This window comes from Cornus florida, unplaced genomic scaffold (assembly GCF_030987335.1).
Source record: "Cornus florida cultivar Cherokee Brave unplaced genomic scaffold, ASM3098733v1 CherokeeBrave_3.0.0_Hap2_Chr10, whole genome shotgun sequence".
NCBI lineage: Eukaryota > Viridiplantae > Streptophyta > Magnoliopsida > Cornales > Cornaceae > Cornus > Cornus florida.
Window position 1 is genome coordinate 93,012,941 of NW_026775580.1, and position 59,351 is coordinate 93,072,291.

The 59,351-nt window shown below is 37.2% G+C and overlaps 2 protein-coding genes across 5 annotated transcripts in view; both read left to right on the top strand.

Annotated features, from left to right (window-relative positions):
• The window catches only part of LOC132275878 (uncharacterized), a 25,817-nt gene extending 22,034 nt beyond the window's left edge, over positions 1 to 3,783 (top strand). The window contains exons 1-3 of one of the 4 annotated variants that reach the window (XR_009470794.1): positions 1,538 to 2,188; positions 2,276 to 2,498; positions 3,243 to 3,783. Coding sequence is in view for 2 of the 4 variants with exons in the window: in XM_059777062.1 (XP_059633045.1) it covers positions 3,243 to 3,437 (195 nt within the window). In the remaining 2 variants the exon portion in view is untranslated. Of the gene's footprint in view, positions 1 to 1,364; positions 1,505 to 1,537; positions 2,189 to 2,275; positions 2,504 to 3,242 lie in introns of those variants that run through there. The other 3 variants (XR_009470793.1, XM_059777063.1, XM_059777062.1) reach the window with 3 other exon arrangements.
• A 30,210-nt stretch (positions 3,784 to 33,993) lies between these two features.
• On the top strand, positions 33,994 to 37,592 carry LOC132279106 (uncharacterized). Its single transcript, XM_059781033.1, has 3 exons — positions 33,994 to 34,255; positions 34,483 to 34,618; positions 37,503 to 37,592. Exons 1-3 carry the CDS (start codon positions 34,010 to 34,012, stop codon positions 37,532 to 37,534), a joined length of 414 nt encoding a protein of 137 aa, XP_059637016.1. The 5' UTR covers positions 33,994 to 34,009; the 3' UTR covers positions 37,535 to 37,592.
• Positions 37,593 to 59,351: the final 21,759 nt, after the last annotated feature.

Sequence of the window (59,351 nt, forward strand, 5' to 3'; positions counted from 1 at the left end):
TGATGCTCAGTCTTTATAAGTAACATTACATCATCTATCAACGGAATTTTGTTTCATTACTTCTAATCCATGCCTTGGACTTGGAGTACTAATGCCCAGTTGCAAAGGTCAAATTGCAGTCTTTTATTTCTATCGTTCGAGAACATCAATTCCATGCTTGTCATTGCTAGTTTTAAAAAATGAAGACTGCCCGTAATGAGAGCATGTTGTTCACAGCATGAAATGTTTCGAATATCTAATTCAATCTGAATTTTTACATTGTGTTTAGCTATAACTTCCCTCTTCTAGGGAATTTTATTATTATCATAGTTAGTAAATTACGCTAAGGAAAAAGAGAAGAAGAAGGATTTGGGAATGTATGAGTATAATTCGACTTTTTTTTTATTTTTTTATTTTTTTTATTATTTTTTTTAATACATTGCAAAATTCGGCCAAATAAACGGAAAAGAAAAATACGAATACGGATACATACATGTATAACACGTATGAGGTGAAAATTCGGGACAAAAAATTAAGCTATACACATCTTATATATTTTCTTCTATATCATATACTTGTAAAGACAATAAAAGAAAATGTTACAATTAATAAAATAAATCCCATTTTATGCAAATTTACACCGTATGCCTCAACTTCCATCGTAGAATCTGGTATTAGCTTCGTGCATAAAGTTGAGTAAGTTGGTAATTTGTATGATTGAGTCATACAACGTAAATTCTAGGACTCAAATACAGATACACTCTTCACGAAATCAATAAAAGATCGAGTCTGAACCACATTGAATTGAATATCATTCGAAATAATATGCTTAGCAATTTTTTTATTTACCTCACTCCTATTTATTTTCTTAATTATTTCTGGCATGGTGTATTTGATGTGAACCCTTTGAAGATGAGGGGGGAAATTTAACAAGTCTACATTGTTCAACATCAGTTGAAGTAATGTAGTCTCAACTTTTTTTTTTTGTTCAGACCACCGGTTGCTAATAGTAATGTAGTGCTTGAGAAAAATATAGAATTAAAATTGAAATGTAAATAAAAATAATTGGGTTATCAGGAAACATAAAATAGATAAATAAATAAATGAATTAAAGGGCTAAACATATAAAATCGTTTCATTTGGGTTAATAGTGAAAACCGTATCTTTCAAACTTCAATTTCAAGCGGGAGCATTTCCCAAAGCATCGTACGTACACGTCTAATTCGTGAATTTACTTCCAGGATTGTCATTTCTATTTTTGTACCTGATTCTTAAAAACAATCAAGAAAGATTCTGGCTTCATGTGATTAAAATGTTTATCTTTTCGTTGTTATTTGTTACTATATTTTTGCCTTTAATGCTGTTTTTATATTTTGCCTCCTTAGGAATCCTTCATCGAATGGTGCGTGCCATTTACATCAAGGAAGGAAATTTTCCAAACATTGACAATTTTATTGCAAGTTCTGTATCTTTTATCAACGAAGGAAATTTTAAAAGCATCCACAATTGCATCCCCAATTTAGTCGTAAGTTCAATATATACATAACTTTAATTTTTAATTTTATTTTTTATCTAATTCAGATTTTTTTTAACAATTATATTGTTTGATCTTTAAACAACATGTTTTTTGTGGACCCCAACAACTTTTTTTCGAACAGAAGCACAACATTATATTAGAAAATTATGGGTTGTTCAAAAAGGGCAACACTGATTGGCATGTGGCTGGGGTTTCCAAGACCAGATATATCTCGATAAATGACTTCATGTGGTTGGTACTCTGGATTCCTAAAAAGTACAAAAAAAGGATTTATAATTACCTGTTTAAGCAGCAAATTTATGTTTTGGAGAGTTCTCCAATGACACTATTAAAATACTCAGTACTCTGTTCTTGGAGAGCACCATTCGATGGACAGTACAAGTTAAATGTTTCTGTGTTTTTTAAGAAAAATCTTGGTGGGACCAAGGAAGCTTGTTGTGGAGAAGTATTAAGAGATTGTAGGGGAAGGATTTTGGAAATTTTCTATAAGCCATTTCCTGATGCAACATCTAGAGATGAAGTATTGTTACTTGGAGTGCTTCATGGGATAGATGAAATTCTTAAAAGGAGATTGGAAGCAAAGGATATATTATTGGAGATTAACCATAAAAAAATTGTCAAGGTGCTAAATCGTGAGAACGATATACCAATTGAATGTCTTGGACTTTATCAGTAAGTTTTTTGTATAAAGTTCGAGTTTATTCTTAAAATTTATATTCAAGTTTCCAATTATATTGATATAAAACTATTGTGATGCAGCAAAATTTTTGGTTCGTTAGAATTTGATAAATATGAAATATCGTTTCAATATTTTCAAGGAAACACGGTAGCTAATAGAGTTGCGTATATAGCTTCGCATCTGACCGTGGGACAGAGTTTTCCCATAGGCGATAGAGGTTTTGAAACAGAAGTCAGGCATGATTGATTGAATATTCCGCGATATGAGATCATCCCGAAAGAATCGTTTGATGAGGAATTTGAAGTCTGGTACTTTTACTTTTCTTATAGTATTCTAAATTCCTGAAATGAGAAAGTAATTACTGTGATCTTGTGTTGCTCACCCGGCATTAGAAACAAAAATAAATAATAAGGGGAAATTTAAATTTCTCTATTTCATCAGTATTAAAGTAATCCTTGTAAGTTTGTGTTTTCTATATATTCTAGACTCCATCATGACAATCACACTTATTTCTGCTCCTATAAGCCTATTTTTACTAATACAATTTTCTTTACCTTTATTCTAGTAAATTACTCCGTATAAAGTTATCTAGGAGAAAAGAATTGTTAGCTGAATATATTTTCTGCAGATTGTTATCTGGTTCATTATGCTAGCAGCGAGTAGCTTATGAGCTGATCACAATAACAATGCCCTTTCACTGATTGTTCTACTCCAGTTTGTGCCCGCACTATATTTGATTTTCCTATTAAGTTCACTACTTATTAAAGCAACTGGTGTCGTCACAAAACCAGTTTTTAGCAAGGGATGCATATAATCTGATATTGTACATGTTTGCTTACTATGTAACTTTAAATTAAATCAATTTATGTTATTTATTTGTCACTTTATGCTTTTAACCAATTTAGTTTAAAACTTCTACCAGTGTTATGCCATTTGTGCTCATTTTTATCACTTTAATATTCCTTTTCTCAATTTTTTTTGTTTTTCCCTCTCTCTCAAGAGTTGCGTAATTGTGTTGGAATTGATGATTCAATTTTGTTCTTCCAGGTTTTAGGGGCACCATGGTATTTGCTGTCAGTGGACTGGTATGTATCGTGCTGGAAATCATATTGCAAAAAAGATTTTAGCCCTACAAAATGCCTTCTTAATTATTTGGAAAACTGGAATGTGACGCTCTTGACCATGACGAGGATTGCAAGAATTGGGCCAATAGTACAAACGTTTTTAAGAGTTGGATCCTGACAATCATGATCACTTTCAAGTATGTAATATTTTAAAAATGCAGTGACAAAAAGTGGTCTCCTCAAAGTTTCTTGAAAAGTCGGTTGGGTTTCCAAAACTTTAGGAATGTTTTCTCCAATTTTTATTACTGGTATCCACAAACAACGAGGTTGTCTTTATTTCATTATTAGCAATTAGCATCAGTTCTGTATCCATTTTGAAAGTAATAATTCTCGTTCCATAAAACTTAAATGTGGAACGTCCCAATGTAAATTTATCATATTAGGTGCATCCAGCATGAATAATCGGCTAATTATTTGTTTGTATCTTATCATCATCGAATGAAATGATTATATATGTTTGGATATCTTTCTTTTCCTGTACAATTTAATTTTTTTTTCCCTTTATTTATTATTTTTTTCTTTGTTACTAAATCCAATGTCTATCTTTATACATCTACGGACACTGTCGATGAAATTCTTGCTCGATCATTACCTTATATATATCGAAAATGATTTCTTGTTTACTAATGAGCAAGAAATTCAATCACATTATACGGTTCCTTAGATATGATGGCTATATATCTACCCTATAGATATTCAAATTCCCTTATTATATAAAAAATATGCAAGAAACACCCCTATTAGAAAAGAAAAAAAATAAAATAAAAAATTGAATACAACTCATTGTATTATTCATCTTTTGAGCAATTTGTCCATCATTGAATGGATTCCTTGAAAAAGAGCGGCTAGTAATATTATTTTTTAAAAAAAAATTTAAAAGTGCTATTTTTGTTTGACAATAATGTCCCTACTAATTTTGTATGTATTTGAATATTAAATGGTTTTGTTTGAATGTGTTTCAAGACCTGTCCAAGGAAAATTCTTTGTATTGTCATAGTCTGTCTCTTTAAAAAATATATTCTCTCTAAAATATTTTTTATGGCCGCCGATATTATCTCTATTTCTATTTTCTTTTTCTCCTAAAATTTTTTCTATGCCAATATTATCTCCTCTCCGAATGATAGATGCACTATATTTTATTGTAAATGAATGCGCCCCCCTTAATTATATATTTATCTATATCTATAATAATAATAATATTATTATTAAATAAATGGATTTGCTTTGATTCAAATTGTTATCAGATGAACTTCAGATTTCTATCAAAATTAAAATTTTGATCTAGTTACTCTTCGGCTGAACACATACTCAAGCAACACATTTTTTTTTTTAAAAAAATTGTTTATTTTGTTTTATTTTATTAATGTCTATTTTTATCATATAATGTGCAAGCCAAACTTTTTGAGTTTACTATTAACTTTTTTTTTCTCTTTTTTTTTCCAAGTCCGTTTACCATTAACTTTTCAAGCACAATTTCTCAAAAATCATTAATAAGTAGGATAAAATACAGTTAAAAAAAAAAAATTATAATTGATAAGTGAGATTGACGTGTAGTTAGTGGCGTATGTCTAAATTTTTTTTTTAGCAACTATAGATTTATATATAGATATTCTTGAATGTATTGGAAGGACAATGGTTGAATTTGGTAAAAGGTAATTAGACACCCACATTCCAATTTTGTTTTAAATATTGGGACACTGATTTATAATCCTTATACTGTTATGTTATGTTTTGATTTTAAAGGTAATTTTGATATTTTGCCCCCCTTTTTTTACTAATGTTAAAGTAAGGTTAATTTAGTAATTTTATCACCAAAATTATGATTTGTCATTTTTTACACTTAACCTCTATATATATATATGTGTGTGTGTGTATTTTTGGTAAACTACTCGTGGTTCGTAATGGAAAAATGCATATAAATTGAGCACCCATTTTTGGTAAACTACTCATGGTTCGTAATGGAAAAACGCATATAAATTGAGCACCCTCTTGGATTGAAGGTATGAATTCAAATTTTAGTTTTGTTTTGTTTCTTGATTTTTTCTTTTTTAATTTTTTTTTTTTTCTCAATATATATTTTTAGCTTTTGTACAAGGCATTCATTGAATAGAACATCATCAGTTAATAATCATATATAAGTCTTGTCAAATTTGGTTTTGAAGATATCCACTTTATCAATTTTGTCACCTTCGCTCCTTCTGACTCCAATTCCGAATCATATATTCCAACTAACAATTTGGATTCGGACTCGCGCTCCAAACAACAACTTCCTCACGCCCGAAATCACGAACGCAAATCCTCTGATGTAATTATTTCAGTAGTTTTCTGCAGCGGAATAATTCTTCTCCCTATATGCAAGCAAATATAATATATCTCTACTTTTATATGTGCTGAAAATAATAGAGAACAAATCAATCACAACAAGCCACAAGAACACAAGCAATTTTTTACGTGGAAAACTTTCCCAGTGTGAGGAAGAAAAACCACGAGACCTAGTCAAGTTAAAATCTCCACTATTAACCAAATAATGGGTACACAAAGTCTTCTCTAATCGCAATTAGAGGTTACAAAATGTCTCATCAAGATAACAACAATCTTGGCAAAAAGAAAGAGAATTGGAGAGAAAAATACCAAAACCCGGTTACTGTTTACAGGCACGAATCACTGTTCCCGAGTGCAAAATCCAATCTTCACCGTTCATATTTTAACTCATTGAGTCTTGAACCTCTCCTCTAAATTTCAGCTCGATCGGACCACGGACGAAGCGGGATCGGATATTTGATGAAATCTGGGCAGAATAGAAAAACCTGCGTTTTTCTACCAAAACCAGGTTACTGTTCACGAGTACGAATCACTGTTCCTGAGCTCAAAATCTGATCTCCATCGTTCAGATTGTGCGTCACTGAGTCATGAACCTCTCCTCCAATTTTCAGCTTGATCTGACCACGGACGAAGCGGAATCGGACATTTGATCAAACCTGGGCAGAATGGAAAAACCTGTGTTTTTCTTCTCTTTGTTTTTTTCACTTGCGGCTAACCTCTCTCTCTTTTTATACTAACTTCCTTAGGGTTTTCTTTTCCCTAAAGGCTGGGCTTTGAGCTTTTAATAAAACCCACTTGGGCTTTCCTCCATATAGAAGGAAATAAACCCAACAAATCTCTCCCTTTCCGACTATGTGAAGGGAATCGCCATCCCGGCGATCGAATAACAAACTTCAAACTTCTCCCTTGGTAATATCTTTGTCAACATATCAGAGCCATTATCATCAGTGTGAACCTTCTCAAGTTCAAGTAACTTATTGTTCAACGCATCTCTGATCCAATGGTATCGTACATCAATGTGCTTAGATCTTGCATAGAAACTGGAATTCTTAGCAAGATGAATAGCACTCTGGCTATCACAAAACAACACATACCTCTGCTGCTTGAAACCAAGTTCTCTCAAGAACTTCTTTGCCTATAGGAACTCTTTAGTCGCTTCCGTTGCTGCAATAAACTCTGCGTCTGTCGTAGAAAGAGCAATACACTTCTGAAGTCTCGATTGCCAACCTACAGCCCCACCTGCAAAAGTGATCAAATAACCCGAAGTAGACCTACGAGTATCTACATCCCCTACCATATCTGCATCTGTGTAGCCAACTAACAATGGTTGTCCGTTTCCCAAACCAAGTCTTAAACTGGAAGTGCCTCGAAGATATCTCATGATCCACTTCACTGCATTCCAATGCTTTCTTCCCGGATTTGACAAGAATCGGCTAACTACACCAACTGCATGGGCTATATCTGGTCTTGTGAAAATCATTGCATATATCAAACTTCCTACTGCTGAGGCGTAAGGAACTCTTTCCATGTCTTTCTTTTCCTTATCTGTAGAAGGACATTGCTTTGTACTCAGTCTGAAGTGGGTAGCAAGAGGAAAGCTAACCACTTTAGTGTTGTCCACATTGAACCTCTGAAGCACTTTTTCAATGTACTGCTCTTGTGACAAATATAACTTCTTGGCACTCTTGTCACGACTGATTCTTATGCTAAGAATTTTCTTTGATGGCCCCAAATCCTTCATAGCGAATGACTTACTCAATTGCTTCTTCAACTGTTCAATCCTTGAAGCATTCCTGCCAACAATCAACATATCATCCACATAAAGCAGTAGAATAATAAAATCATCATTAGAGAATTTTTGAACAAATGCACAGTGATCAGAAGTTGTCTTCTTGTAGCCTTGCTCCCCCATAATAGATTCAAACTTCTTATACCACTGTCTCGGTGCTTGTTTCAAACCATATAGGCTTTTCGTCAGCTTGCACACATAATTCTCTTTCCCTTTCACTTTGAAACCCTCTGGCTGCTTCATATAAATCTCTTCTTCCAAATCACCATGAAGGAATGCAGTTTTCACATCCATCTGCTCAACTTCCAAGTCAAGACTAGCTGCTAGGCCGAGTGCTATACGGATCGATGACATCTTTACGACTGGAGAGAAGATCTCATCAAAGTTAATACCTTTTCTCTGACCGAACCCTTTGACAACCAATCTAGCTTTGTACCGTGGCGGTGAAGATAACTCATTTTGCTTCTTCCTATAAATCCACTTGTTTTCTAAAGCTCTTTTTCCTTTAGGTAGCTTCACTAACTCAAAGGTGTGGTTATCATGCAATGACTGCATCTCATCTTGCATGGCCTCAACCCATTCTATCTTTTGTTCATCTTCTATGGCTTCTGAAAAACACTGGGGCTCTCCCCCGTCAGTCAATAACACATACTGTTCTGCTGAATACCGAGTGGAAGGACGTCGGTCTCTGGCAGACTTCCTGGATAGAATCACTGGTGGAATCTCTGGCGCTGTCAACTGCTCATCAGTCTCAATATCTCCCTGAACCTGTAAGGGAACATCCACATCACATGTACACTGGTGGTCATCCTGACCATCATTCTCAACCTGAGATGGCAGATTCTTCAGAGGAGCTGGATCCATATCGTCAAGATATCACCTTGTTGAGACATAAATTTCCCTGCTTTCTCAATATCCTGAATCGTCTGATCTTCTACAAACACGACATCTCTGCTTCTCACAATTTTTTTCTCAACTGGATCATAAAGCTTGTACCCAAACTCATCTTGGCCATAGCCAAGGAATATACACTGTCGCGTTTTCAAATCAAGTTTGAACCTTTCATCTTTTGGAATATGCACAAATGCTTTGCACCCAAAAACTCGCAAACGATTATAGGATACATCCTTACCTGTCTAAACTGGGTCTGGCACAGCAAACTGTAGAGGAACACAGGGTGTAAGATTCAACACATGAATAACTGTGCTCAATGCCTCCCCCCAAATTTTTTTTGGCAATTGGGCTTGTGAAAGCAAACATCTCATTCTTTCAACTAGTGTCCTGTTTATCCTTTCTGCTACGCCATTCAACTGAGGAGTTTTTGGAATTGTCTTTTGATGCCGGATACCCTGTTGTCTACAATACTCATCAAAAGGACCAGAATACTCTCCGTCATTATCAGTACGAATGCATCTCAGTTTCTTCCCAGTCTGTCTCTTAACTAGGGCTTGAAATTGCTTGAACACTGCCAACACTTGGTCTTTTGAATTCAAGGTATATACCCACAACTTCCTTGAATAGTTATCTATGAAGGTCATAAAGTATCTAGACCCACCAAGTGTTCTCGTCTTCATAAGGCCACACACATCTGAATGTACCAAATCCAGTATCTCTAACTTTCTCGAATGAAAGGAATTCTTGAGGAGACTCTGCTCTGCTTCCCTGACAAACAATGAGTACACCTTTTCAGAAGTGTACTTTTCGGTCCACATAGTAGACTTTTCTTCCCTAGTAGAGCTAATCCTTTCTCACTCATGTGAACCAGTCTCTTATGCCACAATTCTGTTGTATCATTATCCTCCATCGCATTAACAATGTCGTTGGAGATCTTTGTTTGCAAAACATACAGTGCAGAGTGCTTCATACCTCGAGCCACAACCATAGCACCCCTAGTGAGCTTCCACTGGCCATTATTGAAAATGCTGCAATACCCTTCATCATCAAGTTTACCTGCAGAAATCAAATTCAAACGAATGTTAAGAACATGCTTCAAATCTCTGAGAACTAACTTCATGCCATTATTCATCTTCAGATACACATCCCCAATTCCAATGACTTTAACCAAGCCATTGTTGCCCATCTTTACTGTTCCAAAATCGCCAGATTTATAAGATGTAAAGAAATTCTTCCGAGATATAGCATGAATGGAGGCAACACTGTCAATCACCCAACTAGTCTCATAGTATGCAACATTTATCATCTTATCATCATAAACAATGAGGAAATCTGCAGGAGTGGTGGTAGCAACTCTGTCATTACCATCTTTGTCATCTCCATTCTTCGTTCCCTTCCTTTTCTCATTCTTGTTTTCTTTCTTTAATTACCTGCAATATTTCTTGATGTGTCCCTTTTTCCCGCATTGATAACACTCAACATTTGCAAACTTGTTAGACTTGCTTCTGTTGTTATCTCTGTTCTTCGGACCTCTGCTTTTACTTCTCCCCCTCTTTTCTGTAACTAAGATCTCTGACTGTGAAGAGGATCCCTGTGTTTTTCTTCTCATCTCTTCATTTGGAAAACAACTTTTGGCCATATCCATTGTGATTACACCTTCTGGAGCGGAGTTAGACAATGAAGTTCTGAGCGTCTCCTACGAGTTCGGTAATGAACCAAGCAACCATAACCCTTGTATCTCATCATCAAACTTAATACCCATTCCAGCCGGCTGATTAATAATTCCTTGGAATGTATTCAGGTGATCAGATAAAGGAGTCCCGTCCTGGTATCTCAAAGCCATCATCTGCTTAATCAGAAACAATTTATTATTTCCAGTCTGTCTAGCATATAGCTGTTCAAGCTTACTCCATAGAGAACGTGCATGTGTCTCTCCACTAATATGGTTCAAAACATTATCATCTACCCACTGCCTGATATACCCACACACCTGTCGATGTAACAAAGTCCATTCCACATCAGATTTGTTTTCTGGTTTTTCAGCACTAAACACCGGTAGGTACTAATCTTTTACATAAAGAAGATCCTCCATTTTTCCTTTCCATATGTAATAATTTGAACCATTTAAATTAATCATTCTACTCGTATTTGCTTCCATAACTCAAACTGCCAACCTGGCAATCTGTCAACCTAGAGCTCTGATACCACTTTATTGGGAGAGATGACAATAAACAAATACAGCGGAATAATTCTTCTCCCTATATGCAAGCAAATATAATATATCTCTACTTTTATATGTGCTGAAAATAATAGAGAACAAATCAATCACACCAAGCCACAAGAACACAAGCAATTTTTTACGTGGAAAACTTCCCCAGTGTGAGGAAGAAAAACCACGGGGACCTAATCCAGTTAAAATCTCCACTATTAACCAAATAATGGGTACACAAAGGCTTCTCTAATCAAGCTTACTCCAAAATAATCAAGCTTAATCCTTTTCTCTGACTGAACCCTTTGACAACCAATCTAGCTTTGTACCGTGCTCGTGAATAGTAACTGGGTTTTGGTAGAAAAATACAGTTTTTTTATTCTGCCTAGATTTCATCAAACGTCCGATCCCGCTTCGTCCGTGGTTCGATCGAGCTGAAATTTGGAGGAGAGGTTCACGACTCAATGAGTTAAAATTTGAACGGTGAAGATCGGATTTTGAGCTCGGGAACAGTGATTCGTGCCCGTGAACAGTAACCGGGTTTTGGTATTGTTCTCTCCAATTCTCTTTATTTTTTTACCAAGATTGTTGTTATCTTGATGAGATATTTTGTAGCCTCTAATTGCGATTAGAGAAGACTTTGTGTACCCATTATTTGGTTGATAGTGGAGATTTTAACTGGACTAGGTCCCGTGGTTTTTCTTCCTCACACTGGGGAAGTTTTCCACGTAAAAAATTGCTTGTGTTCTTGTGGCTTGGTGTGATTGATTTGTTTTCTATTATTTTCAGCACATATAAAAGTAGAGATATACTATATTTGCTTGCACATAGGAAGAAGAATTATTCCGCTGTGTTTGTTTATTGTCATCTCTCCCAACAGGTTTGACCACGTATTTCTTCATAAAACAGACACTAAGTCTGCATTTGACAATTACACCACCATTTATAAGTAATATCATAGGAAACTAAAAAATAACATTACCATTTGTAAAAAGGAACATCACCACTTAGGTAATATATAAGTGTGTGTGTATATATATATATACATATACATATACAAGAACGCTTTGAACTCAAGGTACTTAATATATATACGTATATATAAAACATGTTGAATTGAGTTAGATTTATGTGTAGTTATTAGTTTTTCAACACTATGTTAATACCTTTTTTTGATGGTGAAGGTGGTGAGTGTGACAATTAATATTAAATTTTGCCAATTTTTTTTCAAAAACATGTTAAATAATTTATACTTAAGTGTATGTTTTTTTTAATATTTGGAAAAAAATAAAGTTGTGGCTCTTTTCATTATTATTAGAAACATCAAGTGTTTTGTTTGTTGTCTAAAGTTAATCCAAGTGACCTTAATTTTGGTTTAAATTCTTTAAATTAACATGTTAAAGTGTTTTTAAAATACTTTAATTTCAAATAATAACATAAATGATATGTTGAATTGAGTTGCGTTTATATGTGACATTACTTAGTCTGTATTATGTGCATATCTTATTTTGAGGGTGAAGATGATTTATTTTGTTAATTTAGCTGTCAACAACCTTTACTATTTAAGTGGTGATGTTACTTTTTAGACTCCTATGATCGTACATATAAATGGTGGTGAAATGTTATTTATAAATGGTGGTGTAATTGGCCAAAAACAATCTCAGTGTCTGTTAGCTGAAGAATGATGTGGCCAAATATGAACCACTTAAAAATTACTGCAGGAAACTATATGGGAACCACATTCGCGCCCAAAAATCAATGGATTCATGTGATAAGTTCCTCGCACCAAAATAAAGAAATGGTTAATGATATAATCAACCAATGGATTATGACTTAATTAGTCCATTGCTTAGATTCATCCAGTCGAAGTAACTAACAACTCCGCATTCAAGTAATAATATTATTAAATCATCAAAATTACTTTGATATGTCTTTTTTAGTTTCTATCCACAGATTCTTTGTGAATTTATACTACTTTTGTTCTTTCATTTCTTTGTTTCGAATCGTTCTTTGACCTCTTCAAGTAAGAAAAACATAATATTCAATCGATTTCTTAAAGAAGGGCCAGCATGCCCCTGCAAAGATGATGATCAACACTTGATCAATGTAATTATTTGACTAAGGAATTGATGGATAGAACCTATCCGAATCTAACCAATTCGGTGCTTCAGTTCTTGTTCCTCACTAGTTCAGTTTCAAATTTGAATAATATTGCCCTTTGCTACATTCTTCATATAGCATATTTTGAGGGCCCACGTAACGTGAGTGTGTTTATGATACATGTACCCTCATTTTTCATTGATTTTCATTCTAATGATATAATTTTAGTACAAGTATGTGATCCAAAAGCTCTATTTATAGCTTACGAGCTTAGAGTACTTCTCTATTCTTTTGCATCATCCTCATAATATGTTGCACATTTTTTTTTTTTTTTTTTCATTATTTGTCATTCGAAAAAAGTCCAATTTGAATTTGGGTAGGAGCATCCTATAGATTGATACCCCATATTAAAAGAGATAAAACTAAAAAAGAAAAATATGAAGGAGGGAGGAAATTTGCAAATCTTATCTCTAGGTATCCTAGTGGGATTCAAATAAATACATAATACATAGATGATATTTGTTCAGAGATTTGGTACGTTCAATCTATAGTTTGTTGCATAATATTACTTATAATTTTTTTCATAAAAATCTTTTTTTACTTTAATTATTAATTCTTTACGATCAAACCTGGACGGAGTCGGCAAGTCAAGTGAGACGGCGAGAGCTACTACAACACTAGTAAGTGGGAGCGTGCGGGCTCGAGTGAACATGGGAGGTTGGTTGACTGTTGCGAGGAGGGACATGGATCCCGTCCTGTTAAGGAGGTCATGTGCCTCAAAATAGCGTCGTTTTGAGGCACAACAGCTCACTCTTATTATAATCTTCCAAAAAATAATAAAAAAAAAACTTGTCATTTTTATATTTATTCTCTTTATCTTCTCTCATTCCATATCTCTTCCTATCACTTTATTTTCATAAGTCACTTCTTGAAGCGAGATCTAGAGATAAAGTATTCTTACTTAGAGTGCATCATGGGATTGATGAAATACTCCATAGGAGAACGAAAGCAAAGAAACTAATATTGGAGATTGACCATAAAACAATTGTCAAGGAGAAGCATATACCAGTGGAATGTTTAGAACATATGAGTAAGCTTTTTTGTATAAAATTTGAGTTTATTCTTTAAATTTAGATTCCTGTTTTCAATTATATTGATATAAAAACTATTGTTATGCAGAAAAATTGTTGATATGTTGTCAAAATTTGATGTTTATCTCAAATATTTTCAACATGCTCAAGGAAACTCTGTATCTAATAGAGTTGCCTATATAGGGACACAGTTTTCCAATAGGCGACCGACCTTTTGAGACACAAGTCATGTGTGATCAATTGAATATTCAATGATATGAGATCTATCCGAAAAAAATGAAATGAAGCTGAAGAATCATCGATGACAAATAGTTTGATAAGGAATTTGAAGTCTACTTTGTTTTTAAAAATGTATTTTAAATTTCTGAAAGAAAAAAGTTAGGGTTAAATGCTCTGACACCCCAGGTTTGTCTTTATTGCTCATAGATTAAACTAATAATAATAATAATAATAATAAAAAGCCTAAACCTCCTTTCAGGTTTGGTTAACTTTGCTTTGACACCCCCTTTCATTAATTGACCGTTAAAAAAAGTCAAAAGTCAACTAATTAAAAAAATGTAATACCAAAACTGCACCAGAATATGAGATGTATAACGCCATTAATGAGTTTGAGACCAACTAGGCCATAAATGACGTGGACCTTGACTTTTTTTGTTTCATTTTCTATTGAGTTGGATGTTTAATTGAGGTATATGATTGTTAAAGCTAATTATATACTTCAGACTAATGTTTTATTATTTTCAATCAATTCAATTCATAAAATGAAGGAAAGCAGAGGAAAAAAGAAAAGAAGAAATAAATAGAGAAAAAAGATGACATCGTATTATGAACATTTCTTGTTTTTCTTTTCCTATTAGTTAGTGAATTTTGAACCTCATAGCCTTATCCTTATTATAGGGTTGTCCACTTTTTTCCAGAGCAGAAGGGCAATTCTCATAATCGGTAAGGCTTTCATTATATAAAATATATTAAGTAATCGTCGATCTATATTGTTAGATTAATAAGTTAAATTGTGTATCATGATTCAAAATCAATTTCATAATAATTTCATTGGATTGATTTAAAAATATATATATTCATAATATTAATCAATTTCGTAATAATTTGATTAGATTGATTTAAAGAATAAATCAGAAATGCTAGATGTTGTTTTTTATGATGATTTTATGTGAGATTGGTAGTGCACTTCTTTGATTCATGGCTTATGCCTAAATTAAAATGATATCTAAGTTAATTTAGGTTGATATTTGTGTCCAAATTAAAATTACTTATTTTGGGAAATAGTAGTTTTGGTATTATATTTTTTTAATTAGTTGATTTTTGGCAATATTAAATTAAAATGATATATCTAAGTTAATTTAGGTTGATATTTGTGTCCAAATTAAAATTACTTAAATTGGGAAAGAGTAGTTTTGGTATTATATTTTTTTAATTAGTTGATTTTCGACTTTTCTAACTATTAATTAACAAAGGGGTGTCAGGGCAATATTAACCAAATCTTAGAGGATGTTTAGACTTTTTTTTTCACTAATTTAATTTGTGAGTAATAGAGGCAAACCTGATAGAGTGTCGAGCATTTAACCCCATTCTAAACCAATAATTACAATCACATTTATTTCTGCTCCTATTTCTTCTAGGCTTTAGAGCAGCTCCATTAGTGCTCTGTTTGGCGAAAATGGCACTACTTTTGGAAATTGCATGCTCCAATGGAATATGGGAAAAGTGGGCCCCAAATTTGTGATCGTCATGGAGGTCACCAAAAAGGGCGATTGGGAAGGCGATTGGGGCTCACTTTTTGTGGGCCCATTTTTGTTTTCTTTTATTTTTTTAATTCAGACCCGGAACACTGTACCAACCCAAAACACTGTTCCTAAGGGCATGCTTTGCTGAAATAAAAGCTAAAATTCAGATTTTTGGATTACTTTGGTCTTTTTTTTTTTTTTTTTTTTCTTCAAAATAATTGAACCAATGAGCCGTTAAGGCATTGATTGGCTAACACAAACAGTGCCTTAAAGGTTTTTTTGGGCAAAAAAAAGTTTTAAAAAATTGAAAAAAAGTGATTTTTTTTCGTTTTCAAAATTTTCAATCTTCCTATTAACATTATAGCCGTTTTAGGTACAATTTTTTTATTTATATGATTTCCCTAACAAATTAAAATTTATTTTAAAATATTATTTTTTTTTTATTAAAAAAAATGTGTCTTTGTTTTCACTATAAATTAATAAATTAAATGATATTAGATATTGTATTGTTTACAAGATTTCATACATATTGGCTAAATAATTTAATCAACAAACAATTTAATTTTTTATTTCAAAATAAAACATTACACAATAAATATTCCATTACATAAACTTCAGAACAATTTAAAGATAAAACAATGCAACATAAATTAAACATGTTCTTCACCAAAGCGGTTCCACAAATTTTCAATTAAATCTTTCCTCAACCACATATTTGTCTCTTTGTTGCGAATTTGGACTTAGCGAGAATAGATGTGTACCGCTAAGACTGATGGATTTTGAATTAAAGTGGGAATCGAGATTGTCTCCTCTGGTGGCGGAGTCCATCTTCCAACATTGACATGACGCTCATCTTCAATGATCATGTTGTGAAGGATGATGCACGTTTTCATTATAAGGCACAAGTCTCCTTTATCCTAAAAACGCACTGGTCCTTGCGTTATTGCCCATTTGCTCTGCAAGACCCCAAAAGCTCGTTCCATATCTTTCCTACAGGCTTCTTGTCTCTGAGCAAAAAGTTTATCTTTTGTTGTAGTTGGGTGTGGGATAGTCTGCATCAAAGTTTCTCACTTAGGGTATATACCATCAGATAGGTAATACCCCATTGTATGGTAATGGCCGTTCATAACGAAATTAACCGGAGGAATTTAGCAAGTAACGATACTGTTGAACACTGGAGAATGATCTAGCACATTAATATCATTGTGTAAACCCGGCATTCCAAAGAATGCATGCCAGATCCACAAACTTTTGAGGCAACTGCCTCCAATATGAGCGTAGGCGTATGAGAGCATCATTTGTGCGTGCCATGCCACGCCACCGGACAATTCTTCTACTCCAAGTGCATACGGTCGATAGAACCAATCATACTTGGGAATCCTCTCCCCTCCCCTTCTTGAAGTAGTGGTGTTATGTCGGCTTCGTTGGGTGGGTGCATGTACTCTTCCCCATACACACCAATAACAACCTTACAAAATGTCATCAGGGTTTCAATGGCAGTGCTCTCGCTGATTTTAATATACTCTTCACAATGGTCAACTGCACAACCATATGCGAGTATATGTATTGCAGTTGTCATATTTTGTATAGAAGACAACCCCAAACGACCTGTTGCATCCCTTTTTTTTTTGGATGAAGTAGTCGTCATAAGCTTTAACATCATTCAAAATATGAAAAAATAGTTCTCGTCGTATCCTGAATCGTCTGTTAAAGTACTCCGGTGGATATATGCAATTCTTGTCAAAGTAGTCTTTCATTAGTTGACGATCGCCTTTCTCTCGATCACGATGAATGTATCGCCTTTTACGCAGTTTAAAAACTTCTGATGAAGAGGATGATGAAGAAGATGATGAAAAAGATGAAGAATTAGAGTCTGACAAAGGAAAAATCGTGATGAGGAAGCCATTGGAATTTTGAGATTGAAAGATATATGAATTGATATTTTGCTAGAATAAGTTGAGATGAATGTAATGATGATGAGATGAACAAATAGTTGTTTATATAACATGAAAAATATAACCGTTAGGAAAAAGTTAAAAAAATAAATTTTATTTTAAATATTAAAATATTAATATTTTTGGAGAGCGAAAATGCACCATTGGAGTACATGCGATAGCTAAAATTTGGAGACTCTAAAACGCTGACGTGGCTATAGGAAACGCTGATATGGTTATTGAAAAATGTTGATGTGGCAAATTCGGAGAGCCTAATTTTAGAGAGTCTATTGGAGATGCTCTTAGGGGCAATATGGTATTTGCTGTGTGTATACATCGTACTGGAAATCATACTACAAGAAGGATTGCAAAAAAGATTCTGGCCCTACAAAATGCCGCCTTAATTATTTGGAATGTGACGCTCTTAAGGGCAAATAGTATAAACGTTTTTAAGGGTTGGATCCTGACAATCATGATCACTTTCAAGTATGTAATATTTAAAAATATAGTGACAAAAAGTAGGGCTGCAACTCGGGCAGGTTGGACAGGCATGGCACTCATCTCGGTCTAGGCCCATATAGAAAATCTTTAGCCCAAGCCCAGCTCGAGCCGACACTAAGCCCACCTCAAAATAATTTGTGTGTAAAAAATAAATCAATTAATGCTACACCCATGACTTGAACCTGAAACCTTAAACATAAATCTCAAGCACATTACCAACTTGGCTACTACACTCTTGTGACTTAAGCATAATTATAAATATATATAATATTTTCAGACTCGGGTTAGGCTTCGGGCTTCATCCATATCAACCCAAGCCTAGCCCGAATTGAATTCGGGTTCAAAATATATAGCCCGGGCCCAAACCAAAATTAGAAAAACATTACCCAAGCCCATAAAAATTCGGGCTGGGCTCGGGTTATTTTGGATTGGGCCCGCCCGAGTTGTAGCCCTAACAAAAAGTGTGATCTTCTCAAAGTTCGTGGAAAAGTACATTTTTATTGTTTATGATTGGGTTTTCAAAACTTTTATGCTCCGTTTGGTTGGATGGATGGAAAAATTGATAGAGGGGGGGGAGAAGGGATAGATGAGGCATTCCTAGGGAAGGAAGGGGAGATGTCTCCCTCAAATTTTATTTGGTTGCATGGAATGAATAGTAAAAAGGATGGATGAGATGACACATTATTATTTTTTTTAGTTGGAAGGAAGGGAAAAAGGGGTTTTATATTCTTTTTACCAATATACCCTCATTATTTAAAATTATAAAAATTCTATATTTATTCCAAGTTTATAGGAAGGTTAGAAATGAAAAATACATATTTTTGTTAATTGTTACTTCTTTCTCTCTCCTCTTCCTTCCAATTTTAGGGGATAGAAAAATACAAAGAAATGAGGGATGAAGCCTTCCTCCCTTTTTTCCCTTCCCTCAAACCAAACACGAAAAAATTATTTTATCCACCCTCTCATCCATCCCTCCTTAATCCCCTCCCTCCAAACCAACGCTGCATTAGGAATGTTTTCTGCAATTTTTATCACTTGTATTCATAAACAATGATGTTGTCTTTATTTACTTATAAGCAATTACAGTCAGTTCTCTATTGATTTTGAAAGTAATAAGGCTCGTTTCGGAAAACTTATGATGTGGAACATCCCAATGTAAATTTGCATAACAATTTTCAGATTAGGTGTCATTTCTAGCTTGAATGATAGGTTAATTATTTGCCTGTATTTTATCATCAATTCGAATGAAACGATTTTATATGTTTGGATGCATCTTTCTTTTCCTGTACAATTTTAATTCTTTCCCCCTATTTTTTTGCTGTTACTAAATTTAATGTCTTTATCACTTCAATGTGTTTGGCTCATAAAAAATCGTGGTCCTTTCCAAGTGTGGAAAGGAGAGTGGGTGTCATGGTCGTATTAGAAACTGTTGTCGTTTCAAAGTGGATTTTCCAAACAATATTCCAGTTGGAAGTTGTAGGGATCAGCCGATTGAATGAAGGATTGGAATAACCATCTTCAAAGGTTCTTTTTGTCTTGAAAAAGGACTTTAGGAATGTTCTATAGCTAGTGGAAAGAAAAAATGTATTGAAAGTGCGAGACTTGTAATTGAAAGAGCTATGGACTGCTTGCTGGAAAGTAAGAAAAGTAAGTGTTGGACTTAAATTAGACATAATTGAAGTATATTATTGGAATGTAAAGATAAATGAAATGATAAGTAAAGATGTTGTATTGTTGTGTGTATTGAACATGATTTGCATATTAAGCCTAAATACTCTATTTATAGAGCCTTCTTGTAACAATTGGAAATGTGATCTTTCAGCCTTCTCTCAACGTTGATAAGTGTAAAATCATATTCTTCCGTAATTTACAACTGATAAATAGTGATCTTGGTGGTTGTATGCATGTTTGCAATCGTTTACCCACATTCTGGAACTGCCCAAATGGAAAGGCGACGGTTTCCAACAGCAGTTGAAAACTTCCACCTTGAAGGTTCGGATTATGCCACGTGTCTCATGTCTTCCTTAGTCTTCTCACAATATTGACACATGTAAGAACATGATGTCCCATGAATTACAACTTTGAATGAGTGATTTTGGTGGTTCAATTCCAATTGAAGGCTTCTAGCCACGTTCTGAAACTGCTAAATGGAATAGGCTACGATCTCCGAACTGCCTGTAATGGCCTCTAACTTGCAGGTAATTGTTTTCTTCTCTGCCTGCCATGTGTCCACTTAGAAAGTCACACGTCTTTCCAACTGCAAGTAACTGATTCCCTCTTTGGCTGACACGTGTCTTATTTAGCAACAACTTTCTAACTGTAAAAAACTATTTCCTTCTGCCATGTATCAACTTGGAAAGTCACACGTCCTTCCAACTGTAGGTAATTGCTTCATTTTTTGGCTGACACATGTCCCTGTGTAGCTACTTGTACTAAATGGCTACATTTTTCACATGTTGCTTTATGATTGAATATTATTTGTATATCACTCTTCCAATTAGAAACGCTCACATTTCTAATAAGAAACGCTCACCTTTCCATTGGGATCGCCACAATAACCTTTCCAACTGAAAGATATTTATGGTATAAACAGGAACGGAGCCAATGAAGGCCTAGGGGGGGCACGTGCCCCCCTGAATTGGCCAGCAACCTATAATATATGTGGTAATTATAAAAAAAAATTCCATATATATGAAAAAATTTATATAGTGCCCCCCTCAAATTTGTAGTTTCTAAAATTATATTTTTATTTTTTCTTTATTTTCTCTTTTACTCTCCACATTCTTAAATTTCCTTAGTAGAAAAAGTCAATTTTTTTTTCCTCAATTAAAACTTTTTAACTATTTCCTTTTAAAGTTTTCTCATTTTTCTTTCCTTTTATATTTTAATATTTTTCTTCTTTTTTGTCTTTTGAATTTTATAGTTGTTATACACACACACACACCCACACACACACTCTGTATTTATTTATTTTTTTTGGCAGTGTGCCCCCCTCACTTGAAATCCTGGCTCCGTCACTGGGTATAAACACAATGTATTGTATTAAATCGAGTAATGGAATATATATTATAGTAAGAAATTCATATACACTATAGTTGGATATGATTATTATTATTATTATTATTATTATTATTATTATATATATATATATATTTTTTTGGCCAGCATGCTTGGTGTCCATGAAATTCTTGCTCTTTGATAAGCAAGAGATCGAAAGTGATCTCTTGTTCACTAGTGAGTCACATTATACATAATGACCTTTAGATATGATTGATAATTTACTCATGGTTCGTAATAGAAAAATACATATAAATAGAGCTCCGTCTTTCGATTGAAGGTATTAATTCTTATTTTTTTCCCTACATATATTTTTAGCTTTTGTATAAGTTATTCGTTGAATAGAACTTCATGAAATAATAATCATATATAAGTCTTGTCAAATTTAGTTCTGAAGATAGCCACTTTATCAATATTGTCACAATTCATTTCAATCTTCATATGGTTCATATTTCATTTGTTTGATGGATAAAAATTTATATCTTAGACAACAAAATAGTTTAATTGACAATGGATCCAGTGGGACAATAATTACCTAAAGCAGGGTTGCAGTTTCATTGTTGGGATCAGTGGCTCCAAATGTCCATGCATCCCTATGATTACCAAATATGACAAACCAATATGTAGTTGCAAATTGGTGATTAAATTATACTTTACTTTTTGGGAAATTACCACACGGTCTAGAATTGTTGATCAGACCAATTACTATTTGATAAATAAAAATTAAATAAAATGTTATATATTTTTGACACATTTATGTTAAATGATGATCGGTACTAAGATCATTGATATGGATCAATTATCATTTTATTTAAGTATCAAGTGGTGATTAGCGTGGAAACAATGATTAAAATTACTTTATTTTGATTATTTTATTTATTATTTTAGTATGAGTCAATTAGTTCAATAGAAAAGAGCAATTAATTTTTTTTTTTACTTTATGAATGGTAATTATGAAGTATCACTATTTTAATTACGATATTGTGGTATAAAAATGGCGATTAAATTTTCTACTAAAGGTAAAGATAAGATAGAATATAGGCTATATTACTTCTATTATTTTTTCCTTTTTCAACAATAAATCCCTATCCCATAATATATTATTACACAATGGTCAAGTCATATTAATGGGTGGGTCATGATTTGTAGCTGTTATGGCCAATATATTTATGTAATTATTATTATGTATTGTAATTATATAATTAAAAAAACCATATACATATATATATATATATACAATGGTCAAGTCATATTAATGGGTGGGTCATGATTTGTAGCTGTTATGGCCAATATATTTATGTAATTATTATTATGTATTGTAATTATATAATTAAAAAAACCATATATATATATATATATATATATATAGATTACATATAGTATAATTTGTTCTATTTCAAGGACCGAAGTAAAACGCAAAAGTTCCACAAATATAAAAACTGAAACCGAAATTATACTAGCGAGGAATCAAAACGTTTCAGTTCTATTTCAATTCGTTGGGTTTCACCGACTCTTTATGTATCATTAGGTTTCGTTTGTGTTGAGGCTGAAATTCGCGCAGTCCGATACGATACCATTTTCCTGTAAGGAAGAGAGGAGAAGATCGATGAACCTTGACGGCACCGGTGTGGTGCCTGCCAAGAGCTCTCCAACGATCAAATTAGTCACGAAGGTTTAAAAAGAAGACAGGGATTAATAATAGTTTTTACGTCGTACCTTCTTTAATGGCTTGGTGCCCTATTTATGGCTGTCGATTGGAATCAAAATTGTTCCGCTGATGTCGATGGTTGATCTTATCTCCCGCTTGTGTGAAATCATGGGAGATTTGTTGCCAGATTTGTCGGGATATGATTTAATCCTTTTGACCTCCTCCAGTTATAAAAGGATTATTCTTACCTGTTGAACCACGTCAGATTTCATTATCTTTGATAATGAAATCTAATCAATCTTATCGAGGGTAGGGTAGGTTTATATTTTTCCCTATCAGTTGCCCCACATTCCCAAGTTTGCACGTCTAGCTTTGGGAATGTAATAAATAATAATAATAATAAATTTTTTTTTTCAACCCCTGTGAACAGTCCCCGCGGGTACTATTTGCGTGAATAGTAACTCATGATTTTTTTTTCAACTCCTGTGAAGAGTACCCGCGGGTACTATTCATGTGAATAGTAACTAAGGGAATTTTTTTTTTTTTTTTAAATACCCCTGTGAACAGTACCCGCGGACACTATTCATGTGAATAGTAACTCAGGAAATTTTTTATTTATTTATTTCGCACCCAAGGGAACAGTACTCTTCCTTTGATAAGGGAATAAATTGTATGAGTTTTACTCCTTTAATAAGGGAATTAAACTTTACGAGTTTTCTCAGCTCGTCCATGTAGTAAGGGAATTGAACTTTAAGAGTTTTACTCAGCTCACTTCTTTAATAAATGATTTTTATTTACTATCCCTTATTGTAAAGAGATATTAATTACGAGATTCATCCAACCCGGGTCCTTATAGTACAAGATATTCATTTATTATCCCTTATATTACGGGGATATGGATTACGGGATTCATTTAGCCCGGGTCCTGATAATACAAGATACTTATCCTTATAGTCTGGGGATATGGATGACGGGATTCATTCAGCCTGGGTCCTTGTAATACAGGACACTCATTTACTATTCCCTTATAGTACGGGGATACGGATTACGGGATTCACTCAGCCCGGGTCGGACACTCATTTACTATCTCATACAGTACGGGGATACGGATTACAGGATTCACTCAGCCCGGGTCCTTGTACTACAAGACACTCATTTACTATCCCTTATAGTACGAGGATACTGCACGTATAAACTAAAAGGAATTTTATTAACAAAAAAACATGTGACGGAGCTACCCTCCATTTAAAATGATTAACTAAGATACCCCCAATCTTTATTGTGAATGACTTGATAAGGTTAATTCCAGCCGTGAGACAATTTCTAGTCGGTATACTCATCTGAATCCTTCTAATGATATGTGCTGTTGCTCTGGCTGAAGAAGGATTTCTTATATTTGGTATTATTTTCATCCCTTGCAAGAGGGGCTGGCCTCTTCTTGTCTTCTCATTTCTTCTTTGCACTCATGGTGTCTTCAGCGTTGATGTGTTTTTGCGCTCTGACCAGCAACTCTATCATGCTGGTGGGAGGTTCTTTTGATAAAGAGAACAAGAATCTGGAGGTTTGGAGTCCTCTTATGAAAGCGGTCAAAGCTACCTTGTCGTCCACCTCTTCTATCTGCAACATCTCTGCGTTGAATCGGGTGATGTATTCCCGAATCGACACTTCCTTTTGTTGTTCCACGGCAAACAGGTAGGTAGCCGGCCTCCTATGCCTCTGACCTGCAATGAAGTGGCTCACAAACTGCTTACTCAATTCTTCAAAGGTGTTGATGGTTCCTGGCTTCAACTTGTTAAACCAAACTCTCGCTGATCTCGTAAGTGTAGTGGTAAAAGCTCGGCACATGATTTCATCTGGCACAGTGTGTAAATGCATAGAGCTTGAAAAGTTTCCAGGTGATCGAAGGGATCTTTGGTCCCATCGAAGCTTTCAAACGAGGGTATCCTGAACTTGCTAGGTAGTGGACATTTCATAACGGCGGGGCTGAAAGGCAGGTTGGTCCTTTGTACCCGGTCATCTACAGCGGCATGACCTTTCCCTTTCATAGCCTGCATTACATCTTCCATTTTCCCCTTAAGATCCTTGATCTGCAAGTCGATATGGGTAACTTTCTTTGTCTTTTTCTTAAGACAGAAGGCTATGCTTTCAGGAGGTCGGGAACTCCGTGGGAAAGATGGGTGAACCGCCTCTCTATGTCGGGTTCCTACCTGGCTTTGTTCGACGTCAGTCTCATTTTGTGGGGGATGATTATCCTTCTCTTCAAGATTCCCATTACCTCCGTTTGGACTTGAGAGATCTTGTCCTGGAAAGTTTTGTTGAACTGGTGGAACAAGGTGTTACAAGAGTATTGCATTTTGCTGGATCAACTGGTTCATACCCTGACTCAAAGTTTGAACCTGCAGTTCCGACACTGCAAGCCGTGCCTGGTCGGTTGGGACATCCAGGTTTTCACCCGACTCTACCCTTTAACCAAATCCCTGCGACGGTGTTCCTTCGGTAACCATACCAGACTACAAACTTATATACCCAACGAGTAATTAATTGATTCAAGGGAATCGTCGTTCCCACAAACGGTGCCAACTGTTAAGGCTGAAATTCGCGCAGTCCGATACGATACCGTTTTCCTGCAAGGAAGAGAGGAGAAGATCGATGAACCTTGACGGCACCGGTGTGGTGCCTACCAAGAGCTCTCCGACGATCAAATTAGTCACGGAGGTTTAAAAAGAAGGCAGAGATTAATAATAGTTTTTACGTCGTACCTTCTTTAATGGCTTAGTGCCCTATTTATGGCTGTCGATTGGAATCAAAATTGTTCCGTCGATGTCGATGGTTGATCTTATCTCCCACTTGTGTGAAATCATAGGAGATTTGTTGCAAGATTTGTCGGGGATATGATTTAATCCTTTTGACCTCCTCCAGTTATAATAGGATTATTCTTACCTGTTGAACCACGTCAGATTTCATTATCTTTGATAATGAAATATAATCCATCTTATCGAGGGTAGGGTAGGTTTATATTTTTCCCTATCAGTTGCCCCCCATTCCCAAGCTTGCACGTCTAGTTTTGGGAATGTAATAAATAATAATAATAAATTTTTTTTTTCAACCCCTATGAACAGTACCCGCGGGTACTATTCGCGTGAATAGTAACTCAGGATTTTTTTCAACTCCTGTGAATAGTAACTAAGGGAGTTTTTTTTTTTTTTTTTTTTTTTAAATACCCCTATGAACAGTACCCGTAGGCACTATTCACGTGAATAGTAACTCAGGAAATTTTATTTTATTTTATTTATTTATTTATTATTATTTTTTTTTGCACCCGAGGAAACAGTACTCTTCCTTTGATAAGGGAATCAATTGTATGAGTTTCACTCCTTTAATACGGGAATTGAACTTTACGAGTTTTACAAAGCTCGTCCCTTTAATAAGGAAATTGAACTTTACGAGTTTTACTTAGCTCACTTCTTTAATAAATAATTTTTATTTACTATCCCTTATTATAAGGGGATATTAATTTCAGGATTCATCCAACCCGGGTCCTTGTAGTACAGGATATTCATTTATTATCCCTTATATTACGGGGATATGGATTACGGGATTCATTCAGCCCAGGTCCTGATAATACAAGATACTTATCCTTATAGTCCGGGGATATGGATGACGGGATTCATTCAGCCCGGGTCCTTGTAATACAGGACACTCATTTACTATTCCCTTATAGTACAGGGATACGGATTACGGGATTCACTCAGCCCGGGTCGGACACTCATTTACTATCCCTTATAGTACGGGGATACGGATTACAGGATTCACTCAGCCCGGGTCTTGTACTACGGGACACTCATTTATTATCCCTTATAGTACAGGGATACTACACATATAAACTAAAAGGAATTTTATTAAAGACCATCATTGCCTCAAGGCTTATTAAAAACAAAAAAACATGTGATGGAGCTACCCTCCATTTAAAATGATTAACTAAGATGCCCCCAGTCTTTATTGTGAATGACTTGATAAGGCTAATTCCAGCCGTGAGACAATTTCTAGTCGGTATACTCATCTGAGTCCTTCTCATGATATGTATTGTTGCTTTAGCTGAAGAACGATTTCTTATATTTGGTATTATTTTCATCCCTTGCGAGAGGGGCTGGCTTCTTCTTGTCCTCTCTTTTCTTCCTTGCACTCATGGTGTCTTCAGCGTTGATGTGTTTTTGCGCTCTGACCAGCAACTCTATCATGCTGGTGGGAGGTTCTTTTGATAAGGAGAACAAGAATCTAGAGGTTTGGAGTCCTCTTATGAAAGCGGTCAAAGCTACCTTGTCGTCCACCTCTTCTACCTGCAACATCTCCGCGTTGAATCGGGTGATGTATTCCCGAATCGACTCTTCCTTTTGTTGCTCCACGATAAACAGGTAGGTAGCCGGCCTTTTATGCCTCTGACCTGCAATGAAGTGGCTCACAAACTGCTTACTCAATTCTTCAAAGGTGTTGATGGTTCCTGGCTTCAACTTGTTGAACCAAACTCTCGCTGATCCCTTAAGTGTAGTGGGAAAAGCTTGGCACATGATTTCATCTGGCACAGTATGTAAATGCATAAGAGCTTGAAAAGTTTCCAGGTGATCGAAGGGATCTTTGGTCCCATCGAAGCTTTCGAACGAGGGCATCCTGAACTTGCTAGGTAGTGGATATTTCATAACGGTGGGGCTGAAAAACAGGTTAGTCCTTTGTACCTGGTCATCTACGGCGACATGACCTTTCCCTTTCATAGCCTGCATTACATCTTCCATTTTTCCCTTGAGATCCTTGATCTGCAAGTCGATATGGGTAACTTTCTTTGTCTTTTTCTTAAGACAGAAGGCTATGCTTTCAGGAGGTCGGGAACTCCGTGGGAGAGATGGGTGAACCACACCTCTACGTCTGGTTCCCACTTGGCTTTGTTCGACTTCAGTCTCATTTTGGAGGGGATGATTATCCTTCTCTTCAAGATTCCCATTACCTCCGTTTGGACTTGAGAGATCTTGTCCTGGAAAGTTTTGTTGAACTGGTGGCACAAGGTGTTGCAAGAGTATTGCATTTTGCTGGATCAACTGGTTCATACCCTGACTCAGAGTTTGAACCTGCAGTTCCAACGCTGCAAGCCGTGCCTGGTCGTTTGTGACATCCAGGTTTTCACCCGACTCTACCCTTTGACCAGATCCCTGCGACAGTGTTCTTTCGGTAACCATACCGAACTGCAAACTTATATACCCAACAAATAATTAATTGATTCAAGGGAATCGTCATTCCCACAGACGGCGCCAACTGTTGAGGCTGAAATTCGAGCAGTCCGATACGATACCGTTTTCCTACAAGGAAGAGAGGAGAAGATCGATGAACCTTGACGGCACCGGTGTGGTGCCTGCCAAGAGCTCTCCGACAATCAAATTAGTTACGGAGGTTTAAAAAGAAAGCAGGGATTAATAATAGTTTTTACGTCATACCTTCTTTAATGGCTTGGTGCCCTATTTATGGCTGTCGATTGGAATCAAAATTGTTCCGCCAATGTCGATGGTTGATCTTATCTCCCGCTTGTGTGAAATCATGGGAGATTTGTTGCCAGATTTGTCGGGGATATGATTTAATCCTTTTGACCTCCTCAAGTTATAATAGGATTATTCTTACCTGTTGAACCACGTCAGATTTCATTATCTTTGATAATGAAATCTAATCAATCTTATCAAGGGTAGGGTAAGTTTATATTTTTCCCTATCAGTTGCTGTGATTCCCCCGAATTTCCGAATGCGGCTTGGCCAGGCCCAGGCCCGAATACCTGAGGATATCAAAACAAATTGATAATAAACGAACACAGAGTACAAAAGAATAAAGAAGAATAAATAAAATGCTAAAAAGAAACTAAAATGATAATCTAATAATAAACCTCATAATATATTTCCATTAATTAATAAACTCTTCTGATACAACTGATCCTCCAAAATACAACTCGGGAATCCATACTGTGTGGACCCCTAGAAAATCCAAACTAAACAAATGACAGTAATCTAAAACAGGAAACTAAATCATAAAGGAACTCCTATGTAGCATCAGAAGAATGAAGTAGACTGATCCCCGCTCAGCACGAACAACCTCTACTCGTGACGAACACCTGAAAAATAATGGTGGGTCAGGCCCACAAACAAGTTCTACTCTACTACAGTCCAAGTAGAGATCCGATACACGTATACATCCTAGTCAATCCAACAGTAACTAGTAGTCCGTATATATATATATACACACTAAAGGAACCTCACTAGACTATAGGGTTGTGTCAACCTGAATAGTAAGCAACATGCAAAACGCACATATAGTGGGCATGAGTATCTAGACCTACCAGGGTACACAACTACACTATATCTAGCTACACATCCCTGGCGATATACGCGCCCTAACCATTGATCCTGAGACTCAAGCTCATATCATGGCACCATACTTACATATATATAATCTAGTAACCATCCTATCCAGTATAAATTAATCCTTCATAAGTCATTCAACTTGTTCAGCTGATCTGACGTGAATATAAGTAGGACTTAACATTTTAGTTAATCCATTCCCTTATATAATAAATTAATCCTCCATAAGTCATTCAACTTGTTCAGCTGACCTGACTTAAATATAAGTAGGACTTAACATTTTAGTTAATCCATTCCCTTATATAAAATAGGTAGAACTTAACTGATAAGTTAATTCATCCCTAGAATGCCACCGTCCCATACCGGTGCATTAAACCACACAATCCAACAATTGATGTAACAATTAAGGAAAATACATCAAACATTCCATAAATAACTATGATAAATATGATATCAAGTTATCACATAATAGGAATGACTTATTATTTCTTTAAACTTTCTATATCATATGTCCTACACAAACTGAATCTTATACATGATGATAGTTTATTATACCGTTAAATAAGGATTCTCTATATCCAATTCATTCTACACATTTAATCTCAATTGCTAAAACATTTTAAAAGATTAAATTCATTCGTTTGTTTAAAACATTCAAATAGCAAGCATCATTATGATTGAGTCTATTTAAATTCATTAAAACCCAAACCTAATCCCTATTTAATGTTCAGGAATCCTAGGCATGTTTCTACGTTCCATCATTCCACAGATATGAAAAATACATAATTTAAACATGTAAAAATTCACATAAGAAATCAAATCAAAATCATGAATTTTATCAATTCATAACACAAGAACAGATATGAACCAATTTCATAAAACCTATGTTCTAACCCAATTAAACATGCATAATTATTTAATTTTATGTGTTTAATAAATCCTGGAATTTCCTAGGCATGTACAGAAACACGAATCAAAGGGAAAGAGATAGAAGAAGAACTTGCCTTAAACTTTCGGATCGAAAGTTAAACTTCTTCTTTCTTGATCTTCTCTCTACAGGGTTTTTCTCCTCATTCCTTCCTTTTCCTCCTTACCTCTCTAACACTATCTCTCCAGTATATATCACGTGAATATTTCTAACCCCCTTTTACAACCTATAGCTATATATTTATCGGCTAAATAAAATAACCCTAACCCTTTTCCCAATCCAAGTCAACTAAAAAAAAAAAAATGAAAATAAAAATATTAAAAAGGTAAGCAAAATATGTTACGTATATAATTTATGTATATGTTTATTAAATAAATAAATTATACACATTCCATTATTTATTAATGGATTATCCAATAATATTTAAGTTACCAGAATATTATAAAGTAACTTAAAACATAACACGTATCAAATCTATGTATATTTTATTATTTAAATAAATATATACATCAGATTAAATATTACTACCCAAATTACCATAAAAGTAATTAATAAATTACTTTCTCTTTTATATATATATTAAAAGGTAAGTAAAATATGTTACGTATATAATTTATGTATATGTTTATTAAATAAATAAATTATACACATTCCCTTATTTATTAATGGATTATCCAATAATACTTAAGTTACCATAATATTATAAAGTAACTTAAAACATAACACGTATCAAATCTATGTATATTTTTATTATTTAAATATAAAACATATATATCAGATTAAATATTACTACCCAAGTTACCATAAAAATAATTAATAAACTACTTTCCTTTTTATATATGTATATAATATATATCTATATATATACATACATTATCCATGGGTAATAATCCATACACATCCAACCTCCTATCCAAGTAGTCCATGGGACCCAATTGGTTGGCCCATTACTACTAACCATAAAATAAAATAAAACATTTAATCATTTAATTTACAATTAATTACAATTAATCAAATACATCATTTAAGCACACAATCTAATTAAACAAATAATACAAATAACACCTAGACAAAATACAAATAACACATAGATAAGTAGCCAATTAATCAAGTAACACTTAATTCAATTAAACACATAAACAATTAGTCAAATAATCAATTAAACAATTAAAAAAAATACAATAAAAATAAATAAATAAATACTGAGACTATCCTTTTAAAATTAGTAGTATTACAGTTGCCCCCCATTCCCAAGCTTGCACGTCTAGCTTTGGGAATGTAATAAATAATAATAATAATTTTTTTTTTTTTTTTTCCAACCCTTGTGAACAGTCCCCGCGAGTACTATTCGCGTGAATAGTAACTCATGATTTTTTTTTCAACTCCTGTGAACAGTACCCGCGGGTACTATTCATGTGAATAGTAACTAAGGGAATTTTTTTTTTTAAATACCCCTGTGAACAGTACCCGCGGGCACTATTCACGTGAATAGTAACTCAGGAATTTTTTTTTTTTTTTTTTTTTTTTTTTTTTTTTTTTGCACTCGAGGGAACTGTATTCTTCCTTTGATAAGGGAATAAATTGTATGAGTTTCACTCCTTTAATACGGGAATTGAACTTTACGAGTTTTACTCAGCTCACTTCTTTAATAAATGATTTTTATTTACTATCCCTTATTGTAAGGGGATATTAATTACGGGATTCATCCAACCCGGGTCCTTGTAGTACAGGATATTCATTTATTATCCTTTATATTACGGGATATGGATTACGGGATTCATTCAGCCCGGGTCCTGATAATACAAGATACTTATCCTTATAGTCCGGGGATATGGATGACGGGATTCATTCAGCCCGGGTCCTTATAATACAGGACACTCATTTACTATTCCCTTATAGTACGGGGATACGGATTACGGGATTCACTCAGCCCGGGTCGGACACTCATTTACTATCCCTTATAGTACGGGGATACGGATTACAGGATTCACTCATCCCGGGTCCTTATACTACGGGACACTCATTTATTATCCCTTATAGTACGGGGATATTGCACGTATAAACTAAAAAGAATTTTATTAAAGACCATCATTGCCTAAAGGCTTATTAAAAACAAAAAAACATGTGATGGAGCTACCCTCCATTTAAAATGATTAACTAAGATGCCTCCAGTCTTTATTGTGAATGACTTGATAAGGCTAATTCCAGCCGTGAGACAATTTCTAGTCGGTATACTCATCTGAGTCCTTCTCATGATATGTGCTGTCGCTCTGGCTGAAGAACGATTTCTTATATTTAGTATTATTTTCATCCCAGGGTGACGTATTCTCGAATCGACTCTTCCTTTTGTTGCTCCACGGTAAACAGGTAGGTAGCCGGCCTCCTATGCCTCTGACCTGCAATGAAGTGGCTCACAAACTGCTTACTCAATTCTTCAAATGTGTTGATGGTTCCTGGCTTCAACTTGTTGAACCAAACTTTCGCTGATCCCTTAAGTGTAGTGGGAAAAGCTTGGCACATGATTTCATCTGGCACAATATGTAAATGCATAAGAGCTTGAAAAGTTTCCAGGTGATCGAAGGGATCTTTGGTCCCATCGAAGCTTTCGAACGAGGGCATCCTGAACTTGCTAGGTAGTGGACATTTCATAACGGCGGGGCTGAAAAGCAGGTTAGTCCTTTGTACCTGGTCATCTACGGCGGCATGACCTTTCCCTTTCATAGCCTGCATTACATCTTCCATTTTTCCCTTAAGATCCTTGATCTGCAAGTCGATATGGGTAACTTTCTTTGTCTTTTTCTTAAGACAGAAGGCTATGCTTTCAGGAGGTCGGGAACTCCGTGGGAGAGATGGGTGAACCACCTCTCTACGTCGGGTTCCCACCTGGCTTTGTTCGACTTCAGTCTCATTTTTGGGGGAATGATTATCCTTCTCTTCAAGATTCCCATTACCTCCGTTTGGACTTGAGAGATCTTGTCCTGGAAAGTTTTGTTGAACTGGTGGAACAAGTGTTGCAAGAGTATTGCATTTTGCTGGATCAACTGGTTCATACCCTGACTCAGAGTTTGAACCTGCAGTTCCAACGCTGCAAGCCGTGCCTGGTCGTTTAGGACGTCCAGGTTTTCACCCGACTCTACCCTTTGACCAGATCCCTGCGACGGTGTTCCTTCGGTAACCATACCGGACTGCAAACTTATATACCCAACGAGTACTTAATTGATTCAAGGGAATCGTCGTTCCCACAAACGGCGCCAACTGTTGAGGCTGAAATTCGCGCAGTCCGATACGATACCGTTTTCCTGCAAGGAAGAGAGGAGAAGATCGATGAACCTTGACGGCACCGGTGTGGTGCCTGCCAAAAGCTCTCCGACGATCAAATTAGTCACGGAGGTTTAAAAAGATGGCAGGGATTAATAATAGTTTTTACGTCGTACCTTCTTTAATAGCTTGGTGCCCTATTTATGGCTATCGATTGGAATCAAAATTGTTCCGCCGATGTCGATGGTTGATCTTATCTCCTGCTTGTGTGAAATCATAGGAGATTTGTTGCCAGATTTGTCGGGATATAATTTAATCCTTTTGACCTCCTCCAGTTATAATAGGATTATTCTTACCTGTTGAATTACGTCAGATTTCATTATATTTGATAATGAAATCTAATCAATCTTATCGAGAGTAGGATATGTTTATATTTTTCCCTATCAGTTTGAATGGAGGGAATTGAAGGGATCGTGAATGAAAGGAAATGACATGTTGGAAAAAAGTTAATTGCTTTTGGATGAGTTCAAATAATAATAAATAAAAAAAAGAAAGAATAGGCTCCTTATTCATCCTGTTCTAATATTTTTATAATTCTAAAACTCCTCTCAATAATTTTTTTTTTAAAATTATTAATCTACTCATATCTTATTTATTTAAAATAGTACATAATAATTTAATTAGTATTTGTTTTTTCAATTACAATAAAAATTATTGCTACGTAGTATCTTTTATTTTCTCTTCTCTGTAACTAAACTAAGCCTTAAAAAAACCTCTACCCCTCCTCTCTCTCTCTCTCTCTCTCTCCCCAAAACCCTAGATGTAAGAATGGCATCAAGAGATCTCATCACAAGCTACTCGAAGCTCCTCTCTCGAATGGCTGTTCGTTCCCTTCGCACCTTCGCTTATTCCGACTCCAATTCCGAATCATATATTCCAACTAACAATTCGGACTCTGACTCGTGCTCCAAACAACTTCCTCACGCTGAAGGTAAGAAAAACAGAGCATTCAATCGATTCCTAAAAGAAGGACCAGCATATCCCTGCAAAGATGATGATCAACACTTGATCAATGTAATTATTTGACTTGAATAAGATTGCCCTTTGCTGCGTTCTTCGCATAGCATATATAACAATTTTTTGTATTTTTTTTTTCTTCATAGTGTTGTGGAAGACTTTTGGTTTACCTTTAAATTTGGTTTGGGCTTGAATTTGGATATTCTGTAGGAGTTCAAATTCAAATGGAAATTACATCTTCATCTGTCATATCATATTTGGCTGACTAATTCTTGCATTGTTAGCCGCAAATGATGATGAGGAACACTTGCGACAGCCGGCAATGGTTTATAAGCTTAGAGCCTGATGCAGTTAGAGATGTTGTGAGTAATAACTTTTTTACTAATGAAGCTGGTGATGCAATCAACGGTGAGGGCCCAGGTAGGTGTGTTTATGATGCATGTTCCCTCATTTTTCATAACTTATCCATTCGAATGATATAATTTTGTTACAAGTTATGTGATCCAAAAGCTCTATTTATAGCTTATGAGCTTAGAGCCTGATGCAGTTGTATATTTTCATTGTTTTAACCTCTACTTCTCTGTTCATTTGTATTATCCTCGTAATATGGTGTACAATTTTTTTTTTTTTTTTTAATATTTGTCATTTGAAAAAAAAAAAAAAAAAAATCCATTTTGAATTTGGGTAGGAGCATCCTATAGATTGATACCCCATATTTAAAGAGATAAAAGGAAAAAGAAAAATATGGAGGGGGGAATTTGTAAATCTTATATCTAGGTATCCTAGTGGGATTCAAATGAATACGTAAAACATGGATATTATTTGTACGGAGATTCGGAGATTTGGTATGTTCAATCTATAGTTGTTACATAACAGTACTTATTCATTTTTCACAAAATTCATTTCTACTTCGATTCTTAATTAGTTATGACCAAACCTGGACTGAGAACAGAACTCAAGTCATGGTCATGATAAGAGCATGAATTTGAGGTTGCAGTTTACAATTATGAAAAAATTGAACCAGAAAGCAATGCAAATATTAGTTGAAGTTACATTTCTTATCCATTATTGAAGTGCTAATGCTGCTGCTTCTTATTCTTCTTCAATTTTTTTTTTGGTGATAACTAACATATCATAGAATAGCGCTTGAACGCATCCCAAATACAAATCTCACAGCCAAAACAATATGCTATTTCCTCAAACTATCCTTAAAAATCATCGTATCCTCTGCAAATTTATAATTTCAACCATTTACAGTAACAACTAACAAAATAAGAATAGAGAATTTGAGTGCCCAAATAGGAGTCTCCTCCCCATCAAAAGATCCCCTATTACTCTCTCTCCCAAATACCCGACCACGAGCAAAGAGGAGCAACCATCCAAGCATCTCGAGTTTGCTTCCTCATTATACATCCTCTCCAAGCTGTAAGCATGCTTTAGGTAGAATTAGGCATGACCAAAGAAACACCAAAGCAGACAAGAATAAAGCCCCATTCCAGTCACCGGGCAATGCAAGAGTAGATGGTTTATCGACTCTCATCCATCTTACGCATACAACGACGATCAGATACGCAGCCTACGCCTTCTCCGGAGGTTATCTATTGTCAGAATCCTCCATAAAGTTCTTCACCCAAAGAAAGCTACCTTTAAAGGGGTTTTGGTGTGCCAAATTGCCTTCCAAGGAAAAAGGCAATCCCTCCACGTTCAATAATCACTTATAAAGGGCGAACCTCAAAAGTCAAATCTCCAATGAGAAGCCACTCCCATGCCCACTCATCCTCCTCCCCACTACCTATCTACTGATTGTACAACATCCCCTGGAGCTCAACAGAGTCCTCCACCTTCCAATCTTGGGATGGTCTTATGAATTGTGTTATACAAAATCGGTCTCCTGTTATGAAGGCGATAGCAATCGGCTATTGCAGGAAGTTTATGTGCTGCAATCCGAAACAGTCTCAGAAAAACCACCGGAATGTGAGTGCATGCATAAGATGCCCAGTGAGTGTTAAAGAAGAAATAAAAGAGGACATTAAGGAGAAAAAGAGCAAATGAATTTGTTCCGAATGATGATATTAATATCATTCATGGAGAGGATAAGGAAAGGTCAAATTGCCATCATTTATTGCTATAATTCCAGAACATCAGTTCCATGCTTGTTGTTGCTAGTTTTAAAAAATGAAGAAAAAAGTCCGTAATGAAAGCATATTGCCCAGAGTTTGAAATGGTTTTGAAGATCTAATTCAGTTTGAATTTTTGCATTGTGTTTAGCTATACACCCTGCCTAATTGTACAGCGTGGCTATGCCACACAGGCGACACCCGAGCGGTAAGGACTTTACATGATGACTACCACGTGGCATGAGGCAAGTGGAGTGCTAGTGTATTCCAGCTTAGTGTAGAGAAATATACAGTATTGTAGAGAGAGTCGGAAGATTTTAGAATATTGGAGAACATGTAAATATGTAGAGAAGTAGAGAAGAGAAGGTTCTAGATGAGTAGGGAATTTTGTTGAGTTTGTAAATACGTAAAATATGTATGAAGTTAAGAGAGTGGTGAGGAGGCCTATAAATAGATGACTAGTGTCATATGTAACCAACAAGTCCTAGAGTGTGAGTTGAGAGCCAAGTGTCATTTGTAACCAAGTTCTAGAGTGTGAGTTGAGAGCTAAATAGAGAACTTGAGCTAGCCTTGTACAAAGCATTCTTTGTAGTAATAGAAGTGTTCATTCCTTGTACAAAGCATTCCTATACAATATGATTAACTGGTTTATAATTACATGTTTAAGCAGCAAATTTATGTTTTGGAGAGTTGTCCGATTAATTTACCAAGAGACGGTATATTTGCATGTATTTGGCGTCCGCCACCTGTTGGTTGGCACAAGTTAAATGTCTCTGGGTTTTTTTAAGGAAAATCTTGGTGGGACTAAAGAAGCTTCTTGTGGAGAAGTATTCCGAGATTGTAAGGGAATGATTTTGGAAATTTCCATAAGCCACTTCCTGATGCAACGTCTAGAGATGAAGTATTCTTACTTGGAGTGCATCATGGGATTGATGAAATTCTCCGAAGTAAATCAGAAGTAAAGGAAATGATATTTGAGATTGACCATAAAACAATTGTCAAGGTGCTAAATGATGAGAAGCGTATACCAGTGGAGTATTTAGAACTTTTTAATTACGCTTTTTGTATAAAGTTTGGGTTTATTCTTTAAATTTAGATTTCTTTTTTCAATTATATTGATATAAAACCTATTGTTTTGCACAAAAATTATTGATATGTTGAAAAATTTTGTTGTTTATCACATAAAGTTTCTACATCCTCAAGGAAATGCTATAGCTAATAGAGTTGCGTATATAGCTTCACGTTTGACCTTGGGAGTTGGGACAAAGTTTTCCGAAAGGCAAAAGAGGTTTTGAGACACAAGTCATGTGTGATCAATTGAAGATTCCACGACATGAGACATGAGATCTATCCGAAAAAAGGAATTGAAGCTGAAGAATCATCGGATAACGAATCATCCAATGGCGAATCGTCTGATGAGGAATTGTCTTCAGACAAATCTGAAATCAGGCACTTTTACTTTACTTTTTAAAATGTATTTTAAATTCCTGAAAAGAAAAAGTTATTAGGCGTGATCTTTTGTTGTTCACCTGGCATTGAAAACAAAAATAAATAATAGGGGGAAATTTAAATGGGCTCTATTTCATTAGTATCAAAGTAATCCTAGTAAGTTTGTGTCTTCTATATATTATAAACTCTACATAATGACAATTACACTTTTTTCTGCTATTTTTTCTAGGTTTTAGGGGCAACATGGTATTTGCTGTCAGTTGACGTGCTGGAAATCATACTGCAAGAGGGATTGCAACAAAGATTCTGGCCCTACAAAATGCCGCCTTAATTATTTGGAATGTGATGCTCTTGACCATGAGGATTGCAAGAATTGGGCAAATTGTAGAAATTTTATTAAGGGTTGGATCCTGAGAATGTTATCAAGTACGTAATATTTAAAAAAGCAGTGACAAAAAGTGTGTGGCCTCCCCAAAGTTTCTTGAAAAGTAAATTTTTTATTGTTTGTGATTGGGTTTCCAAAAATTTAGGAATGTTTTATCCAATGGGTATCACCGTCAGTAATCTAAAACAACTCGGGAATCCATACTGTGTGGACCCCTAGAAAATTCAAACTAAACAAATGACAGTAATCTAAAACAGGAAACTGAATCATAAAGGAACTCCTATGTAGCATCAGAAGAATGAAGTAGACTAATCCCCGCTCAGCACGAACACCCTCTACTCGTGACGAACACCTGAAAAATAATGGTGGGTCAGGCCCACAAACAAGTTCTACTCTACAACAGTCCAAGCAGAGATCCGATACACGTATACATCCTAGTCAATCCAACAGTAACTAGTAGTCCGTATATATATATATACACACACTAAAGGAACCTCACTAGACTATAGGGTTGTCTCAACCTGAATAGTAGGCAACATGCAAAATGCACATATAGTGGGCACGAGCAATAAGGGAGGAATCATCTCAAGTGGATGCCATCGCTCATAAATTCTATCAATTGATGGCACCACATCTTCCTCCTTCATTGTCTCAAAATTCGGCAAGTTCAGTTTGTGCTTCATGTACTAGTCCATTCCATCTCTCGGAAGATTGCCCCACATCGGAGCAATTTCCTAGTCCCAACCAAGAGCAAGCTAATGCCATGTTCTCGCGGCCCGGGAACAATCCATATTCCAACACCTACAATCCGGGTTGGCGTGATCATCCGAATTTCTCATGGCGGCAACAAGCCCCACAGAATTCCCAATTCCAAAACCAAGGGCGGCAAAATCAGCCCTCTTCTCAATATCAAAACCTTTCCAAGCCTCTTCAAGCTACCGTCCTCCTTACAATCCAAATGTCTCCAATCAACCTCCTGTGTGTCCAACTGACGAGATAGTAGCTGCAAACAAGCAAATGATGGAATCATTAAATAAGCAAATAATGGATGCCAACAAGCAACTCTTGACATCCTTGCAGCCTACTCTCCAAATGGTTCACTCTCATACTCAATCCATAGCTAATCTCGAAAATCAAGTGGGCCAAATAGCTAACTCGGTGAATCAATTGCTTCAAAAGGACAAGGGCAAGCTTCCCTCTCAACCTTTTGAAAATCCTAGAGGAATGCATGTGATTGACGAAACCCCTCCTCCGAGTGGGCCGACTCATGAACAAGTTCAAGCTATCACCACCCTTCGGAGTGGTAGAGTGGTGGACAACAAGGTCGATGGAGACAAAAGTGAAGAAGTTTCGCCGTTGAAAAATCCAAATTCAAGCTCTTCTAATCCAAATTCTTGTCCCAATACCATTCACGGATATCCCACACATGTCTCCCCAAATGTGGAAACTACTTATGAGCCAAAAGCTCCGTTTCCTCAACGTCTTCAAGAGTCGACACACTTTGGGAACAAGAATTGTAAAATTCAAGACATGTGGGAAGTCTTCAAGCAAGTGAAGATTAACTTGCCCCTGTTGGATGCTATCAAGCAAATCCCCCCCTATGCAAAATTTCTCAAAGATTTGTGCACTCAAAAGCGCACTTCTAAAAATCATTTGCCAAAAAAAGTGAGGTTGACTGAAAATGTTAGTGCTATTATTCAGCACAGCACTCCCCCGAAGTATAAGGATCCGGGTGCCCCCACAATCTCTTGCGTCATTGGTGACAGCAAAATCGAGAGGGCCCTCCTTGACTTAGGAGCTAGTGTGAATTTAATTCCATACTCGGTCTACCTACAACTTGGTTTGGGCGATCTTAAGCCGACTTCCGTGGTTTTGCAACTTGCCGATAGATCGATCAAGCATCCACGAGGTATTCTTGAGGACGTCATCATCAAAGTGGACAAATTCTACTTCCCGGTAGATTTTGTGGTTCTTGATACGGAACCAGTCCATGACCCAAAAAAGCACATTCCCGTGATCCTTGGTAGACCATTTTTAGCTACGGCTAATGCATCAATTAATTGCCGAACCGGGGTGATGGACATTGCTTTTGGAAACATGCAAGTCAAACTCCACATCTTTCATGCAACTCAACATCCCTCCAATGAGGATGATTGTTTTCTTGTGGATGTCATTGATGAAGTGGTCGAAGAATCTCTCCCCTTCATCCTAAGCAAAGATCCCCTTGAAACTTGCATGTCTCATTTTGACTTCTCAAACTTTGATGTTGATCAAGCCATTCAAGAAGTCAATTCCTTGCTTGATATTAATGCTATCATGGATGTACCTCCTTGGAAAATTCCAAAAGAACCACTTCCCCAACTTTCCACCACTCCTCCGGTCCCATTATTGTTATCTCCGCCACAACTTGAGCTTAAGCCGCTCCCGGCCCATCTCAAGTATGTGTTCCTTGGTCCAAAGCAAACCCTTCCGGTCATTATTGCCTCGGACCTTCAAAAAGACCAAGAGACCAACCTTTTAGCGGTGCTCCAAGAGCATAAAGAAGCTATTGGTTGGACAGTGGCAGATTTGAAAGGAATTGACCCCTCCATTTGTATGCACCGCATTCATATGGAGGATGACGCAAAGCCTACTAGAGAGGTCCAGCACCGGTTAAATCCAAACATGAAGGAAGTGGTCATGAAAGAGGTGATCAAATTGCTAGATGCGGGAATCATCTATCCTATCTCTGATAGCAAGTGGGTGAGCCCCACACAAGTTGTCCCCAAGAAATCCGGGCTCACCGTTGTTGAAAATTCAGCGGGCGAGCTCGTGCCACAACGAACCACCACCGGGTGGCGTGTGTGCATTGACTATCGTAAACTCAACTCATCAACTAGGAAGGATCATTTCCCACTCCCATTTATTGATCAAATCCTAGAAAGGTTAGCCGGCCAAAGCTTCTATTGTTTTCTTGATGGTTATTCCGGCTATAACCAAGTGGCCATCGCCCCCCAAGATCAAGAGAAAACAACATTCACATGTCCCTTTGGTACTTTTGCCTATCGACGCATGCCTTTTGGTCTATGCAATGCACCGGCAACGTTCCAAAGGTGCATGATGTCCATATTCTCCGATATGGTTGAAAGGTTCTTGGAAGTTTTCATGGATGACTTTTCCGTATTTGGCTCCTCCTTTGACTCGTGCCTCATAAATTTATCTCTTGTGCTCCAAAGATGCAAAGAGACGAATCTCATTCTAAGTTGGGAGAAGAGCCACTTTATGGTCCAAGAAGGCATTGTTTTAGGACATGTCATTTCTAAGCGGGGAATCGAGGTAGACAAGGCAAAAGTTGAGTTAATCTCTAATCTTCCTCCTCCGAATTCCGTCCGTCAAATCCGTTCTTTTCTTGGCCATGCCGGATTCTATCGTCGCTTCATCAAAGATTTTAGCAAAATCTCACGGCCCTTGTGTAATCTCTTAGCCAAGGATGTTCCGTTCAATTTTGATGACGCTTGCATGGAAGCTTTCATCAAACTTCGCATTCTCCTCTCCTCTGCCCCGATCATGAAACCCCCTAATTGGTCTCTTCCCTTTGAGATCATGTGTGATGCATCCGACTATGCATTAGGGGCGGTTTTGGGCCAACGTGTGGATAAACTTCCGCATGTCATTTATTATGCTAGCAAAACTCTCTGCGATGCCCAATTGAACTACACCACCACTGAAAAAGAATTGCTAGCTGTGGTGTACGCCTTGGATAAATTTCGCTCCTATCTTCTTGGCTCCAAGGTCATCGTCTTTTCAGATCATGCCGCTCTTAGGCATTTGTTAGCGAAAAAAGAGACAAAACCCCGCTTAATTCGATGGATCCTCTTACTTCAAGAGTTTGACATTGACATCCGGGACAAAAAAGGGACCGACAATGTTGTCGCCGATCATCTCTCTCGCTTACTTATTGAGAAATCTTCAGAATTTGCAGCCATCCGCGATTCTTTTCCGGATGAGCAACTTCTTCAAGTTTCACATTCTACTCTTCCGTGGTTTGCAGATATTGTCAATTATCTTGCGGTTGGCAAAATTCCAGCTCATTGGTCCAAACAAGAGAGGGACCGGTTTTTCTCCCAAGTCAAGCATTTCTTTTGGGAAGATCCGGAATTATTCAAGTATTGCCCGGACCAAATCATCCGGCGATGTATTCCTGAAACCGAGGCCACAAGCATTTTAAATTTTTGCCATACTCTTGCTTGTGAAGGCCATTTCAGTGCCAAAAAGACCGCTAACAAAATCCTTCAAAGCGGATTCTTTTGGCCTACCTTGTTCCGGGATGCATACAATTTTTGCAAATCGTGTGAACGATGTCAAAAACTTGGATCCATGTCCCGAAGAGACATGATGCCCCTCACCAACATTTTAATTGTTGAAATTTTTGATGTGTGGGGGATTGACTTCATGGGACCATTTCCATCTTCTTATGGCTATGAGTACATCCTTGTAGCGGTGGATTATGTGTCTAAATGGGTTGAAGCCGCGGCTACCAAAACCGATGATCATAAAGTCGTGATCCATTTCCTTCAATCTCACATCTTTAGTCGTTTTGGTACACCCCGAGCAATCATTAGTGATGGCGGATCTCATTTCCGAAATCGTTATCTCAAATCCGTCCTTGCTAAGTATTCAGTCATTCATAAGGTTGCTACACCTTACCACCCTCAAACGAGTGGTCAAGTAGAGATTTCTAACCGGGAGATTAAGCACATTCTAGAAAAAACGGTTAGACCGGATCGCAAAGATTGGTCATTACGGCTAAACGATGCACTTTGGGCTTACCGGACAGCTTATAAGACACCCATTGGCATGTCACCATATCGACTTGTCTTTGGCAAAGCATGTCATCTCCCGGTAGAATTAGAGCACCGTGCTTATTGGGCCGTAAAAAGGTTCAATTTTGATCTCAAACAAGCCGGCTCTAATCGTGCGTTGCAATTAAATGAACTTGAGGAATTGCGTAATGACGCGTATGAAAATGCAAAAATTTACAAGGCAAAGACTAAAGCTTTTCATGACAAACACATCGTCAAAAAGTCTTTTGCCCCGGGACAAAAGGTCTGGCTTTTCAATTCCCGCTTGAAGCTCTTTCCCGGTAAACTCCGGTCAAGATGGGATGGTCCATACATTGTCACTACCGTCTTTCCTCATGGAGCAATCGAACTTCATGATCCTGCAAGTGGATCACTCTTCAAGGTAAATGGCCAAAGGCTTAAGCCTTGCATTGACAGCACAATTCTAACCCGAAAAGTTGAGGAAGTCCCCTTGACGGATCCCATTTATGAGGAATAGTGCCTGCTCTAGCTTGGTCTAGCTATCGACATTAAATTTAGCAAAGCAAGGGAAGAAATTCTTTCGATGTTCCAAGCTTCCCTACCTTCTCAAATTGCTCGTGCCTTGAAATTTTCTGGGAAATGGTTTCGAAAAGCCAAAAATTTGATTTTTCTGAAATGGTCTTCAGTTGTGTTCCGCAATTTTAGACCGGCTTCTTAGACCTTCTCAACTCTTGTTTTCATTCCCGAAAGTTTCCGGCTCTATCAGGCAATTTTCTCGGACTTTCAACATGGCACTCACATGCATAACCTCTCATCTTCAATGCATTGTTGAAATGTTCTTAATCTCATCCATGCATTGAAGAGATGTTCCAAAGTTTGAAAATTTTCTCAAAATCATCCACGCATTGTGTGAGGTTGCAAAAGTTAGGAAATCTTCTTGAAATCATCCATGCACTCATTGAAAAAAAAAAAAAAAAAAAAAAAAAAAAAAATTTGCACAATTTCAAAATTTTTCTAAATTTTCCATGCTGTAAAAAAAAATTTGCACAGTTTGAAGCATTTTCCAAATTTTCCATGCATTGCATGAAGTTGCCAAGTTCTTGATTTCCATCCATGCATTGGTTTGGAAAAATGCATGCAAGGTCTGAAAATCCATCTATGTATTACTTGGCCTCAGGTGCAGCAGTTGCAAAAATTTTTCCATCTAGTTTGCATAATGTTGCTCACATTGCCAATTCCATCTCCATGTTGCCTAATGAGCTCACTGCCTCATTTTCGAGCCCTCTCAAGTTCCTTTGGAGTGCTCGCAGCCACCTCCCAGCAAACCCGAACTCTCTGGCTTCATTTCGAGCAATCTAAACTCCAATTTGGAGTGCTCGACCTTGTTTGATTTTTAAACCCCAAAGCTGCTGAGGCTACTGGTCCCAATTCGAGCACTCTACTTCCATGCTTAGAGTGCTCGACCACTTCTCCCAACACAACTTCATGACCTGCATCAACCCTCACCATCTTTCTCTCTCTCGGCAACTTCAAGCTCCCTCAACTCACCACCATTCAAAACCCACCAACCATGCCAACCCTCACCACCCACCAACTCGGCTTCGATCTAACAAACCACTCCATCCCACACTCACATCCACCTCTCTGTTTGTTTTTCGAGCACTCGAAGCCAATCTTCAAGTGCTTGCAGCTGCATTCAGCTTTCAGCTCACTCAATCCCAAGCCCTCGCAGCCATCCCATGCAAACCACACCCTGTATGCAAGCTTCGCAACTCATCATCCACACCATCCCAACTCTCTGCAACCCACTTCTCAACTCACCCATGCTTGCACCACCTCACCACCTCGCACACATAGAACCATGCAACCATGCATGCATCAACTCAAACCTCAACTCCTATCTCTCTCCTCAACCCAACCCACCCAACCAACCTTCCAACCTTCTCTCTTTCTCGGCCTCTACAAACCAAACATCACCACCTCTTGCAACACAACAGCAACCCACTTCAAACCAAACTCCCCAAACCACCCTCCAACTCATGCTCACCACAACCCAAACCATCAACCTCCTCTCGGCATCTCTGCAGACAACCCCACCAACCCTCCTCTCTCTCTCGGCAACTACACCCACCACCACCCCTCACCTCCATCAACCCACCCCAACCCTCACCTTCTCACTCTCGGCATTCCCACTCTACCTCCCTCATTTTTCTCACCACCCAACCATCTACACCATGCACCATACCAACCCCCACATCCAAACCCACCATCTCTCTCTCTCTCTAAACGACCATCACCACCCTGCATGCATGCATGCACGTCCATGCATGCATGCCACCCCTCACACCCTCACCAACCATAACCACCTTCCATGCAACACCCTCACCACCCCTCACCCTTCCCTGCCACCCACTCCATGCATCCCTCTCACCAAACCTCTCACCTCCCCACCCAGCTCACCACCCTATGCCGAACCCACCCAGCTTACCACCCTTGCATGCATGCACGCCCATGCATGCATGCCAACCCTCTCACCAAACCTCTCACCAAACATCTCACCTCCCCACCCAACCAATCCCACCACCCCTCCACCTTCCATCAACCCTCACCATGCCATTCACCTCAACCAACTCAAACCCTCACACTGCTCAACTTTCGAGCACTCGAAGACCAAGCTTCGAGTGCTCGAACTCCTCCTTCCCACACCCTATGCCAAACCCAACTCTCTGCCCCCATTTCGAGCACTCGAAGTGGGCCTTCGAGTGCTCGAACCAAGCTCTCTTTTCTCTCTTTTAAAACCCATTCTCTCCCTCGCAGATCCATCTCCCTCTCAACCCACAAAACCACCACCAACCCCTCTTCCACCTCACAACCAACCTTCCTATCTCTCGGCTCCTCCCTTTCCCCACACCAACCAACCAACCTCCCCACTCCACCTCCCTCTCAACCCATCAAACTCCCACACCCTCACCCCCTCACACCACCTTTCTCTCGGCACACCACCCACCAACCCCTCCATGCACCAAATGCATGCCACCACCTCCTCTCTCTACCCACAACACCCAATCCATCTCTCATCCACCACCAGCCCACCCACATTGCCACCACCCCTACATCTCTGCAGTTCCCCTTTCATATTCTGTCCCAAGGTATGTGAGCTTCCTTTTTTTTTTTTTCTCCTTTCCTTGTCTTTATTTCATCATAAGGAGGATGGGATTGCATGTCGGTGATTTTGTTGATGCTTGGGTTGCTTGTTGTTGATGTTGCTCTATGCTAGAGCTTGTTATCTTGCAAAAATTTTTTGGGTTTGCTCCTCCATCCCACTCACTTCCATCTTCTCCTTTTTGTGGTGCACGCCAGGTGTTCGCTGAAATTCCTCAACCAAGTCCACCTCTCTAAATGTCTCGTGCCCGTCCTTCTCGCCCTCCTCGACCCTCTTCAGGTGCCCGTGCTGTCACTCGTGAGCGACCACGTGATCCTTGGGATCGCAAACAACTCAACTACGAACTCTCATTTCCGCTCACGGATGCCTTTGACATTCTACCCACAACTTCGTGGGCTGTCGCCGAATTGACTAACCGGCGTCTGCAACACATTTGCGCACCCCTTGCCAGGGTTGCCTACCCCCGTGTAGTGCGCCTCTTCTACCAGAATCTCCAGTGCCCTGAAGAGCTACCCATTTCTCTCACTACATCCATTGATGGCACCGCCTATACTTTCACTATGACCGACATCATTCAGGTTTCTGGTTGCCCCATTGAGTGCCCCGATGACATTGTCAATCGTGAGAATCTCCCTTTATATGAGGAGCCGGATACATTAACTGTGGCGCAGATTGCCGCTGCCATTTGCCCTATTGACGATCCTACTCGGCCCCGGTCTTTTATCCGCAAGACCAATCTTCCGGAACGCCTATGGTTCATTGACACTGTCTTCAAGCACAATGTTTGCCCTTTGGTGCACAGCACCGAGCGTCGGGGCCTCTTTCTGCAAGCCTTATATGCCATGGACCAAGGCCAATGGTTCTCCATCCCAGAGCTCATTTGGTCCACCTTTATGAAGTTCTGGCATGATGCTCATAATGCACGGGCTCCGCGAGTTGAAAATCGGAAATTGCCTTTGCCGTTTTTCATCACTCGACTCCTTCAGCACAAGGGTTTCGTTGTTCCTCCCCACGAACCAAAAGGCGACAAAATTAAAATTTTTACCCAGCGCCGGTGGATCAATGTTCTGAGCCATTCTAGTACCCCTCCGCCTCCGCCCCCCCTGTTCATCCACGCTCCACCTCCTCCTCCTTCAGAGGCAGTTTCCACCGCCGCAGCCACTGCGCGGGTAGAGCCTTCGGTCGACTCTCACCAGGACCAGGCTTTCATCCGGGCTTCCATTGCCGGTATTCATGCGCGACTCGATCGTTTTGAGCATTCTTTGTCCGCGTGCACTCAGGCTCTGTGTGAGTCTTCTTCCCGTGCTGAAGAAGATCGTCGTCTTGCTGCTGAAGATCGCCGTGTTGCTGCTGAGGACCGTCGTTTGGCTTCCGCTGAACGGCGTAAGACTCAATCTCTCCTCCATTCCATCCTCGCCCGTTTACCTTCTGGCCAGTAGCTTGTTGCGCGTGTGGACCTTCTCTTTTGTTTCATCTGTAACTATTTCTCTTGTATATTTTGTTTTCCTTTTAAACTGTAAGAATTTGCTATGTATAGGTTGCTCTGGTCGACATGATCCCTGTACAGTTCTTTTTGTCATCATGTAAACTCTTTTTGCAATGCAAGTTCTTTATGTTCTGTTAACTTTCGATACATTCGTTTTCTGTCTTTATGCTTGTGCTATTAATGTGTTTGTGGTTGTTTCTTTTGGTTCTTCATATTGCTTTCCAGGTTGCGCAGTCCAGTTCAAGTTTGGGGGTTTTTTTGTCTCAAAATGCCGTTCCCTCCCCCTGGGTATTGTTGTTCCTTTTATCCTCGTTGTCATTTTTGTCTCTAACTTGCATCCATGTCCCACATTGAGGACACTGTGTCGTTTAAGTTTGGGGGTGCATCAAGCATTCTTGGCATATTTTTGGTTCCATAATTTTTGCTAAGCAATGATAGTATAACCTGACACTTGTCGGAGATGAAACATATGTTTAATACCTTGTGTATAGAAGCAATTGAAATTTTTGAAAATAAAGAAAAATTTGAGTTGAAATGATCATGTAAATACAATGTAGTCTGTATAAATGCCTCAATTAGATTCTTGCTGGATTTACACTCTTATAAGCTTCACAATGCACAGATGCACATTGGAAACTTAACTGTGAGGCATGCAACTTGATTGACCTTGACCTTGGCCTAGTTAATCTGATTTGATGAACCTGATAGATGGATACCTTTGGCATGTATCTATTCAAAAAAAAAAAAAAAAAAAAAAAAAAAAAAAAAAATTTGAGAAAGAAAGAAAAAAAATGACCAGTTGACGTTCGTAGCCTTTCCAACTCGAGCTATTAAGCCCTAGGAGTGTCTCTACACTTAGCACCCTAAAGCCATCTGGTTTGGGAGTTGTTGGCCTAACGCTTGCTACAAGGGTTGGTTAGAAAGCTTAAGGGACTTAAACATTGCACGGTCATTCAAAAAAAAATTTAAACTAGTAATAAACATGGTTCGTTGGAGTTCGTAGCCTTTCCAACTTGAGCTATTAAGCCCTATGGAGTGTTTCTACACTTAGCACCCTAAAGCCATCTGGTTTGGGAGTTGTTGGCCTAACGCTTGCTACATAAGTTGGTTAGAAAGCTTAATGGACTTCAGCATTGCACAACCATTCTATGTTTCGCTTATAAGTTGCAATAAATTGTCAATAAGCAACAAAAGTTGTCTTGTAAATAAAATCATGCCTTAGGGACCTCATTTAAAGGGGAATTCATTGACTTGAAAACTTGTGCCTTGGAATTGGAAAAGAAAGTAAAAGCCGCATGTTGAGAATCCAATTCACTTTCACTGAAGCTAGAGTTGATTTCCATTCAAGAGATGATAATTGAGTTATTTATATAGACTTTGATGTTGATGCATGTATGTAGAAATGTATTTAGCCAATTTTTGTATCAATGCTTCGTATATGCAAGGTAGTTTTCCCAATGACCCCATCTCCAGTTTTTGTCTGTTTCAAGTTGTATTTGAGCTATGTTTCTATCTCATTTTACCATGGAGGATATTTTTGTAGTAGCATGCCCATGGTTGTCTTTTCTTTATGTTTTTCATTGTAGTTTTGCTAAGGGACTAGCAAAATGTAAGTTTGGGGGTGTGATAAGCGCCGAATAATGTATATTCAAGCGCCCTAAATTACATTAACAAAGTCCAGTTATTAATTATTTTATGTAGATTAACTCCAATTCTATGTTTTTATGCATTTTCAGGTTCATTGGCCAAAATGGAACAAGAATAAGGCCTTGTGGAATCCTGAGCAACAAAAGGTGCCAATGCTGAATTCTGGCAGCAGTAGAGCCTGGACTTTGCTTGCCATTTTGACCTTCCAAACTCAAGAACTGGACTTCCCTCATAACATGAAAGATTTAGAGCTCTGAATCAGCTTTCCAAATCTTCAAGTGGTTCATCATTCGGAGTTCGGAGCAGAGAGTTATGATCTTCACAACAGAGGTGCGCAGAACTGCCTAGCAGCACTGATGTACTGCCTTTCTCCCCATTTTCGACCAACCAGACTTGAGAATTGGGTCTTCATCAAAACATGAAGTTTTTAAAGCACTGAATCAGCTCTCCAAATCTTCAAACAGATCGTCATTCGGAGTTTGGGGCACAAAGTTATAGCAGTTTTCCCAAAATAGGTAAGCATTGAGCAAGAGGAGCATGTTGCACATTGCACTAAGTTAGAGTGCTCGAAGTCACCAAGCGTGTGCTCAAAAATCAGGCAGAATGCCCTTCGGAAATGGCTCATTTCAGCCCACTTGCACATTGGTTTCCCCAATGCCATCTCCCTTCTTTATGAAGTGGTTGGAGGTGTTCCTTGGAGGAGAGAGGGTATTGTTGAAGCATAAAAGGCTACCCAAAGGCCACATATATGATTAAGCTTTATCTTGAGCAAGAGAAAGGAGAGAGAAGAGAGCAAGGAGAAGGGTGTTCTTGAGTGCTACAGTAGGAGCTCGAAAATGGAGATGAGGATGATGTTTCTTCCTTCTTCTAGTTCACCAATGGGTAACTAAACCTCATCTAGGGAGGTGATGAAACCCCTCCCTTGTAAGCATGTGTTAGTATAGTTTATTTTTGGGGATTACAATGTATTTTTGATAGTCTTTCCATGGTCAAGAGCCTCATTTTTGTTGTAATGAATGTTGAATGTTTTAAATGATTATTGTGAGTTATTCATCTTGTCTTGGATGGTTGCTTTTCTTAATCATATTGCTTGCACTTCCATGGTGACAATGGAAGTTAGATCATGGAATGGTTTTAATGGCATGGAGTTGGAGAACCTAGATAGTTCATGGCTTAGGGTTTCCCTTTGATGGGCTATACTTGATTCTTAGCTTTATGTGCATTCACCATTTAAATTAGGGCTTGATAATCCTTGGCTTAGTAAGCATGTCCTAAGCTACATTTTAGTTTAGGTAGTTGATCATGTGAACCTTTGATGGTTTATTCTTGCCTTTCTAATTAAATGAACTTCATAAGGATATTATAGCAACCTAGTATTGTTATGTATCATGACTATCATATATGTTGTTTTCCCCTTAAATTAATCTTAACCTAGCATGTGTATAGGGATGGAGGTGGATTCATTTCCCTAGCCTTCTTTACTTGTACTCACTCCCTTGAATTCTTGCAATTTACTGTTTTATGCACTTTTAATTTCCTAGCTTAAGTGACATCCAACAAAACCTCTATACACCCTTCATCATTCTAAGAATGATTCTAGACATTTAGGTTGTATTAGACTAGCGTAGTCCCTGTGGTTCGACTTACCCGACCAATAGCCCTATTTTACAATGATTCGTGCTATTGCGAAGGTTGATGTTAATTGACCAACCGATCAGTGACTGTCCCTGAGTGCGTGAACTGTCCCTGGCCTTAGCCTTCTTCCACGGATACTGATGAAGCCTCTCCACGTGGCTACTTATATGAACCCTTGATCCTAAGCTGATCTCGGTCCTCTGCCTCAACTAGCATAGCCTTCTGTACTACCTCCCCATAAGTCCTCAGATCCAACACTGAAATCCGTGGCCTAATATCAAAATGTAACCCATCCTAAAACTTTTTTGCCCTGAGCTCATCGGTGGCTACCATCTACGGTGCATAGCGGGAAAGAGAAGTGAAGCGTGTCCCATACTCAATGACAATCATCCTGCCCTGATAGAGACCTGTAAACTGCACTCTCATATCATGCCTCATAGCCCTTGGAAAGAAGCGGTCAAAGAACAATGTCCTAAACTCCTCCCAAGTCATCACCTCCACATCGTGGATATTGGTCATAGACCTCCACCAGATATCGGCATCTCCCATGAACATAGAGGCTGTCAAGGAGATCCTCAATCGGTTTGTAGGTACTACCATGCTATCGAGCTTGCGTACTATGAGATCAAACCATGTCTCTGAGGCAAGCGGATCCATACTCCCTGCAAACTGGTCGATTTTAACCCTCTGTAACTTCATAAAGTAGTCCAATGCCTCATTAGCAACTGGTGCCGGTATCGGAATCTGTATCCCCATCATTTGCTGGCGAAACATCTCCTGAATGGACTCTGACATCCCCAAAGCCACTCCTTGTGCAATCTGTTCCTCGTAAGTCGGAGCTCGTGGTGGATTTGGACCCGTGCCACAAACTAGAATCCTAGGCCTCCCTGGACCCCTCGTAAACTCGGTGTCATCCACCTGCTCCTCAACACCCTGACGCGAAGACTCCCCACGTGTGACAACCATGATGCTAAGCATATGCAATAAAAGTGGTCAACAATAACACAAGTTATTATGACCAAATGCAACTCGTACTATGAAAGTAAGAGATACGAAGCAAGATGAGGTATGTAACATACAGTCATGATAAAGCAATCAAAAAAGGCTATTTAAACAGTTAAGCACTTAAGCAATATATCAAACAAGGATGCTTCTTAAACATATAAGCATACAAACATAGAGACATATCATAATAACAAGTATGTCAACAAGAAACATGTAATCATGTTATAATACCAAAAACATGTTATCAAAGGTATGCTAATAAATCAAAGTACACTAACAAAAGCATATTATGCACCCAAAACCCGTCGTCCTAAGGTTTTCGAACCTAGGGGCTCTGATACCACTTGTAATGGCCCAAGTTTTTCAACTCAGTGCGTCAATGATGAACCGAAAGATGACCAGATAACGGATCCAAAATGCGAAAGCAAAAGACAAAACAACGGTCTCTAGAGATACCATATGGCTCTAAGACACCACTATGACCCTCAACGAGGTCACGGAACCCAAAGGAATCAAATGCGGAAGCAACATTTCAAAAACGAACAAGAATGAACCTAGGGGCAAAATTGTCATTTCCAGCTTAAAAGTAGGTGCCACCGAGTACACCATTGGAAAGACAATGAAAAATTAATGAATTTAGACTTAAGAATCACTTGATTCGGAGTCCGGATGAAGAAGATATGGCTAACGGAAGAAGAATGGGCAAAACGGTCCAAAAGAGGCAACCCATGAACATCTAACCGGTTAGGAGACCTTCCTAACCGGTTAGGAGGCCAAAATTCACAAGAAATACACTGCCCACACTCATCTAACCGGTTACGAAACCCCTCGTAACCGTTTAGATGTGAAGGCGGCAGAATGGGTAGCAAGAAACCCTGGCAACAGGGGTTTTTCCGGAAAAAATGGAAATTTGAGGGTCAAGATGACATTTTCTGGAAAAACTCAAAGAAGAAACTCCCCTCAAAATCGAGTTTTCTACGTGACTTTCGAGAAAAATTAAAAAATACAAAATGTGAAATGCCCAAAATACCCTCCCAAGAAAACTGGTCCAGAGGGTCTAAAAAGCTGCTAAAATCCCTAAAATCACATTTTCTAAGCGACCATATGAAGAACGGAATTAATTTGTCAAGGTTAAATCCCTTAAATGCCCTCACATCAGATTTGCAATTTAAAATGTCAAAAAGTGTCCAAAGGAAGTTCATTTCATGAAATGGTGTGAATTTTGCCCAAGTAAACATGCACGCAAATGTATTATGATGAAATAGACGTGCTACAATGGCCTACAGCCTCATGGGACGTTATATGAAAAATATGACCCTTCAATGGATGAAATCCCTTAAGTTCCACATACAAACTATAAAGATAAAGTAACATACATGGCATATATGTGTCCTTGGCCATTGGCCTCATTACATACATATTCTAAGAGTGTCAAAAGGTGCACTTAAGTGCACATTACGTAACTTAGACAATAAGTACATGTTTTATCAAAGTAAGCAAAGTAGGACAAGATATAATAACATATGCATATTCTATGTCATCAAAAATACTTCAAGAACTCTAGTAAGTCTAAGAATGTTGTGCGTCCCACACTAAGGCTTCTTTACCTGCAAAACACCCATTAACTTAGGGGTGAGTAAACAAGTTTACTCGTAGGGAATACATGGGTTTATCTTTGTACCAAGTTACAATCCAATACCATTTAATTCATGCTATCAAGTGACAATAGAACTTTCAACATAACACAATGAGATGTAATTTCACAAGGTTAACAACATGGAATTTAAATGTAAAATTAAACCAAAGTGGATACTTGGACGTCACGCTGGATCAAACCGACAATGTGATTACTTTAGGGTTACAAGCCCATGGGTAACCTCCCTATGTGTGCACTAGACTTGTAGAGGGACTTTCCCCCGTACTAGAACCATGCCCTAGCCATAGTCATAACAACGACATCCCCAAGTTTCCAAAATCAACATTTTGTGCACATTACATATATGTATCAACATAACATATTTATATACAATGTAAAGCCATCAACATGTACAAATCAATTTTGGAAACACAATACATGCCCAAAGTTCTCAACTAAAATGGCATGAAGAATATTGAATAATCATTATGCAATTTGCCACTAATTACAACAATTTCATTCAACAACAAGAACATAGCCTCACAAGTATGATATAAGTTTAAAATCATAATTTGAACAATTAAATAAAACAACTAAATTCCCTAAATTTCACTTCTCATCTAAACATGCTCAATTTAATATATGTTGTAGTACATGTCATGGTTATTATATAAATCACTTCAAAACTTGATTTAAGTCATAGGAGCATATAAATAAAAATTAATTCAATAATCCCTCTAGATTTTTAAAACAACTCTAAATGACCTCAAATTAACATATGTCATGAATCAAGCCATGGTCATGTTATTTATCAAGTCTAAAGTGAATTACATTCAAGTTACAATTAATCATTTATTTCTCATTTTAATACAAGACAAACATATAACTTAGATATCACTATAGGAATAAATAAAATCACTTGGAAGATAAATGATAACACCCCTTACCTCACAAGAGGATTGTTCCTCTTGAATCCAAGGCAACTAAGCTTAAAAATGAAAAACCAAACAAGGGTTTTGTAGAGGGGAGTGGGAGGAATCTAAAGTATTCAAAGTTCAAAGTTCTAAGGTGAGTGAAAGGGCACCAAAAATGAAGTCAAAGCTACTAATCAAGCTTTTCTCCAATGGTGACTTCCTTAGGGTTCTTGAGAGGAAAGTGATGAATGAATTAAAATGTGTAAACCCTAAGCTAATTTGGTGGGCTTCTCCACTCACTAGGTGCTCTTGCACTACTTCTCACACACATACTAATGCAAGATTAAAGGTGAGTCCTACACTTGTCATGAATCCAAATAAGCTTCCAAGATTAAATATTAACCTTACACTTGTCAACCATCCATGCCAACAAGTGCACAAATCCTAGGACAACAAGTGGGTGAATCTCCACCCTCCATGTGTCATGAGATTAAGCTTCCAAGTGGTTTCACCGCAAAATCAACAAGTGGCACCATAGGAATGTGACACTTGTCACATTTTTCGAAAATTGCAAAAAGGTCCTTTTTGCAAATATCTTCCAAATTAATTTGTAAAATGGTCTCTAAGACGAAAAATAATTACTTTACTTAATTACCTAAAAACCCTTCAAGTTATAAATAATTACAAAAAGTCTTGTTTTCATGGCTTTTACAAAGAAAGTAAGCATTTAATATGCATTTCTTCAAAAGTAAAAATGTAGATGTCATGGAATTAAAATATCATGAATTTATACAAAACCAGAATCAAATCCGAGCACAAAAAATGAGGTTATGCAAGTAAAAGTGAAAAACGAGAAGAGGACGAAATAAGGAAAAGACGAAAAAAAATAATTTTCGAAAAAAAAAAAAAGGACGTCAAATGATAGGGTCATTACAAGCTTCTTATTGTCCTGGTCTTTGAAAATCACGTGTATCTAGATTTGTTGTTTTTGAAATCATGTTTTTATTCAGAGTCACTGATTTTAAAATTATGTTTCATTCCTTTAAATTTTGTCTAAGCATTGGTATTAGGCCTAGAAAGAGAGACTATAGTGGGTTTGGGAAGAAACTTGATCTTGTCATATAATAACATTAGAATTGTGATAAGTGTCTTTGGACACCAATACATCAGAAATTGGGTAAATCATAAAATGCTAGAAAATGGTCTATATGGCATTTTGTTGGTATAAATGTAACGACCCGAACCCGGGGCTCCGAATCATTAACCGGGTCCTTACCCGAACCTGAGAACGCCCAAGGATAAAATGGTCAACTAAGAATTGGAAATGAATAATACGACTTGAAATGAATCATAATAGGTCAACATAAGACATAATGGTCATTTGAACCAATGTTGCAAGGTTCTAAACATAAGAATAAGGATTTCACACAATTGCCCCTTGGGTTTCAAGGATTTCCGGAGCAGTCCACACTAAAATGGGTTATAACTCTTTCTACAATTGGAATTTTTGAGTGTGGTTAGTATCATTAGAAAGCTGACTAAAATTTTTTGAATATGAACTCAAATTTAACCCAATTTGGAGTTAAAATGAGTGAGATTTTATCGTTTGAAGTCGGGGGTTCAAAGTTGTCTCAATTTTATTTTGGCAGACAACAATGGTTATAGCGGTCGACTGAAATGACAAATTGGTCGTCTGGTTGTGGCTCTAGAGTTTCCCAAGCTATTAGTTTTGGTCCGAAATGATATCGGTTGGCCGAAATGACTTACCGGTCAACCGAAATGACCCAAAAATGCATTTTCCTCACAGTTTAAGTGCCTAAACAAATTGGCATCCCAATGGCTTCACTTGTGACTTTTAATATGGTTAGAACCTGCCCGATATACTAAACACATTACAACCACTCATTTAACCATATAAATATACATCAATTAATAATGTAAGACATGCAACAGCCCCAAAAAATAATTCGCGTACACTACAAATCCGGTTGCAGGTCACGAGCTGCAGGTCACGCCGAGGACCTCCTGTCCTAAAAACCAAAAAAAATGCCGAAATGACCAGCGATGCATTTGTAAGAGTCCCGAACTCGAAAAAAATGCTCCAATCAACTTTCAAGACTCATTCGGCACATCCCACGATGTCCGGCAAGCAAAACGAGGCGAAGAAAAAAAATAATCCGAAAAATAAAATAAAAAACCCCGAAATTGGAAAAATGAAAAAATCAGACATGTCACAATAAATATATGGTTACATATGTTTTAGTTGGTTAATTCTTTCTTTATTTTAGAAATATTCATTACTTTACTTTTGTTAGCTAGGCGAAGCCCTAGAGTAATTTTGCAAACTTTCGATTGGGATTGGTAATATTCTTAATTTTGTATTCTGTTTGTATAAGAGTTCTAGTTCTTATATAGTACTATATAATGGAGTCTTTTTATGTGTATGATGTTGTAGTTTACCTCCTATATTTATTTTTGTGAGTTCTGAAATCATATTTCATTCATTTACTTTTTTTCATAGCCCAGATACCTTGAGTATATGGGTTTCTGGTTTCAGAAATAATGTGTAACTGGGTTTCTGAAATCATGTATAACTGGGTTTCTGGTTTCTGAAATCACGTTTTGATTTAGAGTCTCTATTTCTGAAATCATATTTTATTCCTTTAAAATTTATTCATAGCTGTAGCTTGTGATTGTCTGGGGTCTCTGAAAATCACGTGTATCTGGATTTATTGTTTTTGAAATCTTATTTTTATTCAGAGTCCCTGTTTCTGAAATTATGTTTTAATCCTTTAAAATTTGTCTAAGCATTGTTATAGGACTGGAAAGAGAGACTACAGTGGGTTTGGAAAGAAACTTGATCCTATCATATTTTAACATTAGAATTGTGATAAGTGCTTAGGATACCAATACATCAGAAATTGGGTAAATCATAAAATGCCAGAAAAATGCTCTATTTGGTATTTTGTTGGTATAAATATATGGTTACATATGTTTTAGTTGGTTAATTCTTTCCTTAATTTAGAAATGTTCACTACTTTACTTTTGTTAGCTAGGCGAAACCCTAGAGCAATTTTGCCTCTAAAACCTTCGATTGGGATTGGTAATATTCTTGATTTTGTATTCTGTTTGTATAAGAGTTCTAGTTCTTATATAATGTTGTATTTGGATGGAATCTTTTTATGCGTATACAGTTGTAGTTTACTTCCTGTATTTGTTTTTGTGGGTTCTGAAATCGTGTTTCATTCTTTTACTTCTTCTTCATAGCCCAGATACAAATACAGTATATTAATGGTCAACATAGATGATAAGTCCTTGGTGTGATCGGAGAAGGTGGTTATTATGATGGGTTAAAACTTAAAAGAGAAGAGGAAAAGATTATGAAGGGTCAATATAGATGATAAGTGCCGGGGGAGAAATATAGATGATAAGTGCTGGGGGAGAAAAAATGATGAAATGTTAAGCAGAGATTTGAGGCATTGGTTGATTTTGTCTCCAAATAGGAATTGATTAATTTTGAATTCAAATTTTGAACTTAGAAATATAATTTTTTCCAAGCGAAAAAACAAAATCAAAAAAGAAAGAACGTCTATTTAGAGCAGCTTCAACGCATGCTGACCCTAGCGATTTGGGCTCATTTTGGCGACCCAACTACTCCATTGTGGATCGTTAAATTTGGGCCAATTGGGGAATGGGTCGCCATTTTCGGTGACCCTGTTAGGCCCGTCTATATTTTCTTTTCTTTTTTTAATTTGGCCCAAGTTATTGTTTAGCCCAGATTTTGATAGCTGAAATAATATCTAAAAATCAAGTTTTTGGGCTATTTTGGTCTATCTTTTTTTTCCTCAAAATAATTGAGCCAAAGAGCCATTAAGGCACTGTTGGCTTTTTTGGGGCAAAAAAGTTTTAAAAAATTGGAGAAAAGTGCTTTTTTTAAAATAAAAAACCTTATTTTTTAAAATATTCCAACTGATATCATACCGTATTGTATTGTTTTGATTTTTATAATTCATAATAAATATTATATTGTTTAAAATTTTTGTAAATATAGTCATTAGGAAAAAGTTAAAAAAAAAAAATTTATTAAAAATTTAAAAAATTAATATTTTTGAAGAGCGAAAATATACCATTAGAGTACGCGTGATGCGATATCTAAAATTTGAAGACTCTAAAATGCTGATATGATTATAAAAATTACTAACATAACTATTACAAAATTCTCATTTTGCAAATTCGGATAGCCTAATTCCAAAGGGCCCATTGACAATGCTCTTATCTCCATTAAATTCTTTCACATGTCTATGCTGACATGGCAACTTACATGAAGTGCTCATTGTTAGTCGAGTCCACCAAAATAAGCTATCTGACCTGGTGGACTAGGACCACCAAATATGCAGACGTTCTCTGGCTCTAGGTTGTGCCACCTCTGTCAATCAATGGATGAATCTCATGACCATTTGTTCTTCACTTGTTCATACATCAGACCATTTGGAATTTCCTACAGACCCAATGCCGACTCCGTGTCTCCCATCTTTCTTGGAACGATTTCATTGTATGGGCTTCAACCCACCGGAGAAGGAGGAGTTTGCATAATTCAACCAATAAGCTTGTTCTTTCCACCACTATCAACCGGATTTGGACTGAACGGAATGATCGAGCCTTCAAAGGCCAGCGAAGCTCACAATCGAATATACTACAGAACACCATGGATATGGTGAAACAAAGGCTACTCTTGATGCAAGTAAAGGACTCAAATGTGGCAAGGAGACTAATTCTTGATTGGAACTTACCTCAATCCTTCATTCGACCTCCTCCTGAACCGTACTGATTGTTGATCGCTGGAGGCGTTGCCTCTCTCCTCTGTTTACACCGGATGTGTGGGTTGACCTAATCAATAATAGTCTTGGTCTTTCT

Coding starts and splice junctions, on each gene's coding strand:
- LOC132279106 (XM_059781033.1), top strand. CDS start 34,010: ATGGCATCAAGAGATCTCATCACAAGCTACTCGAAGCTCCTCTCTCGA. Junction 34,256..34,482: donor ATGATCAACACTTGATCAAT/GTAATTATTTGA, acceptor TTGCATTGTTAG/CCGCAAATGATGATGAGGAA. Junction 34,619..37,502: donor AATCAACGGTGAGGGCCCAG/GTAGGTGTGTTT, acceptor TATCACATAAAG/TTTCTACATCCTCAAGGAAA.